The 72,089-nt window shown below is 38.6% G+C and overlaps 5 protein-coding genes across 8 annotated transcripts; 3 read left to right on the top strand and 2 right to left on the bottom strand.

Annotated features, from left to right (window-relative positions):
- Positions 1–3,806: 3,806 nt before the first annotated feature.
- On the top strand, positions 3,807–5,147 carry si:dkey-191g9.7 (uncharacterized). The gene has a single exon (XM_062996381.1). The coding sequence runs from the start codon at positions 3,807–3,809 to the stop codon at positions 5,145–5,147; it is 1,341 nt and encodes a 446-aa protein (XP_062852451.1).
- An 8,237-nt stretch (positions 5,148–13,384) lies between these two features.
- On the top strand, positions 13,385–13,783 carry sprn (shadow of prion protein). Its single transcript, XM_062995266.1, has one exon. It carries the CDS (start codon positions 13,385–13,387, stop codon positions 13,781–13,783), a length of 399 nt encoding a protein of 132 aa, XP_062851336.1.
- Positions 13,784–17,372: 3,589 nt separating this feature from the next.
- On the bottom strand, positions 17,373–26,366 carry mtg1 (mitochondrial ribosome-associated GTPase 1). The gene is made up of 12 exons (XM_062995265.1): positions 26,248–26,366; positions 23,818–23,986; positions 22,888–22,952; positions 22,156–22,260; positions 21,990–22,076; positions 21,818–21,874; positions 20,373–20,463; positions 20,204–20,265; positions 19,181–19,277; positions 19,017–19,098; positions 18,706–18,818; positions 17,373–17,644 (listed from the first exon to the last, which is right to left on the bottom strand). The coding sequence occupies exons 2-12, from the start codon at positions 23,918–23,920 to the stop codon at positions 17,547–17,549; spliced, it is 960 nt and encodes a 319-aa protein (XP_062851335.1). The 5' UTR covers positions 23,921–23,986; positions 26,248–26,366; the 3' UTR covers positions 17,373–17,546.
- Positions 26,367–37,673: 11,307 nt separating this feature from the next.
- Positions 37,674–60,883, top strand: dna2 (DNA replication helicase/nuclease 2). Its single transcript, XM_062996219.1, has 22 exons — positions 37,674–37,904; positions 40,317–41,278; positions 44,320–44,493; positions 44,578–44,761; positions 47,030–47,178; positions 47,262–47,393; positions 48,616–48,844; positions 48,986–49,103; positions 49,689–49,845; positions 50,109–50,300; positions 50,446–50,676; positions 50,879–50,995; positions 51,697–51,806; positions 51,891–52,000; positions 52,450–52,671; positions 53,288–53,481; positions 53,638–53,727; positions 55,171–55,378; positions 55,571–55,660; positions 57,710–57,892; positions 57,996–58,142; positions 60,830–60,883. Exons 1-22 carry the CDS (start codon positions 37,689–37,691, stop codon positions 60,881–60,883), a joined length of 4,269 nt encoding a protein of 1,422 aa, XP_062852289.1. The 5' UTR covers positions 37,674–37,688.
- On the bottom strand, positions 60,611–70,129 carry LOC134315187 (phenazine biosynthesis-like domain-containing protein 2). 4 transcript variants are annotated; one of them, XM_062996216.1, is made up of 11 exons: positions 70,046–70,129; positions 69,792–69,929; positions 69,612–69,711; positions 67,641–67,739; positions 67,454–67,563; positions 67,334–67,363; positions 65,816–66,058; positions 65,397–65,485; positions 65,047–65,222; positions 62,485–62,547; positions 60,611–61,439 (listed from the first exon to the last, which is right to left on the bottom strand). In XM_062996216.1, exons 2-11 carry the CDS (start codon positions 69,873–69,875, stop codon positions 61,327–61,329), a joined length of 1,107 nt encoding a protein of 368 aa, XP_062852286.1. In that variant the 5' UTR covers positions 69,876–69,929; positions 70,046–70,129; the 3' UTR covers positions 60,611–61,326. The 4 variants fall into 4 exon arrangements, with proteins under 4 accessions (XP_062852286.1, XP_062852284.1, XP_062852287.1 ...); XM_062996214.1 differs by lacking the exon at positions 70,046–70,129 and having other exon boundaries at positions 69,792–69,950; XM_062996217.1 differs by lacking the exon at positions 70,046–70,129 and having other exon boundaries at positions 65,873–66,058; positions 69,792–69,949.
- Positions 70,130–72,089: the final 1,960 nt, after the last annotated feature.

The following is a 72,089-nucleotide window of genomic DNA, read 5'->3' as shown; positions in this document are numbered from 1 at the left end:
AGGGGGCTGGGAAAGTAGGCAAAAGAAAAAGAGAATAAATTCATCAACTACAACTCTAAACACAGGGTAAGTGTGTTTCATTATTACTGTGTCATACAGGAAAATTCATCACAAGAGATCGCTGAAAGATAAGAGTTATCTGTGAATGTGTGTATGCATGCCTATAGAGGGGCCGTCTCTTGTTAGGTATTTTTAGACCTTTTGTTAAAAAAATGCAAGCACATGCCCTGAGCACGAGTATTCCACAGGCACTACCAGGTTCCCAGTATACATTCACAGACTAAAATGATTTCTCATTGTATTTATCTACTTATCATTTATATTGTAAAAAATGTTGGCATAATTGGCTGAAACAGTGAACTCTAATTAGGAGCTTTAGGCTGGCAGGCTCATGTAAACTAGCTGGTCTCTTGAAAGACATTTATTGGAAAGAAATAATACCAACAGTATCAGCTGATTCTACATTGTATTGTTTATGTGTCAATAAAAGCTGGCATGACAGTTAAATAAGGAGTGGTGAACTGCCTGACTTGAGTAAATTTACTAAATAGAAGCTCACTGACCTCAAAAACAGCTTTATTCTTGCTAAATAACTTACACCCGGGGGTATGCGATGGTTAATGACTGTGAATTACAGAGTGTGAAAGGGGTGGGAAAAGAATCTCTTGTGTCAGCTGCTAAATTGACATTTATAACAGGAAATAATTTTTTGGAAATAATTATTAAGCTTATATTCTATTAATTTATATTAAATGACTTTTTTAAGATTAGGCAACTCATTTAATTTAATAAAAATGTTTAGGACTTTTTTGGACACACTCTGAACCAATGTGGTAACATCCACTGCATACCTGTTTTAATGCCAGTTTGTAATGATACATTTGTAAAGATTATGACCTTTTAGTAGTGTTCTTGCCCTTCTCTTAAATCTTTTATTAATATGCACTGTAGAGGTTAAAATAGCACAAACAATTGCAAGCCGTGACTTTTTCTTTGCTCATTTGCTCTAGGCCTTTTCTCCTGCATGCTCCTAAGCTTAATAATATTAGCAAGATGTTTTGAACATTTTGCATGAGTGTATATATTCAAAAAAAAAAAAGCTGATAAAGCTTCTCTTTGTAATGTTTTAATTTTACAAAGTGGAAGTTTCATTCGGATTATATTGTCGTATTGTTATTTATAATGTTCTGGGTTTTTTACATACTGTAACAATTAAGATGGGGACATAATTTAAACATCAATTCTAAGGGCATATTCTTTAATAATATGCCCTTCAAGAGACAACATCTATCATTTTTGTTATGTAGAAACATTTTTAGTGTACAGTAAATAGTGTACAGTATGTAGTGTACAGTAAATATTTCCTTTATAGAGTACAGTACAGTAAATATCCTTTATATCCTTTTATAAAGAAAATGTTACTAAATATTTAAATGATATCCTTAATTTTGGTGTAAAAGAATTTAAAAGTACACTGTATACTGACTGTGACTCTATTATTATGCAATTAAAATGTACTCAAACAGGTAAGGTTTACATACACTTATATACATACAAGGGACATGTAGACTGTCAGTTAGACTGTTCTTTTTTGTCAATAATTTTCTTTTAGCAAATATTGCATACAGTCAAGCCGGAAAGTCTGCACACCCCTTTCACCTTTTCCACGTTTTATTACGTTACAGACTCATTCTATAATAGATTGAGTTCTTTTTTTTGCCTCAAACATCTACGCACAATCACCAATAATTTGCAAAGTGAAAACAGGGAAACAGTGAAAACAGCTGTCAGAGTGACCCTCGTGTTCCTGCTCACCTCCCTGGCCAAGGCCCATATTCCCTGAACGCTCAGTTTGGCCGGGCGGCCAGGTCTAGGAAGATTTTTGGTGGTTCCAAACTTCTTCCATTTACCAATGATAGTGGCCACTGTGCTCTTTGGGACGTGTACAGCTGCAGCAATTTTTTTGTACCCTTTTCCAGATCTGTGTCTTGACACAATCCTGTTTCTGAGGTCTGCAGATAATTCCTTTGACCCCATGGCTTGGAGTTTGCTCTGATATGCACTGTCAACTGTGGGACCTTATATAGGCAGGTGTTGGCGATCCCCAATCATGTCCAATCAATTGAATTTAGCACAGGTGAACTTCAATTAAATTGTAGAAACATCTCTAGAAGTATCAGTGAAAACAAAATGCACCTCAGCTCACTTTTGGGTGTCATATCAAAGGGTGTGCACACTTGTGTACATGTGATATTTTACATTTTGATTTTTAATAAATTAGAACAAATGTCTAAAAACCTGCTTTCACTTTGTCATTGTGGCTATTTTGTGTAGAATTCTGTGACAAAAAATGAACTCAATCTATTATACTGTAGAATGAGTCTGTGATGTCAAAATGTGAAGGTGAAAGGGGTGTGCAGACTTTCCGGCTTGACTGTAAATTAATAAAATCCAAGTGTATGTAATATTTTGAATCAAACATATCCACAGTCTTTATTATCATTAGGTGAGTAGAAGATACATAGACCTACTGTATATCCAGCTTATCTTGCTTTATTATCATAATACAGCACTCTTGCAATAGATTAATATAGTATAAAGGTCTCAATGAAATTACCCAGGTGTTTATTTGTCTTTTTATATCAGTGTCATTAGCCATGCGTACAATGGTAATAGTTTTGTGATTTGTGAAACAGTGGGAGTTGATTCAGAGCCGAACACTTTTTGAAGACTGCATGTAATAGTTAAGATTTAAACATTTAGTACATGTAAAGATAACAATGTACTAACCATGTGAGGTAGAAAATTACATATAAGTCTATGAATAATGTACAACCCCAAATCAGAAAAAGTTGGGACGGCATAGAAAAAGCAAATAATAAAAAACACAAAGTTTCTTATATTTACTTTGACTTTTTTCTTGATTGCAGTATTTCATGTTTTATCTGCTCAACTTCATTTCATTTATTAATAAACATCCATTCCTACATTTCAGGTCTGTATTTATGCACTAAAATTCCTCCTGATTCCTTGAATGGTTTAATGATATTATGCACTGTAGAGAGAGAAATAAGTAAATCCCTTCCAATCTTTCTGTGAGGTTCATTGTTTTTAAACATTTCAATCATTTTCTCACACATTTGTTGACAAACTGAAGATCCTCTGATCATCTTTGCTCATCAAAGACACCTTTCCATTGACCTGTTGACATCACCTGTTTAAAATCGCATCATTATTTAGTTTTTTCACCTCATTACTAGCCCTAAATTGCCCCCTTCCCAACTTTTGTTGCAGGCCTGAAATAAAGGAATGGATTTTTATTAATAAATGAAATGAAGTTGATCAGATGAAACATGAAATCTCAGGTTCAAACTGTCTGCAATCAAATAAAAGTCAAAGTAAATGTAAGGAACACTGCATTTTTATTTTATTTGCATTTTCCATACTGTCTTAACTTGTTCTGATTTGGGTTTGTACATAAACAACAGCTTAACAGAATTAAATATTATTACGTTTATATAAAAGATCGCATGAAGAATGCATTTTGCTCATGGGCTCATTTGCAAATATGTTTCCACTGCATTTTGCATAAGCTTTGCATAAGAGTGTTTCCTATGCTACCATTATGTAGCATACACAGTGCTACTATTATGGCATTTGCATGAGTTTTATCATTTATGTAAATTTGGTAAACCAGTTCATAACCCACATTTTATTCCATCTTCTTTCAGTTTTCCATGGCAGAGACTGGGTGCCCTGTGTTTGAACTGTCCCACCTAGAAAGCACAATCTCATCTGACTCTGTCATGACTAACATTATTATTCCATGCTCACAGAGCACAGATGAACTAGTAAAGGACCATGCTACATCTAAGGAGCTCTGTAACAGCTCCACTGAAAAATCATCCTCAGCATATACCCTGGAAAATGCCAGCCATGTAAAAGAAAAAGCAAGCATGGACATCACAATATCTGGAGTTGAATGCCAAGCTGTTGGCAACACACCACATCCACCCAGTGCTGCAGAGGTTCACACATTTGATAAATCAGGTGCCCGGGTAGGAGATTATTTGAACAGTAAGAATAATCAACAATCATTGGCCACCACCGAGAACTCTGCAACACATATAGAGCTGATGGAGCATAACCTTCCCAGGGTATCTATCCACACTGATAATCTGCAAATACAACAGAAGGACCTAACAACTTCTTCTAACTGCAAAACCAATGATAAAAACCAAGACGTGCCCATTCAATCAACAGTTCATGAACAGACCATGCAGCCACAGAGCAGTAGTGCCACCAGCTTTTGCACAGCACGAAGCATGGGCAACCAAATCCAGCAAAACTGTGTTCAGATTTGCACTTTCGTCCCTGCTCATGTATCAGGACACTGTAAGGTTGTGGAGGCTCCCTGCTACAGTCCATGTCACCATGCAGTTGTTAAGGACACCTTCGCTGCATTTTGTCACCCTCAGCCTATACCAGCTCCTGCCCAACTCATACCACGGCTTCCAAGCACAGAGGGAGACTACAAGGGACAGAGAGTAGGACCAGCCTGTCTTACACTTCCTCCACTTATTTCCTCAGTCAGTGAAACAAGGCTGGATGCTAAAAGACTGACACACTGCTGTGGCTTGGATTGCAACTGGCCTGGTCCTTTGTGCCAAACTAGAAATCAGCTGCAAGCTGCAAAGCAAGAGAGTAAAATCACAAAAGATGCCGGGACTATGACATCCTGCAGGGAGCTGAGGGACATGGGGGTGCAGGTAAGTCAGACAGACTCAGAAAGTTCATCTCAGCATGTCTTCCCCGAGGTCTGTCTGGTGGATGAAACGGACACTGGAAGTACCAAGTCGTCAACACACAAGAACACTAAAGTAAAGGAGGTAAAGTGGGATGCAGAAGGGATGACATGGGAGGTGTATGGTGCTTCAGTAGATCCTGAGGAACTTGGTCTGGCTATTCAGAAGCACCTGGAGCTGCAGATTAAGGAGACTGCAGATAAAGCTGTAAAGATTTCTCAACAGAACACCGTCACTAAACAGCCAGGCAAAGACAAAAGCCAGAGGAAAAAAAGCAGAGTATTTGCAGCTCTGCGTCATCCTTCAGTATGTTGTACTCGCTCCTCTGCTGTAGCAGACTAAATCTGATTTTATTACCTCCCTTTTAGACATTGTGACCAGCCTTTCTTTGTTTAACCTTGTTTTGTTTAACAGAATAATTAAGCTGCATATTCAACAAGATTTTGAATGATGCTAACTATTAAGTCAGTCTCTACGCTCACCTAGAGTCTTGCTGGCGCATGAAAGGGCCTTCCACAAACAGTCACCACAATTTTGATTATTATTAATAATAATAATATTATTATGATATTATTATTAGATTAATTGTATACACTTGTTGCCAATAATTAGAGGGGTGTCCACATACTTATATGGTGTCCACCATACTATATGGTGACCATATAGTGTATGTTAATAGTTAAGATTTTCTTCCAATGTAGTTCTTGCTAGTTTGACCCTACTACTTAGCCTGCATGTAAAAGCATTACACCAATAATAGTAAGAGGTCTGACTTGGAATCACTAGCATTTGTTAGTTAAATATGTTGGAACCGCATGCAATAATAAATGCCCTGAAAATTAGCACGCTGAAATATGACAATTCAAAACAAACTCAGGCAACAGAGTTTCAAACAAAATGAACAGATGGTGCCCACTTTTCTGTATGTGTATTGGGTACAAAATCAAAAAAGAATGGTTTTTTTTTTTTTTTTTTTAAGAGGAATGGTCTCAAAATTCCCGGTAGAGTATTTAAAAACATGGACAAAGGGCGCTCGGGTGGTGCAGCGGTAAAACACGCTAGCACACCAGAGCTGACGTTTCGAACTCGTCGTTTCAAATCTCAGCCGTCATATATGGCCGGCTGGGCGGCTACATAAACAACAATTGGCTGTTGTTCATACACAGTGGGAGCCGGACGGGACTTTTGCAATCACGACCTCTGCTGGCTGATTTATGGCGCCTTTACGGAGATCAACATCAGTAGAGAAGAAGCAGAATGCAATTGGGTAATTGGATACGCTAACATCAAGAGTAAAAGGGGAGAAAATGCATGAACAAAATAATAATAATAATAAAAAAAACATGGACAAAAGGGATCAGCCAAGACAAACACAACCTGAATAGACTTAACAAAATAGTTACCAAATTCCCCAAAAGTATAACCACAAAAATAACCACACATTTTAATTAGAACGTCTATGAAACAGTCTGAACAAAAAATTGCAAGCTTCAGAAAGCAAAAAGCCGCATATGGCTGCTACAAACACTAGATTTTGAACATTATTGAATTTTTATTGGATGTTTTGGAATGGAGATTCTGAAGTAGATCTCCACCCCCTTCATTCCTAACAGAAATAGAGGTTTGGTCTTTTTGAAGAATGCTACATCACCTCACTGAAAACCTGTTTAGGACTTCTATGACAACATTCCAATTTATCTTCTTGAAATAATGTATTGTTATATGTTTTACCTCCTTCTCCTCCTCCTCTATATGACAGCAATAGTCAACATAAAAAAACCTTATAAACTTCTATATCAACAAGTCTTAATGGCATCTAGCAAATACTTCTTCAAGCTTTGTGTTTACTGAATAGAAGCACCTTATATACCCAAGGACGCTTTACAATACTTTGAAAAGCAAAAAATACAAAACTACAGAAAAAAGTAATACTTGGTGGCAGAAGTGCATCTATTTATTCATCAGTTAATTATCTTTTTTCTAACTGTAGTGTAAAAAATGTTTTGTCATTCTTAACAAAAAGATTGGCAGTTTTAAGGATCGTGCTTAGTTAATGAATATTTTAGCCAACTAAAATCAAACACAGGGACTATAAACAGTTGATAACCTTAAATGGAATTCAGTGGTTGTGGCACAGCTGTTTACTGTAAGTGTGGTAGTTCAGTGGTTAGGGTAAATATTTTAAGCTCCACTTGCAAATGTTATCAGATTTTAGCTAAGCCCTTAAACAAGACCTTTTACCCCACTCTTCCTTCAGAAGTACCATGTGCTTTGACTCAGATTTCATGGGTGAGAAGAAGCATGTGAAGAGCAAAAACCCTACGTAGCAATGCAAGGGTCAAAAAAAGCCTCAATTCTGTTGGTTTTCATTACTTTATTTTGTTCCAAGAAATTATTAAAGTGATCATGTTTTAATTAAATTATTTAAAAAAAGTGTTTGGTAGGGAATTGGAAAAAATAAATTATGAACTATATATATTTGTAGACATTATTAAAGCAATCATTGCTTTCATTAATGCTAAAAATGTATGTTTTTGGATTAAGCAATACTGATAAAGTACAATATATGTAAATACAGACATTATTAAATAAATCATGTTTGTATAAATTTTAAGAAAAAAATCCAACTGGGTTGTGCAGATTTGATAAAGTACAGTATGTTAATATACAGAATGTATTTACATAGTTGTGTTTTAAATATTCATTAAAATATTGATCAAGTAAATTCATATCCTATACTGATATTAGATTCATATCCAGAAAATATTGATGTAATTATGTTTTAAATTATTGAAATAATTATTCATTAATTCATTGCCTATTGTACCAACGCTTTATCCTGGTCATGGTGGGTCTGATTCATAGGGCGAAAGAAAACACCCCAGACAGGTCGCCAGTCTATTACATGGCCAACACACACACACACACACACACACACACACACAGACACACACATACAGAGGGCAATTTTTATATCTCCAGTTGGCTTGAGGAAATCAGAGCACCCAAAGGAAATCCACACAGACACAGAATGAACATGCAAACTCCATACAGAAAGGACCATGGCTGTTTGGCCGGGTAATCAAATCCAAGCCCTTCTGCTATGAAGCCAGAGCGCTACCTAATGCACAACAGTACTGCCCTAAAATAATTATCTATTGAATATTAAATAAAAAGAACATGTAAATAACTTGAACAGAACTGAAAGAATACATTATATTTATGTACAGAAACTATTAAAGCAATCATGCTTTAAAACTGTAATTGGGACTGTAATACGAAATGACGTTTGCACTTTAATAATACTTATTTTATTGTATACTTTATTTCTCCCTACATTTTACATTAGAACTATTCTATAAAACTGTCCACATATTAAAACAGTATGATAGGTGGCGTGGTGTTTCAGTGAATAGCACTGTCGCCTCACAGCAAGAAGGTCCTGGGTTTGATCCCCAGGTAGGGCGGTCTGGGTCCTTTTTATGTGGAGTTTGCATGTTCTCCCCGTGTCTGCGTGGGTTTCCTCCGGGAGCTCCGGTTTCCTCCCACAGTCCAAAAACATGCAAATGAGGTGAATTGGAGAAAATTGTCCATGACTGTGTTTGACATTAAAACTTGTGAACCGATGAACCTTGTGTAACAGGTAACTACCATTTCTGTCATGAATGTAACTAAAAGTGTAAAACATGACGTTAAAATCCTAATAAACAAACAAACAAAACTATGATATTATTAACAGAGATTATATAAATTGTAAATATGTTTTATCCAGGAGCCTCTATTAGAGGTCAAGGAGAGAAATATTGGGTCAGAAAGACATGCAGACTCTTATTAGTCTGCTCATTTTTTCCACCACAGTGTTCCTAATCTTAATTTGCCCCTGTCCCTACTTTTTTGGAATGTGTTACAGGCATCAAACTAGGAATTACTGTTTATTCATTTACAAAAAACAATAAAGTTGATAAGGTAAGATGTTGAATAGAGCCGCTCAGGTGGTGCAGCGGTAAAAACACACACTAGCACACCAGAGCTGGGATCTCGAATACATCGTATCATATCTCAGCTCCGCCTGCCAGCTGGGCTGAGCAGCCACATGAACAACGATTGGCCTGTTGTTCATATAGGGGTGGGGTATTAAGCTGGATAGGGACTCACTTGTGACTGATGCAACTACGACCTTGATTGATGGCGCCTGCACAGAGGCAGGGAAAAAGTGCATTGATCAGGGGGTGTCTCTCCGTACACAAGGCTGATTCACAGAGTGTGGGTGAAAAAATATGCATACGGCTGCTGCCCACGTGTCAGATGGGGCGTGGGTTGGCTTTGTTCTACTCAAATCAGAGCAGGGGTCAGCATTAGTGGAGAGGAAGCGTGACGCAATCGGGCATATATATATATATATATATATATCTATATATATATTTCTGTGTGCTGTTTTAATAAAATATCTATAAGATACTGTTTACAAAACACTGTCTTCTGTTCTTCTGTTTTACTGGGATTTTACCAACTGATTACACGATTATTTGAGCCAGTAATATGCAACACTTATAAGCAACACTGTTCAAACCCACAAACGTGTGTATTTTACTGATAATGATAATTATATTATTTCTGGAGAGGCATCCATACCCCATATCCCTGATTTGCACAATCATGTGATTGATGGTGAGGTGCTAGATTCGTGGAATTTGCAATATTTGGGCATAATCAGGCATCATATCAGTACTTTATTTTTATTTTAACCCTCTAGTGGTTGATTTAGATGAAATAAAGACGCACATGTAGGCGGACGCGGCCAGTATCCATGCTTCATATTTTCTCTGTATGATTTGCACACTGGACTCTGCTTGTTCTTCTGAACCGCCATCACTCCAGCATCACTCCATCAGCATCTTTTACTGCCAGGATTTTGATTTTACCTGCCTTATGAAAAGACGAAATTATAAACTGTGCATTTGGGGGTAGATTATGTATTGCGATTCTTTCAGTGTAATTAGGTTGCGAATTCTGCAGGAGCTTAATGGCGAGAACACTGAAGGGATGTTAAAATACAGTACTAGCAAACGTACGAATTATTACGTGAATCTACAGCCGTACCGATTACAGAAACAAAGACTATGGACTGATCCGAAATCGCATACTACAGTACTACAGTAATCGTGACTGCGCCACCTGTAACAACCTGTTTAATACGGTAGGATCTAAAGCTCTGCGGTGCGGGTCTGAAATACTGCAACGTTACATGATATGCAAGCTAAAACGTTATTTTATATGATATTTATACCGTGGTTTATACCGTGGTATGAGTGTTTAGCTGTAGTCTAGAGGCTAAATTAAATGTGACAGCATTTTCTTGCTGTTTTAAAAAATGTCACTTGAAAAAGCTTGGAGACTACGTCCTAGTTTACCTTACTATTCATTTTAATCGTATGCATTTGGGATGATTACAATGTCCGTTTGTATTAGTTTGCAAGTCCAGTTTTTTTTTACATTATATATGACACATTGATTCATATTCATATTCACTGGTCGCGGTGGGTCCGGCGCTACCCGTGGGTAAACAGGGCACAAGGCAGCAGTATACAGTACAATGCAGTACTGGACAGCAATCCATCATAAGGCAAAATGCCTATCCACTAACATAAAGAGCAGTTTAGAGTAGCTAGTTTATTGTTTGGATGTTTTCAGGATGTGAGGAAAATTCTTTGGAGGAAACCCATGCAGACGTTGTGGAGAACATGCCAATTTACCTACAAACAGATCAAGAGGGTTCGAATCCAGGTTCCCTAAACATATCTTGCTGTGCAGCACCAATTCCTTCAAATATAAATGACACAGCAGTTTAGACATTATTTCAGTCGTTTAGGCCTTGCACCAGGCTGCCATTTTTACTGACCTATTTTCAGCACAAGAGCCATCTTCCTACCTAATAAACAAGACACAATACTGAGAGTAAACCCTTTATGGTGCCAGCCTTATTCATCAACATTTTCAGTTACTCTTATGGCAATAACATGGACTTTGTGATCAGTGTGTAAAATTGTAACCAGTACGTATTCATTAAATGTTCTTGTTGTAGTCAGTCACATACAGTATTTACGGAACCGATTTTATCCAATTTCAGTATAATGCTGATATAAAAGCTATTAGTGTAGTGTTGGATGATACAAACACTGACTGATGTAGCTGATCTGACTTTCTGTGAGCTTCTGTTGCCAAGCTATGCAAATCATCGCTGACATGATTAATTATGAGTAGGGCTTCACTAAATTGCCACATCACTGCTGCGTTCTCTTCACTGGCTTCCTGCAGCTGCACGCATTCAGTTTAAAACACTGATGCTCACCTACAAAGCCAAAAATGGACCAGCCCCAAGCTACCTTCGTGGTCTAATCAAACCCTGCTCTGTACCACGCAACCTCCGAGCCACTAGTCTCGCTCGACTTGATCCTCCACCCAGGACTAGAGGAAGACGAGCATCAAGGCTCTTCTCTGTACTGGCACCCAAGTGGTCTTTAAAAAATGATTAAAAACCTTCATCACCTCTTTACTAAGCACTTAAGCTGACTTGTACTTACTTACTAACTAACGCTCTTTCATTTCTTTAAAAAAAAATAAAAATAAAATAAATAAAACTGGTTTGGTTCTAACAGGTTTTAGCAGATTTGTGTTCTTGGACTGTTGTTTACTTAAACTAGAGTAAGGTAATGTTTACTATGGAAGCACTTGTAAGTCGCTCTGGATAAGAGCATCTGCTAAATGCTGAAAATGTAAATGTAAATTCACAGGAAAATTGACTTAATTTGACAGTTTTTCAAAAATCACAGATTTTATGACAGTCATTAAATAACACTAATAAATTAAATGCTAGAATAAACGGAAGCTACATTACACAGCACAGCCTGCCTTAATAGCACAACCTCCTTTAATAAGCACAACTTAGTGTGTTTTAACACACAACCCTCTGCATCTACAGAATTGGTTGGGAGTTTTCCAAGCTGCTTTAGCTGCTTTACACTTCGACATCTTTGACATTTGCTAACTGAATTGCCGCAGGATTGCTAGTCTAACAGACTTTTCTAGGGTGTAGTGTGCTGACAATGTTTAATATGTGTGTTTATGCACTGAGTGTATTTTGTCCCTTTGAGGATTCCATAATCAATGATAAAGTGTGCTTCTCTACACACAGAATCATCTCTCTGTAGTCTGTGCTGCGCCTTAAAAAGCACAAGCCAGTAAAGTATTATGCTCCCGAATGTTTGTCTATAAACAGTTTCTTTCTTTCTTTATAAACTAATAGTACAAATTAACCAGTTAACGTGAGGCACCTGAACGCTACGTGAATGAAAAACGGTACATCACTAAACATCAAATTTTGAATTTGGTAGCAAGGGGAATATTACACAGGAAAATGGCTCATTTCACGATCCGTGACGCGATTTTCCCAGCCGCGAATTAGGTAGGGCCTTAACTATGAGCTTAAAGGTGCCTCTTAATGCCTTTATTTATTTGTAGTAATCACCTTCTCTAGGTCTTCGAGGGTCCAGCACCATCAGAACCACTGGGCACATGACAGAAATATACACTAGCATCATACCCTGGGAACCACATTGACTGCTGTAAATTGCCCCAGGGTTTGAGTAAGGATTGAGAACAGTGATTGTGTAATGGAGGGTATATTTCTGTCCTGTGCCCAGTGTTTCATGGTGGTGCTGGCCGCACTAAGACCTTGAGAAAGTAGTTACTACAAATAAATTAATTAATTTATAGGCACTGGGCGGCACGTTGGCTCGGTGGGTAGCACTGTTGCCTCACAACAAGAAGGTCCTGGGTTTGATCCCCAGACGGGGCGGTCCGGGTCCTTTCTGTGCGGAGTTTGCATGTTCTCCCTGTGTCTGCGTGGGTTTCCTCCGGGAGCTCCTGTTTCCTCCCACAGTCAAAAAACATAGTCAGCTTAATTGGAGACACTGAATTGCCCTATAGGTGAATGGGTGTGTATGTGTGTGTATGTATATGTGTCTGCCCTGCGATGGACTGGCGCTCCATACAGGGCGTTACTGTGTGCCTTGCGCCCATTGAAAAGCTGGGATAGGTTCCAGCACTCCCCCGCGAACCCCGATTGGATAAGTGGTTAAGACAGTGAGTGAGTGAGTAATAGGCACCTTCAGGCTAATAGTCAATTAGGTCCATGTCACAGCTCCTTGACTTAGAAATGTAAATAAAGCATTATAGTAATCTAACCTTATTGATTTAAAAGCCTGAATAATTTTCTCTGTATCATGGAAGTAAAGCATTTTTCTGAGTCCATGAGTGACCCCGCTTATGAGTCAGGCCAACAACATGCTGAAAAAAATTAAATGGTGTTGAAAAAGTCTATGGCAAAACCATCAGAGGCATTGTCAATATAAATATTAAAATCCCCAACCAACAACACTTTATCACTGTCCAACACAATGGAAGAAAAAAAACTAAAATTCTATTATATAACCTTGAGACCCAGGTGATAATTTTTTTTTATTATTATAAACATTTATGTAACAGCTCATCTGTTGCTTCCATCATCAGTCTGTTTCAGAATGAATAGAGCTGTGGCCACCTGCTGGATCTTCCTGCTTCTATCCGCCTTCCTATGTGACCCAGTGATATCAAAAGGTGGCAGAGGGGGTGCTAGGGGTTCTGCTAGAGGTTCTGCCCGGAGCACCTCTCGTGGCGGCCGCACGTCTCGTATCGGTGGCTCGTCCTCTGTCAGGGTGGCGGGAGCAGCTGCAGCCGGGGCTGCAGTAGCACTTGGTGCCGGAGGATGGTACGCTTCAGCCCAACGCCCACCGGATAGCTCGGAGCGTGGAGATGACAATTACAGCAACAGGACAGACTGGGAGATTTACTCTGCCCGAACGTCTAGTGCAGTGACTCATAGTTTCAAATATGGCGGACTGTTCTCACTGATACTGCCAATGAAATATCTCATTCCTTGAGGAACTCTGATATAAAACTCTAATAGCTTCATAAAATTTTACTGTGCATTTCTAAGGATTCTAGAATAAACCTTGTTTAACTGTAAAACTTTCAGCAAATAAGCGACAGACTGAGCCACAATATTTGCATATAAGCTATAAAAATGTCTTCATGGAAAACGATTGGGCAGCATAAATATATTGCTTTGGAATTAGTATCATCAAATAACAATAAAAATAAAGATTTCTACCAAATATTCACAGAATACTGAAAATATAAGCAAAATTAAGACTGGAAATTATTGCAACATTATGATGTATGTGTAACACTTAATTGTTACTATTAGTTATTTTACAAAATCCACTACATAGATGATTAGTGTACCATCAGGGTTAAAAAAAACTTTTAAAAGTTAAAACCCTATTTTTTTTATGCATTTTCTCCCCTTTTCCTCCCGATTTAGCGCACTCAATTTCGTCTTCCGCTGCTGAGGGATACCAGATTGCATCCGAGGAGAGCACGTCGCTGTACGTGCCTCCTCCGACACGTGCACAGCCCTCCTCTTCTCACCCCTGCATTCTGCACAGGCATCTCTTCCGCCAATCAGGGTCCTTACAAAGCATATGAAGACCCACCTGAATTCAGAATCTCGGTGCTGGTGTGCTAGCGGAATATCCCGCTGCGCCACCTGGGCACCCAAAACCCTATTTTAAAGCTAAATAGGTATATATCACAACCTACCAACCCCTAAAATGTGCACACAGACAAGAGAGGTACTTGTTCTACAACACAAAATAAAATACACCCATAAAAATTGCCTCATTTTCATTGACTATCTACATTTGTATTTTTTTTTTCATTTTTTCTTAAAAAAATTGCACATTGCTTTTAATACTCATGTCTCAATTTGTCCATAAAATATGCTTAATTACATGTTTTATCTATAAGTATTTTTAGGTATTAGTATTAGTGTACTAAACAGTATTGAACAATCAGTAAGATGGTATTCAAATTAAGAAACCCTTGTTGTAGACAAGTGGTATTTACTTTTATCCAGAGTAGAGCGGTACAGTGGCTGCAGGTTTGTAACATCATCCATGCATGAACTTGATCTTAACTTAACTCCTCTTGCTTAATTTGTCTTAGTTTACTGATCATGTACAACTCGCGCATGCAGCCACTGGATGTTGAAGACTGAGGGTGCACAATAGCTGCAAATGGGTGCACTTACATGCCCTAGCCTACTGTTAATACACTAAAACAGGAATCTCAATGTTTACAATCATTTCTTAATAACCATAAGATAAGCCTGGACCGCATCACTTTTGGGAGACCCTTTCCTTTGGGATCGTTCTATGTAAACGCTTATAACATGCTGCCTGCAACAACTGCACTTGTTTAACTGCACTTATCTGTCTCAGCTCAGAAACGGTTGCTGTTTTTTTTATTATTAGCTAGCACATGATGAACAGCAAACATAAAGTATTACAACAATGTGAGTTAGGTACATATACTTACAAAAACCTAACTTTACCAATTTTTAAACACATAAGACTGTTAGACAAAACCTTAAAGTTAGTTCTTTAGCTAGATTTGCGAATTTATTTATTAGAAAAAAGTTGTATTTGCTGATTGTGTGTGCTTTTAACTGGTATGTAACTATTGTATGTTAAATATTGAACTTTGTAATAGCCTTTAGTTAAAATAAATAATCTATGTAATGTTGCTTTTACATTTTTACAGCACAACTGTCTTTTGCCAAGATGGTACAGACTTTGTAATGTGTCCACAAAATGTGTGTTTGTATATGTTATATATCTGGTATAATTAGTATTATACAGTATATTGTATAACCAATTATAAAGATTTGTTGTTTTTTCACATTGTATGAATGGGACGATTAGTTTGTACTGGTACTAGTAAATGTTTACACTTGGGATAGAATATTACTTAATGTTTGCATTATTGTGTAACAACATTTTAACTGCTGACAATTACTGACTGTAGTCCATCTATTTCTCTACATACTTTTTTAGCCTGCTTTCACCTGGTTTTTCAATGGTCAGGACCCCCACAGGACCACTACAAAGCAGGTATTATTTAGGTGGTGGATGATTCTCAGCACTGCAGTGACACTGACATGATGGTAGTTTGTTTAGTGTGTGTTGTGCTGGTATGAGTGGATCAGACACAGCAGCGCTGCTGGAGTTTTTAAATACCCTGTCCATTCACTGTCCACTCTATTAGACACTCCTACCTAGTTGGTTCACCTTGTAGATGTAAAGTCAGAGACGATCGCTCATCTATTGCTGCTGTTTGAGTTGGTCATCTTCTAGACCTTCATCAGTGGTCACAGGATGCTGTTGGCTGGATACTTTTGGTTGGTGGACTATTCTCAGTCCAGCAGTGACAGTAAGGTGTTTAAAAACTCCATCAGCGCTGCTGTGTCTTATCCACTCATACCAGCACAACACACACTAACACACCACCACCATGTCAGTGTCACTGCAGTGCTGAGAATGATCCACCACCTAAATATTACCTGCTCTGTGGTGGTCCTGTGGGGGGTCCTGACCATTGAAGAACAAGGTAAAAGCAGGCTAAGAAAGTATGCAGAGAAACAGATGGACTACAGTCAGTAATTGTAGTCCTACAAAGTCCTTCTATGTGGTAAGTGGAGCTGATGAAATTGACAGCGAGTGTAGAAACAAGGAGGTGGTCATAATGTTATGCCTAATTGGTGTATATGCACAGCTGTATTTTTTACAATTATGAAAATTGCAGTGCTTCTGAAACTACTACTAACAATAATTGAAAATTGAAAGGAATATGAGGAAAACCTTTATATTTGTAATTAAGTAAAAATAGTGTTTGGTGTTTAATTAAAACAACTGTACACACACCTTGCCCTAAAATCTAAATTTATAAGACTTAGTCCCTTAAACCACTACCCCAACAGTAGCGATGCCTGCTCTTATAGAACAGACATACCTAGTAAACATAATGAGGATGTCTTGCCATGCATCAACAAATGTTAATCTCAAAGAAAGCTTTTGGATTAATTACAGTAGGCACTTGTTATGTAATGTTTGTGAACCACTGTACTAAATATGTTTTCGCATAAAAGTACTTTATATTACATTTTATTTTTATTAATATCCAAGATCTGAGTGATGTGTGCCATAGGTAAATCCACCAGCATTTGAGGTGTATTTTACTGCTTATGTAGGCTATTCTTATTACCAATATGTATATATGGAGTAATTTGGCATTTTTATTATTTCATGAGATTATTATTCAACAATACTAAGACCAATGTTCAAATCACACTGGTGCTACGGCCTGGTCAGTACTCTATGGATACAAGGCCGTGTCTGAGGGAGGGTGGGCCGGATAGATATTCACCCTGTTGCTGCAACAACAGGCTTCAGCAAGAGCAACAGATGAACACTTCAGTAATATGTTCTTCTAAGCAGGTTATGGCTCTATGGCTTTCCCAGTATGGACGAATGGAATTTGAACATGTCTTAATTATTAATAAACAAATAAATAGGCTAAAAATAGCCTATTCAATAAAGGTGCTGCTCTAATAACACAAAGGAAAAATCATAAAATGTAAATAATGTTTTTTTTATTGTCTGAAAATGACAGTGTACACATCTTCACTAATGCATTTCTGTGCAATAGAATTTACTTTACATATAAATACAGGATCAATCCTACCATGGTTTACATGAATATCACAAAGCCCTTGTTAGCAGAAATGCTCAGTTTCCTCTTTGATCAGTCCAGCATGACTTTGCCCAGCTCTCCTTTACGAAAGGCTCTGATGAAGTCATACGCTGCAGCACTGTAGTTTGGCATTCTGATGGTAATGTCACCTATAAATTAGAGAATAAAATACATTTATGGTAAAATGAAAGCAGCTTTATTAGTGGTTTGTTCTCGTTTGAATTGTGTTTTGTATTGTGACACCACTGAGAATGTGAGTACACCGATGAGCCAAAACATTAGGGCCACACACCTAATATGTATAGCAAAACAGCTCTGACTTGCTAAGACATGGACTCCAAAAGACATTGAAAGAAGTCCTGGTGCTACCTGGTACCAGGACTGTAAACCTTTGCATTGTGCTACAATGAACCCTGGTGTCATCTCTTTGATGCACACATTTCAATGTCTTGTGACGGGAACCTGGCTTGTTTGCACTTTATCACGGACAAATAATGAAGAACTCCAATTATTTTTTGCTGGTTATAACTTTTAGTTTAATTTAATTTTGTGTATGTATGATTTGTGTAAATCCTATTTATTCAAATTATCCTCCAGGTCACCTAAGGAGGATGGGGGTCCCTGCTGATTCTGGTTCCTCTGAAGGAATACATATTCCTGTAATTTTAAGGGAGTTTTTCCTTGCCACTGTTGCCCTCGGCTTGCTCAACAGGGGTTTTTGGTCTGTTGGTCCTGGATTCTGTAAAGTTGCTTTGAGACAATGTTCATTGTAAAAAGCGCTTTACAAATACATTTGACTTGACTTGATTTTGACTTGACACACATGCCTGGCCGTCCACATGATTTTAGACGATCAAGATCATAAACAAATTTGACCTTCTTCCATTGCTCTGATATCTAGTTGCAATGTCTGTGTTTTCATAGACAGACAGACAGGAGTTCACACAGGCACTTTCACTGGCATGTGACTATGCTGCACCATACACAGACGGGTTCAACAAACAAGTATTAAAATTATCTACGATTTAAGGTACCGTAGTTGGTCTGTTGGTTCGATACATACAGAGCTGGTCCTATGTTTTGGCTCATTAGTGTACACTGTTAACTTACTGTTTTCGTTTACTGAGCTCATGTGTATTTAGAGGATGTAGATCGCCAGTGTGACAAAAACAATGCCTGATTATGGTACAGCAATCTGACACTCACTCACCTACTCCTGTTATCGCTTTCACTCGCTGTGTCTTGCCCAACTTGACAGCGATACACTTCAGCACATGTTGAATATCATCAGAAGGTGCTTCCAAGTCATACTTCTCCACATAGCTTAAGACACAATGTTTAAACCAAAATCTCTTAATATTTTAAAAGAATAACAAATACACAACAGTAATTATTTTACAGTAATAATTTGTAATAAGTTGTGCTAAGTATCTCAATGACACACTGCAAAAATGGTCTGAAACCTACAAAAGGCACTTTTTGACCTTAATTGTACACATGCCTAATAGATATTTAACTTACCCAAACTGCTGTAATCTATTGAGTGAAAAAAGCAGATAATCTGATATGATTTCTTCACCAACCAAGTGATCCAGTATAGTCCCTGGTGGAAAACATAATTAAACTCCATAACATAAGTAATTTTATTGTTTCTATTAAGCTCCTGACACTAAATAAAATCTTACCACACAGAGCAAGTTTCATCCCCGTCTCTACACTCTCAATCTTTGGTGGCAGCACTCCAGGTGTGTCGAGTAAGTGTATGATGGGTCTTTCACAAACCTTTGAAACACAAAGGTAAGTATTATTAACAACTTATAACAGATGAAAAGTAAGGAGAAAATTCATATGTTAAAATCACATGAATCCTATGTGGTGCAAGAGCAACACATGCATTTATTATCACAATGAGTACAAGCTTTAGTTCTTGCTTTGAAACCTTTAAGACATTCTATGACAGTTAAAAAAATCTATTCAAATACATCTGACTTAACTTCAGTAATAATACCCCTTGGCTTTTTGTAATCAAACCATTAACCACACATGTAGAGTAAAAGACCACATGTATCCAGTTCAAAAGTTACCCTTCACTCAAAATAAAACAACAGTTGACGATTAAAGCAAAAAATACATCAAAGCTGCTCTTATACAGTTTTATCTAAATCTGTAATCACAAAAAAAAAATATTCTTACACTTTGAAATTCATGCATGATCAAACCCACTCAACTGCTATCACCAAACACAAAAACTTCTCTCTAATAAGTGGTGGAAGGATTAGAATCCAGTTATGGACCTTGACACAACCTTAACCCTTAGCTGGCTTTACAGCTGGATCAGGTTTTTGAGCAAAATGAGAACCCAACGATCACCCTAAAATTCCAGATGGGAAAACCTAAACGGACAACCATCTATGCAGCACCCCATAAATCAAGCCTTTTTGTCATTGTGAAATGATGGAAGCCACTGTTAAATAAAATTCATACAAAATTCACATGAGGAAAAAAAGATTCTCTGGTCTGATGAGACAAAAATGTAAATCTTCAGACAGACACCAACCACTATGTCTAAAACAGAAACCAGCAGCATTAATCAACAGCACTATGTCTAAACCACTAAAACAGCAAAAAAGATGACTATCTTATATTGTACAGTATTTATTTTTAAGAAAAAAAAGTTAACCATCAATCAATCATCCTGATTGATGTACCTGAATTTTAGTCAAGACAGCTTTGGTTATTCCTGGTTCTCCTCCAACCCTCGAAGCTTTGCCTATATTCAAAAAGATTTATTTATACTTCATTTTTAAGAATGATTATCAAAAAGTAGCAGTAATTACAAATAGTATTACAAATTACAAATACTAAATGGTGAAATACCTTTTTTCAGGTTTGTTCTTCTTAAAGCATTAATCAATGAGGATTTCCCAACATTTGGCACTCCAATCACCATTATGCAGTAGCTTCTGTCCTGTGCATTGGTGAAAAAAACTGAGTACTTAGATATCTGCATTTAATTAGGATATCTGGCTTAATTTGAGCCAGACCAATCAGAAAATTTTACCTGCAAAATTATAATGATTTTATACAACGTAAAACATCAGATTTATTATTAGAAATATGAAAATAATAAATACCAAGAGCAACTGTTAATTTTTAACAATTTTAATTGAATTAAAAAAATTCTAAAATATTTCTGTTGTTTTTGTAAATTGCTATACATTCTTTAAAATATGTTTAATATATCAGAATCATACACATAATAATACACATAATAGTACACATAATACACATGTGTGATATGTAACATACACCAACTAGGCATAACATTATGACCACTGACAGGTGAAGTGAATAACACTGATCATCTCTTCATCATGGCACGTGTTAGTGGGTGGGATATATTAGGCAGCAAGTGAACATTTTATCCTCAAAGTTGATGTTAGAAGCAGGAAAAATGGGCGAGCGTGAGGATTTGAGCGAGTTTGACAAGGGCCAAATTGTGATGGCTAGACGACTGGGTCAGAGCATCTCCAAAACTGCAGCTCTTGTGGGGTGTTCCCGATACTGCAGTGGTCAGTATCTATCAAAAGTGGTCCAAGGAAAGAACAGTGGTAAACCAGCGACAGGGTCATGGGCGGCCAAGGCTCATTGATGCACGTGGGGAGGGAAGGCTGGCCCGTGTGGTCTGATCCAACAGACGAGCTACTGTAGCTCAAACTGCTGAAGAAGTTAATGCTGGTCCTGATAGAAAGGTGTCAGAATACACAGAGCATCTCAGTCACAGGGCTGTTTTGGCAGCAAAAGTGGGACCAACACAATATTAGGAAGGTGGTCATAATGTTATGCCTCATCAGTGTAATTAACATGTCCGACAGCACACGGACTGTTAACAAGTATTTAACCAAGGGAACAACTGTGGTTAAGAAGTGTTACAGCTCTGGGGAAAAAGCTGTTGAATACTATGTATTGTTCACACATTCATCTCAACACATAGCTCAAAGCAACTGCTTATTTGTATCTTCATTTGGTTGTCATGCTTTATATAATGTAAATAAACTGTGTGATACATTGTCTCAATGTGTCTTTACTACATACAGGTGGGTTTATAAGCACCACATTCATGAATACATTTTCCTACAAAATAATAAAAAACTACATTAAGATGTTTGATCTTTCTTAGTTTAGCCAATGTCATTTAATGGAGGAATTCTAATGTTTGCAAATATTAAACACAAAATAAACACAAAAATAATGGTTAAGCGCTACTTCACATTACAGTAGTCCAACAAAAAATAAATGTTAAATACTTTCTCACAGCTTACCTCCTCTCTGTGAAACCGAGGCGCATTCTCTATTATCTCTGTAACAAGAGGGACGACCTACAACAACAAAGCATAGCACTCAGATAAAAAAATACAGATAATTATAAAACAGAAAAGGTTGTCTTTAACTGATAGACACTATTGCTGTGCTACCCTTACATACCGTACATACCTTTTTAATACTCGCATCTCTTTGTTTCAGACAGTCTGTGAACAGGATGTTTTTAACTCCATCTCTCTCCAGCTCTTTCAGGATTCTCTAAATAATTAAACACTACAGGTTCAGTTATGCTCAATATCAACAAAGTTTAGCTTAGTTTAAATGCATGATGAGATACCCGTTTGTCTGATGTGTCTGCCAGGTCCATTTTATTCAGTACAAGTAAATGGGGTCGGACATCAAGGCTCTCCTGAAACAGAGGGTTTCTTCCAGAAAATGGCATGTTTTCCAGTTAAAGATGCAACCCATAAAGGCAATAGTGATAAAAACCAACATCATTAACAAGTGTATAAGAAAGTCATCAATCTAAGTAAAATAACTGTGAATAAAAAGGTTTAAATTATATATTTATATTACGCTAGCACACCAACGCCGAGATTCTGAACTCCTCGGTTCGAAACTCGGTGTTGCCACCGTTCAACTAGGCGCCATCTAATTGGCCACCGTATTTGCAGGGTGGGGGCCAGACTATGTGTGGGGTGGGATCTTCACACGCTTTGTAAGGACCCTGATTGGCAGAAGAGACGCCTGTGCAGAATGCAGGGACGAGAAGAAGAGGGCTGTGCACGAGTCAGAAGAGGCGTGTACAGCGACGTGCTCTCCTCTGATGCAATCAGGTATCTCTCAGCAGCGGAAGACAAATTGAGTGTGCTAAATCGGGAGGAAAATGGGGAGAAAATGAAATTAAAAAAGAAGGTTTAAATACAGTTTATAAAGCAACTCAAAAACTTTAAGACAAATTAAAATCCATTAAACAGCTGCTGTAAAATTAGTTTAAAATTGGATGCCAAATATGAATAGAAACCAGATAATTATGGCATGACAGTTTTTGTGCAGTTAAATAGGATATTCTGGCATCATGGATTTCAATAATGCAGTCAACCTTCCTCAGGCTGGCTCTCATTTGCTTGAGTCCTAACAGAAGACAAATAGACAAGAACAAGAATAATCAGTCGACTTTAGTTCTGTACTGTGGTTAGGTAAGTTTAAATTAATCACTAAAAAAAACGTAATCATATATAGTAGTAGTAGTTTAATATAGTAGTGAAAACTATATTAAAGAAGAAATACAATGATGACATTTTGTAAATAGTTCCATGGAAATTTTGAACACATGACAGTACTACATGAAATGTATTTGAATGTAACAACATTTTTATAGTGAGAAAGACAACAATAAATAGCCCACATGTAATAATAACTACAAAAATACTGTCTGTATAATTGTCAGTAATTGTGTTGGATGTGTCTGGGAAATGGGCAGGTACATAATTGGCAATGTTGAAGTTTGTAACAAATACAGTAGACACTGCAGACACTGGGAGAACATGCAAACCACACAGAAAGGACCCGGACCGGACCGCCCCGCCTGGGGATCGAACCCAGGACCGTGCCACCCACTTAAGCACATGACATATGTTTTAAATCCCTAAAACAATCTGAAATGGACTCCTCTGACTACTGTCTATTGGTCCATCTGAGGAACACTCTGGCCCAGAGAACTCGGTGGCACTTCTGTGTAGAACTGATGTATTGATTTTCTTTGCACAATTCAGTTTCAGTTTCCACTCATGCATTGTTTTTATTTACAAAATACAATTAAGGTGGTCAGCTAAACTATTTTATACTATTTTATGTACTTTTGTCAGTTGAATAAGGGTTGAAAATTGTTAACTAAATTATTGTTTTATTGCAGTTCACAAAATGTCCCAACTTTTCCAGAAATAGGTTTGTAATAACATAATGAGTCCTAAATTCTGTATACTTTATATAAACCAACCTTTAGCCATGTGGCCAGGAAACCAGTGAGCCACTTCTCTCTGTCCGAAATCAAACACAGTCCTGAAGTGAGCAGCACAGAGTAACGTGTGTGTAATCCTCATCTTCTATAATACACTGTTCACTTCTCACTCACACTGCTGTTAACCTTCATTCACATCTGCATTTCACTGATACAGAATAATGTCTTAAATCAGCACAAACATAAACACACTCAATTACAAATAAAACATTAGTAACAGTGAACGTTTCTTCTACTTCTGATTTCAATGTCAGTTGGCAGATCAACTTAAGGTGCATTACCGCCACCAACTGGACTGGAGTGTGAACAGGAGCTGGACATAAAAAACACTTAAATTCTCTAAATGAAACACAGTTTAAACCAAAATGCACAATGTAGCCACATAATACTCATATTACATAAGTCATCTTTATTTATATAGCACGGTTCAACATTTAAGTTACAAAGTGCTTCCAGAATCATGAAAATAACCAGATTTTTTATATTATACAACCCTAAATCAGAAAAAGTTGGGACAATATGGAAAATGCAAATAATAAAAACACAGAGTTTCTTACATTTACTTTGACTTTTATTTGATTGCAGACAGGATGAACCTGAGATATTTCATGTTTTATCTGCTCAACTTCATTTCATTTATTAATAAACATCCATTCCTGCATCTCAGGCCTGCACATTCCAAAAAAAGTTGGGACAGTAAAGCATTTATCACTTTGTAATGTTGCCATTTCTTTTCACCACACTTAAAAGACGTTTTGGCAATGAGGCAGGTTTTATTTTGTCACATTCTTACTGCAAACACATCTTAAGATGTGCAACAGTACGGGGTCGTCGTTGTCACATTTTTCCTTTCAAAATTCTCTACACATTCTCTATTGTGGACAGGTCAGGATTGCAGGCAGGCCATGAGCCTAGCTCATTTTGTTGAAAATGCATGGACGTCACTGGAAAAGATGACGTCTTGAAAGCAGCACATGTTGCTCTAAGATCTCAATGTACTTTTCTGCATTAATGCTGCCATCACAGAAGTGTAAATGATCTCTGACACGCCCCATACCATGACAGACCCTGGCTTTTGGACTTGTTGCTGATAACAAGTCTGGATGGTCCTTTTCGTTTTTGGTCTGGAGCATCAAAGACTCAGTCTTTCCTGGATGCTGCTTTTGTACCAAACCATGATTATAATCATATTTGCAATCATATAATTATTTAGTTTTTTCACCTCATTACTAGCCCTAAATTCCCCTGTCCCAACTTATTTTGGAATGTGTTGTAGGCCTGAAATGCAGGAATGGATGTTTATTAATATATGAAATGAAGGTGATCAGACAAAACATGAAATTTCTTGGTACAAACTGTCTGCAATCAAATAAAAGTCAAAGTAAATGTAAGGAACACTGCATTTTTATTTCATTTGCATTTTCCATACTGTCCCAACTTTTATTTGGGGTTGTAATAGAAAATAAAAAATAACACTGTATATACTGCATACTGTACTGTACACTGTATACACTCAATATACTGTATGAAAAACACATAACAAAGAAACAAACACACACAGAGAGATACTAAATGTTATAAGGACTTGTATCTTTATACTAAAACACTAATTCAAAACTTTTTGCTATCAAGTAAAGGGAAGCTAGTATTTGGTAGATGAGTAATGATATTGTGGTGTACTTAAGGCTGAGGCAGAGCTGCTTGACTGAGGCAATAGTGCCTTACAATAATCCAAGCAGAATAAAAAAAGAAAATAGGCCATGTGTTATATTTGTATTGTTTTCTAAATAAAAAAGCAGAATTTAACCAGTGTCTCAGTATGCATTAAAAATAGTCAGAGAAGTAATACTCAGAATTATGCTTAACCAAATTAAGCTAATTTACCAAAAGCTACTACTTTATTATAGCTACTACTTTATCATATTACTGTCATGGGAAAAAACAAGAGCTTTATCCTCACTTAACTTTTAAATAAAAATGACAGGGCATCCAGTTCTTATCATCTACATGATTAGGTTAAGTAATGCCACATTGTCTTTATAAGTAGAAATAATGCACAGTGTTCATAATCTTACATGCTTTTCTGATCTCTGAGATTGAATAAGACAAGGGGTTGTGAGTTCTGCTCATTTAAGCAAAGGCAAGTGTTAAATATAGGACTGACCGGCCCAGAAAATTCTACAACAAACAGATTCAGCAATTCCACTGTGTCTGCATCATAGAAAGATACTTCCCCCTTTTCCAGCTCTAAACAGATCCCAAGTTTCTGTATCTGCTTTTTAACTGGCAACATATTTTCCTCCGATCCATTACATACAAGATACCTTCCATTTCCATGGTAGATATAACAGAATGCCTTCTTAGAGAAGTTACTAGAGTGTGTTGAATTCCCATGAATTTCATTCTCACCTGACTGGGTGTATGATAGACCAATTAACCAGTAGGGTTTATCCCAGACCACTGTCTCCCAGTAATGGGAACCACTGGAGAAAGACTCTTTTGCTAACACACTGTACTCAGCATGGCTGTCTTCTATGTCTTGACTGTCCAGTTTGGGTTGCTTGTTCCACCGTACTTCCAGCATGTCTGATGAAACTTCCAGCTTCGGGTGTGCGGTCTCTGCATCTAAATGTATTGTTTTGATGTCTGCGAGAAGTGTAGCATTCATCAGTAAAAGAAAACATGATGTAAATCATCACTACATGGTCAAAAATGTGGACATAAGTTTTACTTATTCCAAAAAGCATTTTCAACTAGTTTTCATACATAACTGCATGTCCATTCTGATTTAACAGCATTGTTGAGATCGTCCAATAGCCCACAACATTCCAGTTCATCCCAAAGGTGATAGTTAAGGTCCTTGGCAATCTTAAATCTTTCAGACTGCCAGACAGTTAGATGTGATTTATAATTTTAGTTAAGTCTTTTTCATAGAGTTCATAACTATGAATTTGCACATAGTGATCTATTGTGATCTTAATCCATGAAACTCTTACTCTTGTACATTTTTGTGCTGCAGCCTAAAAAACAAACACTTTATAAACATTTTCTATGAGGTTCTGTGGCCAATTGCTTAATACCTAAGCACTTTTTTTTATCATTTGTGTATTGCTATGCAATTTATGGGCATCATGTCCAAGATGTGTTCTTGCCTTGCAATTAGTGTTTCTGAAAGGAATTGGACCCACTGTAACCTTAGTAAGCACTTAGTGATGTTTTTTTTTTTTATTAGGATTTTAACGTCAAGTTTTACACTCTTTGGTTACATTCATGACAGGAACAGTAGTTACTCTTTACACAAGGTTCTTCAGTTCACACAAGTTTATATCGAACACAGTCACGGACAATTTTGTATCTCCAATTTACCTCACTTGCATGTCTTTGGACTGTGGGAGGAAACACCTGGAGTAAAACCACGCAGACACAGGGAGAACATGCAAACTCCACCCAGTCCGCCCCACCTGGGGATCAAATCCAGGACCTTCTTGCTGTGAGGCGACAGTGCTACCCACCGAGCCACCCAAGCACTTAGTAAAAAATAAATGAACTTTTAATTAAATTTAAATGAACTGTTAATAATTGTACATACTTGCCCAAAGTCTCCTAGTGTTTTGAAACACAGCTTCATATAAACATTCTGCCAGTTGTTCTACTGTTTTCATCCTTTGTGAGAGACAGTGCTCTCGCTCCACTGATGGTAACGCTGCTAATTCCGAGCTTATCCTGTGATCAAGGAATTATAACAAATGAAGACAGTAACATAAAAAAGTTACTTTTTATATCTATAATACTGTAGCGTCGCACTAGGGGCCCGGCACAGGCTTTACCCAGAAAGCCTTGCGGCAGTGGTGTCTAAGCTCACCGTAGCCGTGTATCCCGTTGTTGGGAGTAGGGTGGCTGCGGTGAGGGTTGGGTAAGAAGCTTATTTGTTTGTCTGTTGTATGAGTGTTTGTGTGTATGAATGAGTGTCTGTCCCTAATCCACTGAGTGAGCTGCCCCGACGCTCTTCCTTCCTACTCGCCGGCGCCACAATACTTTTTATTCTAATGGTAAAATACATACTTTTCTTGATAAACTAACCAAACAAGCATAACCCACCCTAAACCCTGTTTAATGTTTAGCTTAGCATTTAGCATAGGTTTTGTGTTTGTCTTGTTTAAACCTTTCATGTGTACCTTTGTGTAGTCTTGTGATTTGTTATTATGAAATTTTATTAAACATCTCTGCGTGTGTCCACCCTCTCTTGTCTCGTCATAGCCCATAACAAAATACAATTGAGCTGGTCAATAAAAACAGTAGACATATTTTCTTTGTACTTTTGTCTTAAATATAGAATAAAAAAATACAGATTGTATTGTCATTTGTATTGTATTTCACAAAATGTCCCAACTTTTCCAGAAATTGATTTTGCAATAAAAAAAACAAACTGTAATTTGTTTTCTTTTCAACTAAATGCAATCGTACCAAACTGCATGAAATGCATTAAAGCACAAATTTGTTGCAAGTATTATTTGTGTATGGCAATAGTAACACTCACCCGAGTTTATACATTTTGAGATGCTGCAAAAAGACAAAAAAAAATTTTTTTTTAGATACATTAACATTTGTTTTACAAGCATATTTAGATGTGCACACTGCCAGGCACCTGCAGCAGTTTTAGTTGATCATTTTCTTTAAGGAGAGATCTGTTTGCACTCAAAATAGCATTCATGTCTTTGATTTGATGCTCCAGAGTATTTCTCTTGGATTCCAGCCACTTGCAGGTATAAAGTTCCTCCATTTCTATTATATTCATCATTAATTGTTGATCCTTTTCAATCAGAGCTTTCATCTGACCGTATGTTTCTTCTATTCTCATTCTGCAGCTCTTGGCAGAACACTGTAAAACATGAATGTTATTTATATGTAGATGTTTAGTCAGGATAAAAAAGTGTCATGTGATATAATAATATGCTGAAAAGAATAACATCAGTGGATTTTTAAACACTTACAGATGCCTCTGAACACAGTTGCTGACAGTCCTGAATTGCACGTTCTGCCATATGGATCTTTTGCAGCAGCTGAGCTTCTTTCTCCTCCAGTAATTCCTACAAAAAGTCTCAGAAAGATTTATGTTAGGCACAACACACGTCTCAGATCTCTTACAAAATCTCAATTAAAGAAATTCTCCTGCATTTTCAGCCTAAATATGATCAATTAATTTGCTTTGTGTAAAGTAAAAATGCAGATTGACGGAAGGTGTAGTTTTCTTTTAACTGTACTTCAAAGCATTCTCTGCACCTAATAAAATTACTTTAAAAAATATGTATCTGGGATTCAGATAAGGGCTAAAGTCTCTAAATAATTGACTACCTGAATCCCTGTCTGTTTGCTTTAACTAAATCTTCTGCTTGAATTATTCAGCTCTGTTTTTTTGGGAAGGCCGTCGTTGAACAGTGGCAGCTTTTAGCTTTTGTAGCTGTCACGGGCACCCTTCTGTTGCAGTTTTCCTATTGCTGGCTTTGGACCATCTCACATTTTTAGCTGCTCCTGATTTTCTGAGCTTCCCTCTGCCCATTTCAGTTATAACTCGCTCATGGATTGAGTAGAGCACCAGAGCGGTCTTCTGTTTTCTCTTAAGCCTGAACCTGTCTTTTTCCATGTTTCCTGGCAATTGCTTGGGGTGAAGAGTGTCTGCTCCATTAATACGCTCACCTGTCTTTTCTATTCCTGAATTTGCTGCAATTTGTGGCTTTGCTTTGGTTTTGTTTTGCGTATTTCTTGAGTTTCAGCCACAGAATAATTCTGCTGCTTAGTTTCTAAGCTTCTGCAATTGGGTTCAGCCTTGTAACCTTGCTAAGTCCTGGCAACTAGTGCCTCTGTCAAGAGGTGCAAAACAACCCATGACAGTATTTAGTTTACTGAGAATAAAATAGAGATCAGAATATTTACTCATAATCTATTAATGGAAGTCTAAGGGCAGTTGCTGGCATAGTCATTTATTAATTTGTCTTAAATGATCGTTTCCTCTTTTTTTTTTACAATTTCTACAAGGTACTTAAGTTTCCACCCACCTTCCAAAACAGGGGTGTCAAACTCATTTTCACCGAGGGCCACATCTGCATTATGGTGGCCCTCAACGGGCCAAATTTAATGTATCCTGCTTTTAAGTCTTGGACAATTTTTTTTTTTTTTTTTTTTTTTTATGATAAATTCTGTTTGTTGTCAAAATGCCAAATTTATACTGTATATTTATAATGTATATCTACATTTATATTGTACTCCTTTACCACAGACATGGCCTCATAACACAAGAGACGTACCGGTTTTTGTTCTTGAAGCACAAACTTGTTTTCACTTTCCCATCTTTCATTAAATTTCCTCCTTCTGCTTCAATTTTCTCTTCTTGGACATTTTGGGATTATTTGTAAATATTTCTCAACAGCACTTGTTGGAAAACTGTTTCAGTTAAATGCTGATGTGGAAACACTGCCATCTAATGGCGGGATGCGATCACTTTGTGGATCACAAAATTAGCATGCATTGTGGGAGAAGCAGTTTATGTACAATTTCACAGTGTATTTTAAGACAATCGGATGTCTTTTAAGCTCTCGCGGGCCACATAAAATGACGTGGCGGGCCTGATTTGGCCCACAGGCCTTGAGTTTGACACTTGTTCCAAAACATGCAGAATTTGGACTAGCTAGTAAATTATGCTAGATTGTAATTCTTGATTTTGTTAATGTAGAAGCATATTTATTTAATGTATACAAATTGATTCCCTTTCTATTGAGTTTTATTTGATTTCTTCCCACTAAAGTAAAAAGTGTCAAACAATTTATTTGTGGTAATCTCACAGTACACATACAGACTTAGTGGATAGAGATTTGGCTTAAAATTAATTTAATTTGTTTAAATCCAACCGTCTCCTACCTTGAAGTCTGCACAGGCGTTTTGCAGTGGGACCACCTGGTGACTCTTATGTTCACCAATCACCACACAGAGAGAGCACACCGCAACCTGGTCACCCTCACAGAACAGCTTCAGCTCCTCACCATGCTGCTGACACTTATAATAAAGCAAATCCTCAGTCACTTCAATAAGCGTATGGCCCTTCAGACGCTCCCTGTGCTGGTGATGCAGAGTGTGAGCTGAGCATAGTGAAGCATCACACTTCAGGCAGCTTTTCACAGCCACAGAACATTCTTCAATGCAGTGATCACACATGATGACTGATGCTGATTTTGATGCAGTTTTCTCCTGAATAGGTCTGAGTGTGCTTCCATCCTGCACTTGTCGCTGCAGATCTGTATTGATTTCAAGCTGCAGGTCAGATGGCAGAAAAATCTGGCATTCCGGACAGAACAACGGGATTCCTGAAGTTACTTCAGAGTCATTTATGTTCCAGACAATTTGAATGCAGGTCCTGCAAAAGTTATGCCCACAGGGGAGACTGACCGGATCTGTAAAGAAGTCGGAACAGATCGGACATGTCAATGTTTGCTCTGTGGCCTCCATGTTGACTCTTGCAGAGGATCTTCCACTGAATGGACTGTGGTGGATGTCCATTATTGTTTTAGAGCCGATGCTCAGGTTTCACCGCTTTTGTATAATGCATGGATCACTTTCCACATTTGTTGCTGTAAATTATTAACCTGATGTATGTAACTAGTCTTACACTGAAACATACGGGTGGCAAACCTGCCCTTTACCTCTGTGGTTTTAATAAGAATTAAATTAAAAACCCACAATTGTATTATTTACATGTTTTAATTCATATGTTCTTTTTTAATAAATAGGCTGTATGGTGTAAACAGCACCATGGTTCTAAGAACCCACATAAGGACTCCCTTTTCCTTCCACAAATTAAAAATGCTGGTTGTCTGAAAAACTCCCCTGTACTTTACATAGCATTCAGAATTTCTTACTGGGTTTACACATTTTTGCTAATTATTTTTCTATAATTGTTCTTCAAATGCATTATTGGTGTTATAGCATGTACAGTTAAGGCCAGACATTGACATACAATTGTCATTGACATGGTGAGTACAGAGTTGCTTTCTTTCATTTTTGCGTAATATCTCTAAAATAAGAAATAATCTGTAAATGACGCTGAAAAATGGATCCATGCGTTTATAACTTCTCAGTTAGATTATTGTAATGCTCTTCTAACTGGATGCTCTGGTAGATCCATAAACAAACTCCAGTTGGTTAAAAATGCAGCAGCTCGAGTGCTAACTAGAACTACAAAGTTTGATCATAGTAGTCCTGTTCTATCATCTCTACACTGGCTGCCAATTAAATTCCGCATTGATTACAAAATACTTTTACTAACTTATAAAGCGCTACATGGTTTGGCTCCACAGCATCTGAGTGAACGTATTGATCACTACAACTCAGCATGTTCACTCTGTTCACAAGATGCAGGGTTACTTATAGTTCCTAGAATTAAAAAGATCACGGCTGGTGGAAGAGCATTTTCTTACAAAGCTCCACAACTTTGGAATAATCTTCCTGCCTCTGTTCGGGATTCAGACACAGTCTCGATGTTCAAGTCTAGATTGAAAACATATTTATTTACTCAGGCTTTTTATTAGTCTTTCCAAACTAAACAAGCAAACTTAGTTATGTTGTAATAATTAGGGGTGCCGGAGTCTAAAGCTACTCTCTGTAAAACTGACATTTTACTCTTAACGATTTCATTGTAACTACATCTTCTGTTGTTTTGGTTCTGACGGAAACCTGTTTACCCTCTCGAGGTTAAAAACTGCAAGTCGAGACTGCAGTGCCAACAATGCTGCTCCTACTAGATGGGATGGACACCTGGCATGTTTGCACCAAAAATGTCAAGAACTTACAACGGACTTTATCTCAGACTGAACTGAACAATGAAGAACTCCAATTCTTTTTTGCCAACTTTCAGTTCAAATTAATTTGTATGATTTGTGTAAATCCTATTTATTTAAAGTATCCTCCAGGCCACCCAAAGAGGATGGGGGGGTCCCTGCTGAGTCTGGTTCCCTTCAAGGTTTCTTCATGATATATTTAATTGTTATTTAATTTAATATGTAATAATTATATTTATTTCCATGGTATTGGAATAGGATCACCAACAATGGACCCAATGACCAGATATGCTTAGCTCTTTTGCACTTAAACTGGTTTTGGTGTCTAGCACCAAATAAACAAATGGTGTTTATTTTTAAGTTTAAGAATAATTTGACACAACAGCTTGTTATACCAACGACTATCAGAAACATGTATTTTAATTCTGTAATTTTAGCAGGTAAAAAAAAAGAACTCAGATCATTTAAACCAGGAAGCCACTTCTACTCTTCGGATTTATGGTAAATTTATTAGTGTGTAAAATTTACGTTTAAAACAGCAGGTGGCAACCAAGAAATACTGTCTCTCTTTGAAAAAGTCTCACTACTCTGTTGCCAGATCCATAGTTTTCACTCTATTCCTCAACCGCGTCAACTTCTCACCAGTTGCTGCATGAAAAGTGGTGTTAGCATGGACATCCCTAAAATAAACTGGGGGAGGGCGATATATGTTATAAATTACTAAATATTATTCAGCATTAAGGGTGACCCAGAAAATGTGCAGTTTACCTCTGCCATTGGCACTAATTCACGGTCATACTAGGACAGACTATTTCATTAACAGGGTGGTCTCAAGACCAGTAGATAGTATGTAGTATACACTGGTTCGGTAGATAGTATGTAATATACACTGGGGCAGTAGATAGTATGTAGTATACACTGGGGCAGTAGATAGTATGTAGTATACACTGGTTCGGTAGATAGTATGTAATATACACTGGGGCAGTAGATAGTATGTAGTATACACTGGGGCAGTAGATAGTATGCAATGTACACTGGGGCAGTAGATAGTATGTAGTATACACTGGTTCGGTAGATAGTATGCAATGTACACTGGGGCAGTAGATAGTATGCAATGTACACTGGTGCAGTATATAGTGTGTAGTTTATACTGGGGCAGTAGATAGTATGTAATATACACTCGTGCAGTAGATATTATTTAATATACACTGGGGCAGTAGATAGTATATAGTATACACTGGTTCGGTAGATAGTATGCAATGTACACTGGGGCAGTAGATAGTATATAGTATACACTGGTTCGGTAGATAGTATGCAATGTACACTGGGGCAGTAGATAGTATGTAGTATACAGTGGATCGGTAGATAGTATGTAATATACACTGGTGCAGTATATAGTGTGTAGTTTATACTGGTGCAGTAGATATTATTTAATATACACTGGTGCAGTAGTTAATATGTAATATACACTGGTGCAGTATAATAATAATAATAATAATAATAATAATAAGTTACACTTATATAGCGCCTTTCACAAAACCCCAAGGTCGCTTTACAAACAAAATTAACAAAATAACAATCACACCAAAATAGCAGGGGAGGAAGGGGAAAAGTGCAGAGAAAAGAGATGGGTTTTTGATGAAAGAAATCAGGAAAAGAAAATAGAAAAAAGATCACGGCGAGAAGCGGCAGCAAAACAAAGCGCACAGTGTAACTCTCAACCGGAAGTTCTGACTATTGAAGAGTATATAGTGTGTAGTTTATACTGGTGCAGTAGATATTATTTAATATACACTGGTTCAGTAGATAATATGTAATATACACTGGGGCAGTAGATAGTATGCAATGTACACTGGGGCAGTAGATAGTATGTAGTATACACTGGGGCAGTAGATAGTATGCAATGTACACTGGGGCAGTAGATAGTATGTAGTATACACTGGGGCAGTAGATAGTATATAATATACGCTGGCGCAGTACTGTAGATAATATGTAGTATACACTGGTGCAGTATATAGTATGTAGTATACACTGGGGCAGTAGATAGTATGTAGTATACACTGGTGCAGTAGATAGTATGTAGTATACACTGGTGCAGTATATAGTATGTAGTATACGCTGGGGCAGTAGATAGTATGTAGTATACACTGGGGCAGTAGATAGTATGTAGTATACACTGGTGCAGTAGATAGTGTGTAGTATACACTGGTGCAGTATATAGTATGTAGTATACGCTGGGGCAGTATATAGTATGTAGTATACACTGGTGCAGTAGATAGTGTGTAGTATACACTGGTGCAGTATATAGTATGTAGTATACGCTGGGGCAGTATATAGTATGTAGTATACACTGGTGCAGTATATAGTATGTAGTATACACTGGGGCAGTAGATAGTATGTAGTATACACTGGTGCAGTAGATAGTATGTAGTATACACTGGTGCAGTAGATAGTATGTAGTATACACTGGGGCAGTAGATAGTATGTAGTATACACTGGGGCAGTAGATAGTATGTAGTATACACTGGTGCAGTAGATAGTATGTAGTATACACTGGTGCAGTATATAGTATGTAGTATACACTGGGGCAGTAGATAGTATGTAGTATACACTGGTGCAGTAGATAGTATATAATATACGCTGGCGCAGTACTGTAGATAGTATGTAGTATACACTGGGGCAGTAGATAGTATGTAGTATACACTGGGGCAGTAGATAGTATGTAGTATACACTGGTGAAGTAGATAGTATATAATATACTTTGGCGCAGTAGATAGTGGATAGTATACAATGTAGTGTACACTTTGCAGGCAGTGTGCATTATGCGATTTCGAACACGTCCACATTACACGCTGTGGGCGGGACGTACTGTGAGTTTTGTTGTATAATTATTTGAGAAGGATCTGGCAACCATGTGGTCGTGTTCAGGCGCGAAGTCATGAATAAAGCGAGCTGTGGATGGTCAGAGATTGTTTTGTAGATGGATGCAGCACTTTTAAAACACATTTTTAAATTCTGGTTTGGATCAGAGATCACTGTGTTTATTTACCCGCTTTTGGATTTGTTGCCGAGTAACGACGTGAGAACGAACTGGTGCAGCGTTGATGAATGGGATGAGTTTGATCCTACCAGTAAGCGTGTTTGGTGATCAAGCTAGCTAGTGCTTTATAACGAACATTAGTTGTGTAGTTGTTTTCGGTTATTTTTGACCATGGCGAAAATCAAGTCCAGAAGAAACCCAGTGAGTATTGTTTATTATTAAACACTGATTAGCGTGGTTGTTATTCGTGATCCTGTAAAATCCGCCACTATTGTGCTGTGATCATGTTATTAATGATATGTTTATAACTGTAAATATATAATGTTACAGATGAGCAGTGGACTGCAATGCAATATCTCCACGTTTTTCTCAGTAAAGGTAAGATAAACTGTTAACTGATCCAAATTGCACGTTTAATACGTGACACCTGGTGCAAACATTATAATAATCATATAAAAGTGCACTTACAGAGGTGTCAGATTATTAGGCACACCTGGATTATCTTAATTTAGATTGTGTGTATGTTCTCTGGGAATTTACTAGCAGGTGCACAAGTACAAAATGGGCAAGCCATAGCCTAGTGGTTAAGGTACAGGACTAGTAATCAGAAGGTTCTTTTTTTTTAAGCCTCACCACTGCCAGGTTGCTGCTGTTGGGCCCTTGAGCAAGGCCCTTAACCCTCAATTGCTCAGACTGCATACTGTAACTAATGTAAGTCGCTCTGGATAAAGGCGTCTGCTAAATGCTGTAAATGTAAAATCCGTTGCAGTGTTCAGCTATGAACTATTAGTTTTCCTGTGATAAAGTAATCTTTAAAGTCATTTGTTTTATTTGGGGAACATTGAATTGAGCATGCTGTTAGTAGTTTTATGTCATTTAATTTATTTAAGAACCAGTTGTCCAACACCCTGTGAGAGAAAAATGTTCATTTACACTAAAAGTAATAATACATAATCAATTACTACTTAGAAAATGTAGATCCAGTATTTGTATTACAATATTTACACATATATATTTGGCATTTAGTAGATGCTTTTATCCAAAGTGACTTACAATTATGACTGAACACAATTCCAATAATATCTGCAACCACAATTTCCCTTCGGGGATCAATAAAGTACTCAATCAATCAACTGTTAATTTTTCATGACTTATTGATTGGAGAAAAAAAAAAAAAAAGTCATTTTGTGAATAAGTTGTTTTCTAAGAAAAAGCAATACAGATAGATTCAGATACACATACAGCACACCTAATATATTGGCCCCTTGCCTTTTTCTTTTTATTTATGCTTTCCTCCCTTTTTCTCCCGATTTAGCGTAATCAATTTGTCCCGCTGCTGTGAATCCCTGATTGCGTTCGAGGAGGGTATATTGTTGCTCATGTGCCCTCTGACCCATGTGCTTCTGCACAGATGCTTCTATATGATAACCAGGGTCCTTTGAAGACCACTCCCACTTTGTCCGGTCATTTCCCCATCCAGCTGACACTGTGGCCAATTTGTGTCTGCTGGATGGTGCCCAGCTGACCAGTAGCAGTGTTCAGAATCTTGGCTCTGGTGTGCTAGGGGAATATCCCGCTGCACCACCTGGGTGCCCCCCTTGGCCTTTTCACTTGTAAACAAGAAAAGGTTCTTGTACCCTCTTGTTCGATTTCTGACATGTTCTGTGTAGAATTTGTAGCATTAAAACTTTTTTTTTTTCTTTTTTTTTACATAAACCTGACTTTTGATGCAGTCCACATGTTTTTGGTATTCCCAGTCAGTGGGATTGAAGAGAGAAGAAATTATTCCTCCCACTGAGTAGGGGTGGGTTTATAAAATCGATCTTTATTTGAACGATCCGATATCGATTCATATAAACGCGAGATCGATCTTTTAAATACGCCCCTTTTTACGGTGCACACGGAAATCTGTTACCCCCTTTAATTTCGTGTGACCAGCCAGTGTTTTTTCATGCATCGAGATCTGACCTGCACATCAGTTTAGCATGGCAGAAGCTCAAGTTATGACCACTACACAACTTTTTGCACTGATTTTCGCTCGGCGACGGGTCGGTGCTGGATTCGGGAGGAACTCGGTGTTCGCTCTGCGATCAAAACTCGGCTCTCAATCAATGTGTGAAACAGCGAGGGGAAACACAGGGGAGAGGTTGGAAACAGGTGGTGGAGCGCAATATAGTTTCTATCAGAATACATCAGCACACGTGAGTTTTACAGTATTTCTGACCTGATCGTTCTCTACAAAACAAAATATTTATTAACCTCCAACTCACTATAGAACAAGCCATTCTGCTTGTGTTGCCAAATCCACTCAGATTCATTTATTTCATCAGCGCACAAACTTTGATCTCTGGCTACTTGTTGATGTGCATGTTTGGACGTGGTATCATTAAACCTTTCATCACTTCTCAAGTGTAAAACCCCCCATCGCCGATCAGTCGTGTAGTGTGAATATTACACCGACCAGGTGTTAATCAGAGTGTCGTGTAGTGTAAACTTGGCATAAGCTGTTCAACAGCCAGGTGTATGTTTACATTACATTTACAATGTTGTAGCGTGTCAGACATAAAATAATAATAAAAAATGAATGTTACTGTTCTGTTTTGGATTAATAATTTATGTAAACAAAATACACAAATATTTTTAATAATGAGTGTTCTTTGTACAATTATCACATTTGTTCTCTGAACATCTGTACATATGTAAACAAAACCTGTTAATGTAACTCAAATATGCCTAAATGTGTTGAATCGAAAATCGAATCGAATCGGGACCTTGTGAATCGGAATCGAATCGATCCAGGACATTAGTGGCGATACCCAGCCCTACCACTGAGTAATACAGAGGAATTACTGTAAATTTACCCTAGGCGCAAATGTTGTATATTAGCTTGAATGTGTTTGTTTGATCATTTTCTTTTCTTCCACTGGAGCTGCAGTGTTGCTAAGGAAATCCTACATCACCCAAATTCTTTTTACCAAACAGTTTCTATAACTTTATTATGATTAGAGATGGGGCGATCGATCGACTTTAAATCGATATCGGCCGATTTTCAATCAAAATATGCTATCGACGATCGGACGATATTTCCCAAATGTAGCCGATCCGATCACTTGATATATAAAGATCATGTTAAGCTTAACAGCTCAGTGAATTGATCCAGACTTTGCGCTACAAAACACGAACCATCACATCACCATTCATCAACAATCGTACAGAAACCATCATGAAAGCTCTTCACGACCTAAAATAACAGAATTAACGTTGTGCATCATACATACGATGCAATTTTGCTGACTGAAATATTTACTTTAAAAAGATAATTCAACCCGGTCACATCTGAGCCGATTCTATCAGCAAGCACATTATTCATTGCTTTTGATGTAAATGAGAACAGAAACGTTACAGAGCCAATCAGAGGCAAAAGTTTATTCATTACCAAATTCGTTAGTTCAGGATCATCTGCTGAACTTTTAGGGTAATCAGAACTTTTAGCTCCACAGACGGAACGAGTCTGACTCGGTGACCGCTCTGTGGTAATAGCGGTTTAATTAAGCTTTTTAATGTAAGAAAGTCACACAAAATGTTCTGTAGTAGCTGGTGTTTATTTAAAACCACAGCATTTATTAATAACAGTAAAAACGGAGAGAGAAACTTACGCGTCACATTCGACTCCTGAATCAGAATCATTTAAAGCGACACTGTGAACAAAGCGTTTTTTTAAAGAAACACACTCACGCTGTTGCTTTCGGTTTATCTTCACTGTGAGGCTCTTTTTAAGGTTTTTTCAGACTAAACTGGATAACATTAAACCTGTGTGTGTGTGTGTGTGTGTGTGTGTGTGTGTGTGTGTGTGTGTGTGTGTGTGTGTGTGTGTGTGTGTGTGTGTGTGTGTGTGTGTGTGTGTGTGTGTGTGTGTGTGTGTGTGTGTGTGTGTGTGTGTGTGTGGTCAGTTAGACTAATAAGATATGTCTCCTGTGGGTGAAAAAAATAATTGTTTGGTTACTTTATTATTTACTGCTGATTTTGCGCTAAAAATTGCATGTCATCCCCCGCCCCCCCATCCCCCCCCCCCCCCCCCCTCCGATCGAAATCGACTATCGGCCGATTGCCCTGAAAGGAGATCGGAGATCGCAATCGATGCCAAAAAACCCGATCGGTCCATCTCTAATTATGATTGTTTTTAAGTACACTGTAAGTGTAAAGAGGGCGGCATGGGGGCTCAGTAGGTAGCACTGCCGGCTCACGGCAAGAAGTTCCTGGGTTCAATCCCCAGGCGCGGCGGTCCTGTGTGAAGTTTGCATGTTCTCTCTGCGTCTGCGTGGGTTTCCTCCGGGAGCTCCTGTTTCCTCCCACAGTCCAAAAAGATGCAGTCAGGTTAATTGGAGACACTAAATTGCCTTTTAAGTGAATGGGTGTGTGTGTGTGTCTGCCCTGTGATGGACTGGCGCCTCGTCCAGGGTGTTACTGTGTGCCTTGCGCCAATTTAAAAGCTGGGATAGGCTCCAGCGTGACCCTAATAAGCGGTTAAGACAGTGAGAAAATGTAAGGCATCTAATAACGCTTTTTAACTTGCTCAGTATATTCTTACATACTAACCTTTAATATTTTCACAGGCATTATCAAAATCCCCGAAAAGAGGTACAACCTTGCGTTCACTTGAAAATGTCGATGTCTTGGATGGGGCAAAAACCTGTCTTAAGGAGTGCACAAATGTCTCAGTTTCCCCCTTAACAATCCCAGAGACACCTGAGAGTGATAAAAGACATCGCTACCAAGAACACCCATGTACCGAGAGTTCCAGCTCCCCAGTGTCCCGCAGCCCGCACTCCAGAAGCTTCAGCTGCAGGACCAACTTACTGGCCAGCAGATCACTACAGCCACAGGACAAGACAAGCCCCAAATCAGGAGACACTTTTCAAGATGAGAAAAATGCCGGTCATTTTGGCTCTGTAAAAAGGTTAATGGAGAATTCTGAGACCATCCATAAAGCTAAGCGCCCCAGAACTGCACTGTTAGAGAGAGATTCAGAAAAAGAAACCAAAGGGACAATGAACTCACTCAGGGACGAGATAAACACATTCATTCATGTGACTAGTGAATCAGATTTTGAATATGTGCCAAAAAGCCATTTAAAGAACCAAGAGACAAAATCTGGAAAGGTCGAGAAAAGTCTTCTTTGGAAGAGCAGCTCAGTTCCACCAATGACTGATAAAGTTCTGGGTGTTGATGCCACTTCCTCAAGAAAAAACCTATCATGTGCAGGTCATAAAACCAGCGGAGATGAGAAGGAAAACGCAGATCCTCATATTTCAGAGCTGAAAACAGTCATGGCACAAAATTGTAATGATAATCAGTCTGACCTTGTGGTGTCGTACGGTTCATGGATGTGTAACAATGATGTAAAAAAGGAGGAGAGTGTTCTCAGTTGTCCAGTCAGTGACGAGAAATCTGACCAAATGAACAATGGAAAAGCAATTCTGGCTTCAGAGGAGAACTTCAGCATTCTGGATGACAGCTGGTTTGATGACGGAATGGAATTTTTTGATGAACCAAAACACAAGAAGTTCAAACATGAGTACGTTTTTAAATAATTCTGTAATATTTATTAGCAAAGTTAATTAATATAACCGTTTTGTGTATAATGTTTGTTTATTAGGATTTTAACGTCATGTTTTACACTTTTGGTTACATTCATGACAGGAACGGTAGTTACTAATTACACAAGAATCTTCAGTTCACAAGTTTATACAGTGGGGCCAAAAAGTATTTAGTCAGCCACTGATTGTGCAAGTTCTCCTACTTAGAAAGATGAGAGAGGTCTGTAATTTTCATCATAGCTACACTTCAACTATGAGAGACAAAATAAGAAAAAAAAAATCCAGGAAATCACATTGTAGGATTTTTAAAGAATTTATTTGTAAATTATGGAGGAAAATAAGTATTTGGTCAATAACAAACAGGCAAGATTTCTGGCTCTCACAGACCTGTAACTTCTTCTTTAAGAAGCTCTTCTGTCCTCCACTCGTTACTTGTATTAATGGCACCTGTTTGACATTGTTATCTGTATAAAAGACACCTGTCCACAGCCTCAAACAGTCAACCATGGCCGAGACCAAAGAGCTGTCGAAGGACACCAGGAAGAAAATTGTAGACCTGCACCAGGCTGGGAAGAGTGAATCTACAATAGGCAAGCAGGTTGGTGTGAATAAATCAACTGTGGGAGCAATTGTAAGAAAATGGAAGACATACAAGACCATTGATAATCTCCCTTGATCCCGTGGGGTCAAAATGATCATGAGAACGGTGATCAAAAATCCCAGAACTACACGGAGGGACCTGATGAATGACCTGCAGGGAGCTGGGACCAAAGTAACAAAGGGACCATCAGTAACACACTACGCCGAGAGGGACTCAAATCCTGCAGTGCCAGGCGTGTCCCCCTGCTTAAGCCAGTACATGTCCAGGCCCGTCTGATGTTTGCCAGAGAGCATATGGATGATCCAGAAGAGGATTGGAAGAATATCATGTGGTCAGATGAAACCAAAATGGAACTTTTTGGTAAAAACTCAACTCGTCGTGTTTGGAGGAAGAAGAATGCTTAGTTGCACACCATACCTACTGTGAAGCATGGGGGTGGAAACATCATGCTTTGGGGCTGTTTTTCTGCAAAGGGGACAGGACGACTGATCCGTGTTAAGGGAAGAATGAACGGGGCCATGTATCGTGAGATTGTAAGCCAAAACCTCCTTCCATCAGTGAGAGCATTGAAGATGGAACGTGGCTGGGTCTTCCAGCATGACAATGATCCCAAACACACCGCTCGGGCAACGAAGGAGTGGCTCCGTAAAAAGCATTTCAAGGTCCTGGAGTGGCCTAGCCAGTCTCCGGACCTCAACCCCATAGAAAATTTGTGGAGTCCGTGTTGCCCAGCGACAGCCCCAAAACATCACTGCTCTAGAGGAGATCTGCATGGAGGAATGGGCCAAAATACCAGCTACAGTGTGTGCAAACCTGGTGAAGACTTACAGGAAACGTTTGACCTCTGTCATTGCCAACAAAGGTTATGTTACAAAGTATTGAGTTGAACTTTTGTTATTGACCAAATACTTATTTTCCACCATAATTTACAAATAAATTCTTTAAAAATCCTACAATGTGATTTCCTGGATTTTTTTTCTTATTTTGTATCTCATAGTTGAAGTGTACCTATGATGAAAATTACAGACCTCTTTCATCTTTCTAAGTAGGAGAACTTGCACAATCAGTGGCTGACAAAGTACTTTTTGGCCCCACTGTATCAAACACGGTCATGGACAATTTTGTATCTCCAATTCACCTCACTTGCATGTCTTCGGACTGTGGGAGGAAACCGGAGCCCCCGGAGGAAGCCCACGCAGACACGAGGAGAACATGCAAACTCCACACAGAAAGGACCCAGACCGTTTCACATGGGGATAAAACCCAGGACCTTCTTGCTGTGAGGCAACAGTGCTACCCACTTAGCCACTGTGCCGCCCCTTGTGTATATGTATGCAATGGCCAAAAGTATTTGCATACCTGACAATGTGCTTGTTGGACGTCCCATTTAAAAAAATGCTATTAAAATAAAGTGACCTTTTCAGCTATAACAAAAGCCACTCTTGTGAAAATGCTTCTCACTAGACTTTAAAGTATGTCTGTGGAAATTTGTGCCTATTCAGTCAAAAAAGGGGCGGCACGGTGGCTAAGTGGGTAGCACTGTCGCCTCACAGCAAGAAGGTCCTGGGCTCCATCCCCAGGTGGGGCAGTCCGGGTCCTTTCTGTGCAGTTTGCATGTTCTCCTCGGGTTCTCCGGTTTCCTCCCACAGTCCACAGATGTGCAAGTGAGGTGAATTGGATATACAAAATTGTCTGTGACTGTTTGATATAACTGTGAACCGATGAACCTTGTGTAATGAATAACTACCTACCTGTCCTGTCATGAATGTAACAAGTTAAAAAACAAACATTTGTATGGCGGGGCACTGACCTTGGTCAAAAAAGCCTCAGTTAAGTCCAAAGCTCTTCAGCTGGCTGGGATCAGGGCTCTGTGCAGGTCACTGGAGTATTTTTCAAGCTTTTCTTTGGCTTTATAGACCTTGTGTTGCACAGCAACAGCAATGCTGAAAAAGGAAAAGACATTCCCCTATACACTGATAAATCTAGGATGGGCTGTTTTTGTTGTCAGTTGAGGATAATTACATGTTCAGTCTAAAATTAAAAGCAAATGCAAAATCAGATTTAGGGTGGCACGGTGGCTCAGTGGGTAGCACTGTTGCCTCACAGCAAGAAGGTCTTGGGTTCGATCCCCGGGGGGGGGTCCAGGTCCTTTCTGTGTGGAGTTTGCATGTTCTCCCCGTGTCTGTGTGTGTTTCCTCCGGGAGCTCCGGTTTGCTCCCACAGTCCAAAGACATGTTTGACATTAAACTTGTGATCTGATGAATCTTGTGTAACCAGTAATTACTGTCCTGTCATGAGTGTAACCAAAGTGTGTAAAACATGACGTTAAATAAATAAGAAATCAGACTTGAATTTGACTTTTGAAATAAAATATATTCTACTTTCAACACTGATAAAACATCTTTTTCTTACCTGCAGAAAGACGTTAAGCATTCCTGATTTTGTTATTCTGGCATCTGGACTTCATAATCGGTACTGGGTTCTAGATGTGCAAGAAACCACTGGACCTGAAGGTTACGATGAGAAGCATTTGACCATCACCTGCTCAAAAACAATGGAGCCTTCTGAAACGTGCATTCTAAAGAATGGCTGGTAGGAAACACCAATGACTTCAGGATCTGTACTGATTTGCTGTGTACTTTAAATGGTATAAACTCAGTCTCTTTTTTACTGTAGGGAAACCATGGCAGTTGCTGTTGGGGACGTTATCCATTTGGAAGGGGAGTGTGTTTCTGGTACGTGGGTGATTGACAGGAACTCTGGATTCATCGTGCTGCTACCTGATGTGCTTATTTCTGGAACCAGCATTGCCAGCAGTATCCGCTGCATGAGACGCGCTGTACTTGGAGAGATGTTTAAGGTAATATATGAATGACTGTTAAGTTTGGCATTATGAAGAAAGTTTATCTGAAGTCACTGTTTGTGGGGACTTTTGGATGTTTTTTTCTGGATCTGCTAAGGGTTTCTCTGGATACTGTGTTTTCCTCCAGATATTGTGGTCCTCCAAATGTCAAAATATACAAACGGTGGATTGGCTGCTCTAAGTTGTGAGCTTAATTTGTGTAAGGGACTTGGTACTCTGTTAGGCTGGGCCACCACCACTAAGACTTTTGAGGTTTGTATCTTAGTGGTGCCACCTGACTGGTGAAAGAAAGAACCTGACGTATTCACTTATTCATGTTGTTGGCAAGGAAATGTTCTAGTTTTTTGTTCCCCTTGTTCATAATTAATGTCATGCGTGATAGTGCTGTGAGGGGATAAAAATAAATAAATAAATAAATAAAAACCAAAAGTAACAGAGCACACAACACATTTAGTCTCTTATTTAAGGTTATATTCCTTTTATATTCCACCTAGTGTTTCCTTTTGATAGCAAATGTGACCCTGGCCACCAACCACCATGAAGTAATTAGTGAACATGAAAATTGTTGCAATGTCCAGTTCCAATGGCTGTGTCTCCATTATAGGTACTTTTGACATTAGCACTTTGAGTGGCTTGCATCTATGTAGCCCTATTCACAGAAGGGTTGGATGCACTCATGTGCCACGTGTGACAGTCACCTTTATCAGTATTAAAATGATCTCAATTTGAGCACAGTAGCAGTCATACCAGACGGCATGGCCTTCATGTCGTTTGGCATCAAAAAGTCTTGTCTACCTGTACCCTAAGTGTACTTAAATAAATATACATGAACTTAATTTTATTAACCGGTTTTATCTTACTCCAGTGCGTCTACATAGGATGTTTCCAGAGAGATCCGATTTATGTTTTAAATGTCAACCTCACAAAGGCACTTTTTTTTCACTCTTTTTGGACCTGTAATAAAATTAAAACTTTTTGGGAAAAGGTACATATAGCTATACAGGACATTCTTAACATACAGTTCACATTGTGCCCTAAATTATACCTGCTTTATAGTCAATTAGAAGCTATGTTTGACAACAATGCAAAACAGATCTTCACCCTATTAGTCTTCATTGCAAAAAAAATGCCACTCTTGAACAAGAGACAGCGTCAGAAGCGTCTTGCCTGGGCTAAAGACAAAAAGGACCGCTGAGTGGTCCAAAGTTATGTTCTCTGATGAAAGTAAATTTTGCATTACCTTTGGAAATCAAGGTCCCAGAGTCTGGAGGAAGAGATGAGAGGCACAGAATCCACGTTGCTTGAGGTCCAGTGTAAATTTTCCACAGTCAGTGATGGTTTGGAGTGCCATGTCATCTGCTGGTGTTGGTCCACTGTGTTTTCTGAGGTCCAAGGTCAACGCAGGCGTCTACCAGGAAGTTTTAGAGCACTTCATGCTTCCTGCTGCTGACCAACTTTATGGAGATGCAGATTTCATTTTCCAACAGGACTTGGCACCTGCACACAGTGCCAAAGCTACCAGTACCTGGTTTAAGGACCATGGTATCCCTGTTCTTAATTGGCCAGCAAACTCGCCTGACCTTAACCCCATAGAAAATCTATGAGGTATTGTGAAGAGGAAGATGCGATACGCCAGACCCAACAATTCAGAAGAGCTGAAGGCCACTATCAGAGCAACCTGGGCTCTCATAACACCTGAGCAGTGCCACAGACTGATGGACTCCATGTCATGCCACATTGCTGCAGTAATCCAGGCAAAAGGAGCCCCAACTAAGTACTGAGTGCTGTACATGCTCATACTTTTCATCTTCATACTTTTCAGTTGGCCAACATTTCTAAAAATCCTTTTTTTGTATTGGTCTTAAGTAATATTCTAATTTTCTGAGATACTGAATTTGGGGTTTTCATTAGTTGTCAGTTATAATCATCAACATTATAAGAAATAAACATTTGAAATATATCAGTCTGTGTGTAATGAATGAATATAATATACAAGTTTCACTTTTTGAATGGAATTATTGAATTACTGAAATAAATCAACTTTTTCATATTCTAATTTTATGACCAGTATGTATGTATGTATATATACAGTATATACTGTGTATATATATATATATATATATATATATATATATATATATATATATATATATATATATATATTCTAAAATAATTCTAAAATAAATAATATATCATTACACAGTATATGATGTTTTCGCACAAAATGCATCCCAGCTCCTACACCATTTCTTTGTCTACCTACAGAACTTGGACAGTGGCAGCAAGCAGATGCTAAATGGGACCATAGTTCATGACATCTTCCAAAAAGCTGCAATGTCACTAGACTTCTCATCAGAGAATCTCAAGAAACTTGCTACTGAAGCATTGCTCAGTCACAACTACCTCGGGCAAATGTAGGTACCATAAAGCCATCTGCCACCTAACAATGAAAAAGCATTGCTGTTTACTGTGCTTATGGTTTTCTTTATTCGATCAGGTACAGTTTGAAGCTGACTCAGGCAGACATCAAACATGAGGTGGAGGAATATCTTCCTGCTTTGGCTGGATGGGCTAAAGACTATCTCCACACCTCATCACAAGCCGGGCAGAAACAGTTGACTCTGAAACTGTAAGCAATAATAACTTCATTTAACCTGTAATTTCAAGCTATTTCTTATAGCTATATCTTGAGAGCACAGCAACAATCATTTATATACAGGCATATTTTAGAGGAACATAGAGTATTTTTAGCAACAAGAACAGTGTCGTAAAATTCCAATCTATTTAAAACCTTATTATTTACCTTATTTATTTGCAATCGTAGGTGCAGTTTTAAACCATATGCCATAGTCATCCATTTCCAGAAGTTGAAAAGGATTATTTGGTTCTGCTTTCTGTCTGACCAAGATGGTATTCCAGACTTTTTTTAAGGGGAAACATCACTACCAAAGCACTTGCACATTGTGGCCTTAACCATCTAAAACTGATTGCCTGATGGGAAAATCTCAGTAGATGAAAAAGATCAAAATTGCTGATGTTTGGTCAAATAAATACAGTTAAAATAACTATAAACAAGTAACTGATATTTAATAATACTAATACAACTGAGCATGGAAACACCGTACAGTACCATACATACGTATGAAAAAATATTTTCTGTTTATTTATGCTTTTTCTTCCGATTTAGCATAGTCAATTTGTCTTCTGCTGCTAGGGATCCTGATTGAGTTTGAGGAGGGTATATTTGCCTGCTCACGCCCTCTTTGATGCGTGCCCATTCACACATGAGGCTCATCCACTTTCTGCACAGGTGCTCGGTCTACTAACATGGGTCCTGGCACAGCGTTTGAAGATGCCACCCACTTAGTCCGGTCATTTTCCTACCCAGCAGACACGGTGGCCATATATTGTCTGCTGCAGGCACTGCCAATTATGCCCGCTAGATGGTGCCCAGCTGACCGGTAGAAGAGCCCAGATTCGGAATATCCCGCTGCGCCACCTGGGCGCCGAAAACTACTTTTTTAAAACTTTGTTAAGTAGTTAGTGTATAAGCAAAAACACTTTAAAGCAGCGCATTAAAACGTTTTGCAGCTTAGTGGCGGACATTCTTTTCTTCTGCTTTACCACGAAACGACTAATGAAGTACCATATAAATGCTTTACCAGCAGAGGGTCACAGACATTCAAACTGTCTACTCAAACAAGTTACAGAAAATCCTGCTTGATTGTGTATCAACATCTATTTTTTGTATTGGATATTTGTTTTTAAAGTTAGTTCATTTCAATCAACCAGAGTCAATCAGACGCTTGTGAATGAATTTGTTCTAACATTGTGTTCGTTTTGGTCACCAGTCCCAGTGATGGAACGATGAGCCGTCAGGACTCGGCCTGCAGTGTCACAGTCACTAACTTTGTGGACATTGAGGAGAACATCTGGTCTCCGAGGTTCGGACTGAAGGGGAAAATTGATGTGACCGCAGGCGTGAGAATTCACCGGCGAGGCAGGAGGCCAGTTGATAAGACTGTAGCGTTGGAGCTAAAGACGGGCAAGGAGTCAAACTCTGTTGAGCATCGTAGCCAGGTAATGTGACAGGAGAACCTCACTGATGTTTTAGTTTAGACAGTAATTATTATATATTAAAGGTGCGGTGCATACTTGGCAGTCTAAATTCTGTTTTGATTGTTTAAATAAATGTGGATATTTTAATTCTGCATTGCTCAGGTTATCCTGTATACTCTCATGAGCTTAGAAAGACGGGCAGATGCTGAGGCTGGATTTCTTCTATACCTAAAAACTGGCAATCTACACCCTATAGTGGGCCAACATATGGATCGAAGAGGTTTGTCACATTTTGCCAATATTTAACCAAAGATCTAATGGGACTGAGTACAGTTGCATACAAAATTAGCTTGTATAACATCTTGTTGCACTTCAATGCTACAATCTCCACTAGTTTCCTGAAGCTGCTCTGCTTGTCCTATAAAATAAAAAATGGACCACCCCCTCACTTTGAAGCACTTTTCAAACCCTGTTTTTTTAGCCATAAGTCTGGATTAAATTAAAATAAGGAAGAAAATATTTATTTAATTTATAACACAACAGCCATCCGCACAGATAGATCAGCATTGGGTTTCTCAACTCCAGTTCTAAAGACCCACTGGCCTTCAGAGGTTTAACATTACCCTGCTCCAATCTGATTTAGTTTACATACAGCCTTAATGAAACATCTGCAGGACACTTGGACTCAGTACTCAGGTCTAGTGAATAGGAACATTTTAATTTGATCAAAATTCGTGTTTCTACAACCTTAACCTTATGTTTACATTATAATGGCTTGCAAGCTATTTGATTCTCATGCTGACTAAATTATAACAGCTTTTGACAGCTGCCACTTTAATTGAAACACTTATATTGATCATCACAGAGCTCATCAAGCTGAGGAACACTCTGGTTCATCATCTTGGCAACACCCTCATCAAGGTGGATGGCAAAAGCCAAATGTCACATTTGCCTCCTGTCATCTCAGACCAGCAAGCCTGCAAGTACTGCCCTCAGAAGAGAAACTGTGCACTTTACAACAGGTACTGAAACACCAGGCTTGTTCATCTACAACTTTAATCATATTGTATTACAGTATAAATATATGTTGTTTTACATTCAAAAACAAAACATTTATCTTTGGTACATTTAGTGTCAAATTGTTTTTAATGTTGTGCTGGTGGAGTGCTGTGCTGGTAGAGAGGGGTTTAAATGCAATGTGCTGGCATGTGTTTTGTACCAGTCTTGAGTCATATGCATTAAAAAAATTTAATGTGGAGCTATTTTTTATTCATTTGATATATAGAGCTGTGGAGAGGGCTCCTGGTGCTAGTCCTTCTGAGGATCCTCAGGCGTTTCTTCAGCTGGAAAGCGAACATCTAAACCAGCTCCATCTGCAGTACTTCACTCATTGGCTTCTTCTCTGTAGTCTGGAGGCTGTCACCATGGAAAGGAAGGGGGGACGCCGCAACATCTGGCTGCAGACCGCTCAGGAGAGGTGGGCAATAAGATCACCATCTTTATGGAGATAATGGAAATGGCAAAACTGAATCATACATACCAGTGTTTATGGGAACTCAATATAATGGTGTTTACTGCTACATTGTGAAAATAATAGCTTAATGTCACTTGTTTTCTCTCAGGGAGAAGAATGGTGGCTGTGTGGGAAACATGGTGTTGACAGGCTGTGTCACTGTTCTCTCTGATAGTGTTTATGTTCACCACTTCAAGCGCAAACAAGGAGAACATGCTCTCATCACACTCCTCGTCGGTGACAGGGTTGTGATCAGTGATCAGGAACGCAGGTTTATTGGTTTAGCTACTGGATATATCAAGGAGATAACTGACAGAGGAGTGATATGCTCTTTGGATAGGTAAGGTCATGTTTTTCTTGGTTCAGCATGGATTCATCTCAGTAGTAAAGCTTAGTTAATAATAAAACTAAAAGCCTGTTACTAGTTTTGGCTAATCATTTGCCTTTACACTTCATAATATTAGTCTAATCTGAGATAATAAATAATTGTCTAATAAGCTGTTCATATTTAATAAAGTGATTTTAAATGTTTTACTGCTCAGGAATCTCTCCAAGTATTCCTCAGATTTGGTGTTTCGGCTGGATCAAGATGAGGGTGTCGGAGGCTTAAGCACTCACCTGACGAACCTCTCGCTACTGATGGACAAAACCCCCACCAGGTCTGTTACTTGATACTTGTACCAGCATTTATAATGATGCCATTAAAGAAAGATTGTAATAGAATACCCACCTTAGATGCCATCTTATGATTGCTGCGATTCTTTCTGTAGCACTTTGTTGATCTTGCCCTTAGGTTTTGCCCTTATTTGTAGATTTTTTTTTGTTCTACTAAGGTTGATTTTACCTGGCTAATTCTTAGTGTTTTGCTGTTTCCATGTGGATAAAGAGATTTTTAAAAATGCTTTTAGTGTAGAAATATGAAAAATAATTCTCAATTTCCAGTGTTTTTGTGGATTGGGCCTAATTTTAATGATAAATTGAAATACTTATTTCCTGCTATTTAACCAGTAATAATGGTCATTGTCTGGACCTTTTCACATTGTGCTTAAAAATGTAAAAAGGTGAACAAAAAAAACAGACCTTCAGACCTTCACATTTTATTGACTTGAACGCCTCTAGGTGGTGCTAGTGTACAGACCTCAGTTTACCCGCGCTTCTCTGTAGTTGCATGTCACTAGCACTGTTTAAATCTATCTAATTTATCAAATATATATGAATATATGGCTTGCGAGTTGAATGCATTTGAGCCAACAAGTAATTGTACCCAGTAAGCATACAAATAAAGTTGACTTATTAAAATATGATTGCTTATGCAGAAGAACTAGAATAAGAAGTTGATCCGATTGTGTTTCTCTGCCAGTGAGAGGTTGAGGCAGCTGATCGTGGACTTTAGGCCTCCAAAGTTTATCGATAGTCTCAGCAGTGTACTACCTCGGGATGCCAAGGACATCGTAGCCAACATTCTTAAAGGTTTGTTAGTTATCCAGTTGTTGTTAACCTTTAATTCATTGTGATAGTGTCCCTGTTTTGACATGAAGACTTTCTGCCTTTTAGGGCTCAATAAACCTCAAAAACAAGCAATGAAAAAGGTGCTTCTTTGCAAAGACTACACACTTATTGTTGGAATGCCTGGAACTGGGAAAACTACAACAATTTGCACACTGGTAAGAATATTGAGTTAATGTGTTTGAGCAACACCCTTTGCTTCCAAGATTGTGGCACCACATGCAAGTGGTGGGGTTCAGAAAGAAATAAGGTACCAGATCTGAATCCAATACAGCATAATTAAGTCGAGATAACTAGGAGATTTGCAACATGAATTTGGAACAAACAATTCTCAACAAAATCTTGCTGCACTAACATAGTAATAACATGGTAGTGTGTGTTGTTTTGGTATGGTATGAGACCTGTTTTCATCTACAATGAAAAATGTGTGTTAATCTACCTGTAGTCATTCTGACCACATGATGCTGTTGGTCTGTCCCCAACTCTATTCCTGTAGGAATGTTTTTTTACAAGATAGTTTGTCTGGTAAAATGTGTAACCATTTAGTCAGTTTTGTTTTCATATTTTTTTAACTATTAATTTCTCCCCTCATCTATTGTTCCATCAGGTGCGAATTCTGCATGCATGTGGCTTCAGTGTGCTCTTGACCAGCTACACTCACTCAGCTGTGGACAACATTCTGCTCAAGCTGAAGAAATTTAAGATCGGCTTCCTGCGACTTGGTCGAACGCAGAAGGTACACCGTGATATCCTCCCCTTTACCGAGGAGCAGAGTTTAACCAGGGGCATCAACAACCTCGAGCAACTGGAGGATCTTTACAACAAAGAGGTAGACATGATGTAGTTTTTATTTTTTATTAGTTATTAGAATCTATTGTCATGTTTTAAATTGTGGTTACATTCATGACCGAAATAGTAGTTACTGGTTACACATGATTCATCGCTTAATTTACCCGCCCTTGTACTGTTGTGAAAGTAATTGTTGTGAAGTGGGTGCACGGTGGGTAGCACTGTCGCCTCACAGCCAGAAGTTCCTGGGTTCGATTTCCAGATGGAGCGGTCTGGGTTTTTTCGGTATGGAGTTTGCATGTTCTCCCCGTGTCTGTGTGGGTTTCCTCCGGGAGCTCCGGTTTCCTCCCACAGTCCAAAGACATGCAAGTGAATTAACTGGAGATACTAAATTGTCCATGACTGTGTTTGCAATTAAAACGAACTGATGAATCTTGTGTAACCAGTATTTACCTGTCAGGTCATGAATGTATCCAAAGTGTGTAAACATGATGTTAAAATCCTAATAAATAAATAAAATACATACATTGTGAAGCAAGACTAATGCTAAAGTGGCAGTCACATGTCAAAAAGGTTCTTTCAAAGATCATTCTTTCTTTAACCCCTGTGAAATCATTAATTACTGAGAAGCAAATCTTGCATCTTTCTGTCCTCAGCTTGTTGTAGCCACCACATGTATGGGTGTAAAACATCCGATCTTCAGCCGACGGCGCTTTGATTTCTGCATTGTGGATGAGGCATCACAGATTAGCCAGCCTGTATGTCTGGGACCGCTTTTCTATGCCCAGCGCTTTGTTTTGGTAGGAGATCACCAGCAACTGCCTCCCATTGTCCAAAATGCTGAAGCCAGGTATTCTCTATAGATTTTTTTTCAGTACTGACCATTTCGTTTTCTTTTATTTATTTAATATTTACTGCAGGTCAGTTTTAATTGTGTATACATTGTATAACATATGTTGGAAAGATAACTATCATGTTATTAACATTGTTGTCTGTTTTTTTGCAGATCTTTGGGCATGGATGAGAGCTTGTTTAAGCGTCTAGAGCACCACAGTGAGGCTGTAGTTCAACTCAATGTACAATACAGGATGAACAGGTGATGCATTTTGACCAAGAAGAAAAATAGTTTGTCTATGTACATTTTTATAAATTGCATAATAGACTTCAAAAGTCACATTAACAAGGTTAGCATGTTAAGTTTCATCTGATTATTCAATTTATTTCTGCTTCATTCAAGCTTTTATCCAAAGGACATGTGTAAAGTCAACCTAGTACAGCAAAGCAAATATTACATGTGGCTGTTAAACTTGCTAAAGTCGTGTTCACCTACTCCTGACATTTCTTTCTTTGTTACTTGCGTCAACCCGCAAGCAATGCAACACAGTAAAAGCATCTTCAAAATTATTAATAGGTGGGTTCGGTTTGAGAGAATTACAAAGTCAATAAGGAAATTGATCCCTTGATGTGGTGCCTGGATATCTTTGGTGGCTCTCTCCATGCACAGGTTGTACAATAGGGTGAGAGGGTCGAACCTTGGTGCACCGATAGATAGATAGATAGATAGATAGATAGATAGATAGATAGATAGATAGATAGATAGATAGATAGATAGATAGATAGATAGATAGATAGATAGATAGATAGCTCGCTCTCTCTACCACTGTCTCTGATGAGGAAGGGTGCTGAGACTGTGCTGGTGATGTTGCTGATGAGTAGCTGGGACCACCTGATGTATTTGTCAGGGACGTTGTGTGATCTGTGGGATTCCCATATAAGCTCACGTAGGACTCGATTGATGGCCTTTTCCAAATCCAGAAAAGCCACATGGTTGGTTGGGTGTGTTGTTCTCCCAGTGCCTCTCCACAAGCAGATGGGCAGCATGGATAACATTGGTTGTGCTAAACAATGGCACATAGGTGGTCGAGTATCCACTCGAAGAATATGGTGTGCGACTTGGGTGGTAGCTGGAGCACTCTCCCATGTCTCCCTTGTCCTTTTAAATGGGGATTGTAGTGCTCGTCGACCAGATTCGGTGTGAGTGGCTTTCAGCAATGATACAGCTGGAAAGATGCCTTTTTGGCCCAGCAGCTTTAAGGCTTCTGATGGTATCACATCTGGGCCTGCTGCTTTGCCATTTTTCATCTTCTTGGATGGTGATTTACCTATGGGGCAATTCAGTGTCTCCAAATAATGTGACTGCATGTTTTTGGACTGTGGGAGGAAACCGGAGCTCCTGGAGGAAACCCACGCAGACACAGGGAGAACATGCAAACTCCACACAGAAAGGACCTGGACCGCCCCGCCTGGGGATTGAACCCAGGACCTTCTTGCTGTGAGGTGCTACCCACTTAGCCACCATGCCGCCCTCATGTTCATTTAGGTCGCCAGTTATAATGAGAACCTCATTTGTGTGCTTTACTGAAATAGTTCCCTGATCATGTTTACATTTACACACTGTCCATACATGTAACCCCTGGTGTTTTATATGTACTGTATATTCCTCTACTGACTGTGAACTAATTTCTTCTTTATGCTCTAGTGTGATCATGTCCCTGAGCAATGCCCTGATGTACGAAGGCAAGCTGGAGTGCGGCTCAGAACGGACAGCCAGTGCTCTGCTGAATCTGCCCTGCATGTCAGCACTAATGAAGGAGCTGGAGCTGTGTATGTGTCAGCCTCAATACATCAGCTGGGTCCAAGCTGCACTGGAGCCCCAGAATCCTGTCTGCTTACTGGACACTTCAGAGGTCAGCTTAGTTAACTGCTTTCTTCCTTCGATCTTCCTCTCATCACATTAATAGATTCAGTTAGAGGTTGATTAGCTTGCTTGGCCAGAATAAGTTGTGCTAGGACCATGTACTAAAATCACACATGTCTTGTAACATTCTTTTGTGTTTTTTTTCATTAGCTGACAATGTTTCTGTTGGGTTTTACTGCAGGTTCCAGCAGCAGAGACTGTGGAGAAAGGAGGAATCAGCAATCAAACCGAAGCACTGTTGGTGCATGCTCTTGTTAACCTTCTTCTCAAGGTATGAAGCTGTTTAGTTATATAAGCTAGACTGTCACATCACTACAGTGTCATCACTTTGTGATGGTTGGCTGCACAGATGGGTCAGATTTCTCCAATGCCCTCTGTCTCATGTTGCCTGTAGCAGACCAGACCCTGATAATGCAATCCACGTCTCTGATGTCAATCCAACTTATTTTTGTTCCCCCTTATTTTCTTTTTTCACGAGTCCTGTCATAACACTGCCTTCTACTGATTGCGAACTTGATAATGTAATCTAACTGCCATACATTAACCCTTTTGTGCTTGGCTTGTATTATGTCTCAGTTGAAAGTTGCTTTGGATAAAAGCATCTTCTAACTGCATATATGCATATGTAATAAAGAAAAAAAAAAACGCATTTCATTAAACTAAAAATGCCCCGCAATGCGAATCCTGCCAATTACCCATCACGATTAAACACATACTAACTGAGTACCCTAAATACCAAAGGGAAACACAAAAAGTCTCTATAGCTGGAACAATGAAAGACATTTTTAACCTTGAAAAAGCAGAAACGTTTTTGAACTTCATTCCAATCACTAAATTAGGATTACACATAATATCGGAGACTACCTAACGGATACAAAGCACCCACATAAACCTTTCCTGTCGTGAATGTAATTCACAAGAGTAAACATGGCGTAAAAGGAAAAGAAAGAAAATATATTAAACTAATATTTACAGTTCAACTGTAAATTATGTAGATGCATATTATCTTGCTTGTCTTTAAATGGCAGTTTAGGTTCTTTCATAAGTTTATTTCTAAAAAAAATAATAAGTTATTAATTTGACAGTAGAAAGCTCTAAAACAGGGGTGTCCAAACTTTTCTTGTTGAGGGCCAGGTATAGAACAATAATGCAATAACGGGACACAGACTTTGTGTAATAAACAGACAATTGACCTACTTGATTACAATCAACAAAACTTGCTTATTATATGAGTGACTAATGATTTATCTTTGACAGTCTTGTGTTAACTAAGATTTTTTTACTAGTAAATAATCCAAATGGGAACAGTATTAATGTCTGTTATTAAAATTATTCATTCCCAAAATGCCTGAAACCTGTCTTTGGAGTTTCTTTGGAGCCGAAACAGTGATGTAGGTATAACTCGTTAATGTTTTGAGCTAGCTTTTTTTAAACTGCTGGCTATCTTTTATTTAATTCTATAAATACCTCATGGGCCATTTCATGAAAAAGCAGACTTGACAGCAAAGCAAGCTGTAACCTCCCCACTCCAACAATGTCCTTACCCACCATCTGATCTCAAACCCAGCCATAAAAGCATACATTGCAGAAGCTTGGCAAAAAATAATAGGAAACTCATACTACCAACAAACTACACGAGATCCACCCTACCATAAACTCTGATAGAGCTCAATACCCCAAGAAACAGTATTGAGGGAACAATGTATATACACAAGATGCCACATAGGACACACCAAATTAACCCATACCTACCTGCTAAAAGGTGACCAGGCCCCCCCACTTGTCCCCTCTGTAAATCAAAAACTTCTATCAAACTTATCCTCTACTCATGCCAACAAATGAACAACATCAGGGCAAAGTTCTACAATACGAACAGCTACAAGGAAATCTTCACCTCAGTACCCCTCCAAAAACTGATTAAATTCTTGGAATCACTTGCAATTAAAAATGTCATCTAAGTTAGACCCTCATAGTCACATAAACACTCTTAACCACCATACGCACAAGAAAGCAAATTGACACACCACCTTGACGTTTAAATAATTTATTAGCTAGCCATGATAATAGTTATACCAGCTGAAATGGCATTAAGAATTAAACAAACAAACATGGGCCATTTCAAAAATGGTAACATGGACTGTAGTTTGGACATCTGTTCTCTAAAATATCATGCAGCTCTGTGACATGGCCTTTCATTTATTTGCTAGTGATCATTACAGCCATTGAGCATTGGTTAGTAGGCTGAAGGACAATGACCCACAACAATAAATCAATATAACTGATAAACTAAGCAGAAGCAGTGAAGTTGTTCATGTTTCAGGGTGGCTGCAGAGCGAACGATATCGGCGTCATTGCTCCTTACCGACAGCAGCTCAAGGCCATCTCCACTCTGCTCGATGGAGAAGCTTTCAGAGATGTGGAAGTGAACACTGTGGATAAGTACCAGGGACGAGACAAGAGTGTTATCATCGTGTCCTTCGTCAGGAGTAACTCGGAAGGCAATGTAAGTATTCATGCCACTAATGGTAGCTGTATCGAACCTGAAAACATGGTCACTTTTATACTTCGAGAAACTTCTAATCTTGTGTATACTTTGTGTGTGTTAGCTTGGAGAGTTGCTGAAAGACTGGCGAAGGTTGAACGTGGCCATCACCAGAGCTAAACACAAGCTTCTGATGCTGGGCTCAGTACCAACATTGCGCCTCTATGAACCACTTGAGAAACTTCTGACCTACATGCAGCAGGAGAACATGATATCCTTTACTGGTTAACTGTTAAACATGCAACTGTTAGTACACACTTGATTACACACTTGTTTTGAACAAATCCACTGCTGAAGAGGTAAAATTTTCAGTCCATTTAAACTTTTTGTGCAGGTTTATGCACATTTGGCTTATATTTAAACTTATTTAACTTTCATTATTGGGAGTGTTCTATTATCAGGGTCAAGGACAGTCTACCCAATAACAATAAGTGCAAGGTGGGAATACTTTCGGTGCATCACCTACTCCCTCAGTTACATGGTAGTGGTGAGGGCATAGCATGACTGAGTTTTGCTGGCTAACCCAGTTACTTGACTTACTTGGGTTAGTTACTTGACTTAGTTAAAAATCAGTCAAAATTGGTTAATTGGGTTAAATAACATTAACTGTGTAATTCTTACAGATTGCTTTGTCAGGCCAGGTCCGGCATTGAACAAAAAGGCCTGGCTTATCAATTAATTTTAAAGGTGTTCTGTGGGTTCGAGGTCACAGCTCAACACAGGCCACTGAATTTCCTTCACAGTAAACTTGCCAGAGCCTGTATCTTTGGCTGGGTAAAAGTCTATTGTCATTGCATTTCCAATTTCTTTGTCCAGTCTTTATTAGCCTCTCTGTTAAACTGCCACGTAAACACGGTTAACACATGATTAAATACAGCTTTTAAACATTAGCAAAAAAGAACATAATCTACTGTGGATGAAATATTAACAAGTCCCATAATAAGTGGTGATTTTAACTGCTTTTGACTATATGGAAAGTGTTTCTCCAGAACATCCTGTTTTCTGTTTAGGTCTTCAGGCTTAGGCTAGGTGCTTAAAGGCTTATTTATTGCGTCTCTATGGTTCATGCAACATCACCATAATCCACTTTCCTATTAACCCTGTATGCTCTCCTTGCCTCAGGGGTCAAAAATGACCTGTCCTCTAAACCCCTAATATACAGGGGTTGGACAAAATAACTGAAACACCTGGTTTTAGACCACAATAATTTATTAGTATGGTGTAGGGCCTCCTTTTGCGGCCAATACAGCGTCAATTCGTCTTGGAAATGACATATACAAGTCCTGCACAGTGGTCAGAGGGATTTTAAGCCATTCTTCTTGCAGGATAGTGGCCAGGTCACTACGTGATGCTGGTGGAGGAAAACGTTTCCTGACTCGCTTCTCCAAAACACCCCAAAGTGGCTCAATAATATTTAGATCTGGTGACTGTGCAGGCCATGGGAGATGTTCAACTTCACTTTCATGTTCATCAAACCAATCTTTCACCAGTCTTGCTGTGTGTATTGGTGCATTGTCATCCTGATACACGGCACCGCCATTGGATGCACATGGTCCTCCAGAAGGGTTCGGTAGTCCTTGGCAGTGACGCGCCCATCTAGCACAAGTATTGGGCCAAGGGAATGCCATGATATGGCAGCCCAAACCATCACTGATCCACCCCCATGCTTCACTCTGGGCATGCAACAGTCTGGGTGGTACGCTTCTTTGGGGCTTCTCCACACCGTAACTCTCCCGGATGTGGGGAAAACAGTAAAGGTGGACTCATCAGAGAACAATACATGTTTCACATTGTCCACAGCCCAAGATTTGCGCTCCTTGCACCATTGAAACCGACGTTTGGCATTGGCACGAGTGACCAAAGGTTTGGCTATAGCAGCCCGGCCGTGTATATTGACCCTGTGGAGCTCCCGACGGACAGTTCTGGTGGAAACAGGAGAGTTGAGGTGCACATTTAATTCTGCCGTGATTTGGGCAGCCGTGGTTTTATGTTTTTTGGATACAATCCGGGTTAGCACCCGAACATCCCTTTCAGACAGCTTCCTCTTGCGTCCACAGTTAATCCTGTTGGATGTGGTTTGTCCTTCTTGGTGGTATGCTGACATTACCCTGGATACCGTGGCTCTTGATACATCACAAAGACTTGCTGTCTTGGTCACAGATGCGCCAGCAAGACGTGCACCAACAATTTGTCCTCTTTTGAACTCTGGTATGTCACCCATAATGTTGTGTGCATTGCAATATTTTGAGCAAAACTGTGCTCTTACCCTGCTAATTGAACCTTCACACTCTGCTCTTACTGGTGCAATGTGCAATTAATGAAGATTGGCCACCAGACTGGTCCAATTTAGCCATGAAACCTCCCACACTAAAATGACAGGTGTTTCAGTTATTTTGTCCAACCCCTGTATATCTTAATTAAATTTGAAAACCCAAACCTATTTTGCATAAAGAAACAAAATGCCCTTAATCACAAAGTTTATGTATCTGGTGTCACTAGGAAAAGTCAAATCTCAGGAAAAATTAAGATGATCTTATCTGCTGATAATCATATTGGTGGGTCATTTTTGGGGGTTAAGTGCAGAGATGGTTACAAAGTATCGACACCCACAGACTCAGTGCTTGCACCACACACCTTCAGTCATAGTTTATGAAATGACAGTAAAAAAAAAAAAAATGCTTGACAGTTCTGGAAATTTATTTTAAAATGTCTTAGAGAACTTTGCATACAATAATTTCTCATTAGACCCAAACTGTATGGCATTTAAGCCAGATTTGGGGTGTAATTTGAATAATTCTTTAAAACCTGAAGGATAATGTACAATATAACGTTATCTAATGTATACCATTTTAAAGACTTTCTTCTCTGACAAGAGTTGTTCTCCTTAATATGCACCACATTTACCAGCTTCCACCTGCTGCTCATGAGGCTCTACCTACAATCAACCTGTAACAAGATAATGTTGGATTTACTGACATTTCACAGATCCTGGAAGTGGAATCTTACTCAATGTGAAACATTTGTACTTGAACACTTAGTAGCAGTCTTTCTACCTCACATCAAGTGTAGATTATAGAACGTTATGGCACAGAAGCAGATGCTGTATTACCTCATGATTGTTAAGCTATTGACCTACTGATCTTCGCTGTATATAATTTGGACCTGTTTTTACCAAGTGTTCTTGTCTTACTGTACATTTTTATATGTGAAATCTTTGTGTGTTTTTATTATTTTAAATGTTTATAGTTAATAAAAACTTTTATAAGAAGTTTATTTGAAGTTAAAAAATCTAGTTAATAGGATTTCTGTTGGAACACATCTGACTGATGCAGAAAATATGCATCATTTATTGATGCACCATAAATGTTATTGATTAAGCATTAGACTCAGTTATTCTACAGTTTGAGGGTTCCTTCAAGGATGACCACTGCTTGACCAGCTATATCCACTCTGTTGTCATCCCTCAGTTCCAGCTGGAGCTCACCACCACGTCTAGAGCACTGATAAGCTGCCACACATATATAAACACAAAAGAGTGCAGTGATGTTAAAGAATTTACATACAAGTGTTTCACAAGTGTTGTGTAGTGCACGTATGAATCTCTGAAATGAGTTGGAATTAAACTGTCAATCATTCATTTTACCTACCATGTTATTTTGGTCAGGGTCACAGTGGAGCCAGAACCAAACAAAACCATGAGCTCAATGAAATACATCCTTAAGCTGGCTCACTACTGAGATCCCAGGCTCTTGAGTTTGTATCCTAGCCGTGCTATTAATCTGACTGGGCATATAACAGGTCCAACTGGCCACATTTGCAAAAGGGGTGGATGGTTTACTTAGAGCATAGCATGATTTCTGTATGCAATAAAGCTTTCTGTGAGACTTCATCTCTGGCCAGGGAAAACTGGATAGTGTGTCATGCCAATAAAGGACAACATGCACATTTACTCTCTAACTTGCACCTTAAGACAATTTAGAGTAGCCAATTTACTTTCTGGCCTGTTTTGGAAGGTGAGAAGAAAACAGAATGACTCCTCATGTACATGAGGGTTTCGTCCGGGTGTGTTCTGATTCCTGCAGGTGCGTTGGCTACTCTAAAACTCTTATAAGTGGATATAGGTGTAATGCCCTGAGAAGGGCTAGTTCCCTTATTGTGCTCACTGTTTCTAGGTGCTGTGACACCAACAGCAATGCTGACTTAAATAGGTGGAAAATAAATAAATGGTTAGAAACATGTGACCTGGCAAAGTCATGCATGACAACTATCATTTTTTACAAAACTAACCAGAAAAAGTTTGATTTGCTGCTGATTGCTAAGGCACATGATGTGTTTGTTTTTGCTCAGGGCTAAAATATATATTTCTTTTTGATTATCCTTAATGTTTGTGGACTCTGTAGTCTTCTGTCACAAGCCCTAGCTTTAATCAGTTAGAATTGTATTTAGTCTTGCAATTAATTACTGTGGTATATTATTAATACTTTTCTGGATTAGTGTAAAGCACATTGAAAATTTTAACTCTACATAAATCAAAGGTTGTAAGACATTCTCACCTAACATTTTTTTCTTTCCAAGTTTTTCAGACCAGTAAGGAACGAGTACGGTATGTGCAGAGCCTGGAAGAAACACACATCAGGTTAAAAATGACAAAGCAGTGCACACTGTTCAACTGAATTTTGTGGCTTACATTATTCTTGTTTGTCCTGGTGTATATAGCATCAGATAAACAATGTTCATATATCACGTCACTTTTCTAGGAAAATGCAATTATTCAACTTAATGATTTGGTGAACGTGTTACAGAAATCAAACTAGTTACAGGTCCTTCTAAAAAAATTAGCATATTGTGATAAAGTTCATTATTTTCCATAATGTAATGATAAAAATTAAACTTTCATATATTTTAGATTCATTGCACACCAACTGAAATATTTCAGGTCTTTTATTGTTTTAATACTGATTATTTTGGCATACAGCTCATGAAAACCCAAAATTCCTATCTCAAAAAATTAGCATATCATGAAAAGGTTCTCTAAACGAGCTATTAACCTAATCATCTGAATCAACGAATTAACTCTAAACACCTGCAAAAGATTCCTGAGGCTTTTAAAAACTCCCAGCCTGGTTCATTACTCAAAACTGCAATCATGGGTAAGACTGCCGACCTGACTGCTGTCCAGAAGGCCATCATTGACACCCTCAAGCAAGAGGGTAAGACACAGAAAGAAATTTCTGAACGAATAGGCTGTTCCCAGAGTGCTGTATCAAGGCACCTCAGTGGGAAGGAAAAAGTGTGGCAGAAAACGCTGCACAACGAGAAGAGGTGACCGGACCCTGAGGAAGATTGTGGAGAAGGGCCGATTCCAGACCTTGGGGGACCTGCGGAAGCAGTGGACTGAGTCTGGAGTAGAAACATCCAGAGCCACCGTGCACAGGCGTGTGCAGGAAATGGGCTACAGGTGCCGCATTCCCCAGGTCAAGCCACTTTTGAACCAGAAACAGCGGCAGAAGCGCCTGACCTGGGCTACAGAGAAGCAGCACTGGACTGTTGCTCAGTGGTCCAAAGTACTGTTTTCAGATGAAAGCAAATTTTGCATGTCATTCGGAAATCAAGGTGCCAGTGTCAAGTACCCACAGTCAGTGATGGTCTGGGGTGCCATGTCAGCTGCTGGTGTTGGTCCACTGTGTTTTATCAAGGGCAGGGTCAATGCAGCTAGCTATCAGGAGATTTTGGAGCACTTCATGCTTCCATCTGCTGAAAAGCTTTATGGAGATGAAGATTTAATTTTTCAGCACGACCTGGCACCTGCTCACAGTGCCAAAACCACTGGTGAATGGTTTACTGACCATGGTATTACTGTGCTCAATTGGCCTGCCAACTCTCCTGACCTGAACCCCATAGAGAATCTGTGGGATATTGTGAAGAGAAAGTTGAGAGACACAAGACCCAACACTCTGGATGAGCTTAAGGCCGCTATCGAAGCATCCTGGGCCTCCATAACACCTCAGCAGTGCCACAGGCTGATTGCCTCCATGCCACGCCGCATTGAAGCAGTCATTTCTGCAAAAGGATTCCCGACCAAGTATTGAGTGCATAACTGAACAAAATTATTTGAAGGTTGACTTTTTTTGTATTAAAAACACTTTTCTTTTATTGGTCGGATGAAATATGCTAATTTTTTGAGATAGGAATTTTGGGTTTTCATGAGCTGTATGCCAAAATCATCAGTATTAAAACAATAAAAGACCTGAAATATTTCAGTTGGTGTGCAATGAATCTAAAATATATGAAAGTTTAATTTTTATCATTACATTATGGAAAATAATGAACTTTATCACAATATGCTAATTTTTTGAGAAGGACCTGTATAAATGTAATAACAGCGAGACATGTTAACACATTTTTGGGAGAGGATGCAAAAGTATATACTCTCCATGTTACCATTGGTCTAGCACCTGTAATGCTTTCTTGATTTGTACCTTCTAAAAGCAATAGTTCTTAGGCTTGGGATCAAGACCCTGAGATACAGGAGGTTGATAAAAAAGTTTTAGTTCTGGCTTTTTAGCAATTTATAATTAAATTAGACAGTTTAATTTATATTGACCACCTCATTATAACTTTAGCTATGATGTGATATTTCCTTTTTTTCTTAAAAATATATTCTTAATATACTATTTATATACATATATATATATACATATATATATATATACATATATATATATATATATATAATAAAATTTAATAAATCATCTAATATATAAATACATATTTTATTAATAATTTTTAAATTAATAATTAATTAATAATTCATAATTTTTTAATAAACAATTAATATTTTTTAAATAATAAAGCTAAGATTTAGTTTTGCTATTTAATGTAATTTGTTTATACAGAAAATACTGACATCACTATTTACATCACATCTTTTCCCTAGGCACAAACAGTCATTAACCAATTTAAATTCATCAAACATTTATGGGGAGTTGGGGTGATAACGTAGGAAGAGAGATGGGGCATGTAGTTTAAGAGGGGTGAGGATAATGTTGCTTGTAAAAGAAATGGTCATTAATTAACACAATATTTGGAGCAAGTTAAGAAAAAGCACAGTTTACCTGTCACAGGGTCCTCAGGTATGCCATGCCATGGGGCAAAGTTGCGGGAGAAAAAGTCATATCCAGGGGCAGTGGTTGTTGCTCCTTTTACTGTGATGACGATGCTTTTAATGTTTCCACTCTTTTCAATGCTCAGCAGAGACTCAGTCACTGGGTTCAGGGATGTCAGTGCAGACCTTCAAGAAAATGATTGCTGCTTATCAGGTATAAACATGGTTTAAACTCTGGTTCAGTGGTTTACAGTATTTTAAGTTGTCTTTGTGTACTGTATTAAAACACACTGGTTAAAATGATCTAGGTTACTACCTCATCCCCTTTAATGTAAATACAGTTTTATTCATAAGGCTTACCTGTCACATGAGTCAGACAGACGCACTAGTAGTTTCTTTATGCTTTTACTGTAGCACACATCCTGGATGGGCAAATCGCCCACTGCAGCCTGCAAATTCGTAAAGTCATAGTTTGCCTATTTTAAATTTGTTATTCATGTAAACCCCCGCCCAAAAATAAATAGAAAATAAATAAGAAACAACGTCAACATATAATGTTTTAAATAGTAAAAGTTACTTGTCAAAGTAGTAGAATGCATTTGCTTTGACACTCATTTAGCTACAAAAGCAACTTGTTTGTTTACCGTCTCCTATTTTTGACAGTGAATAATTGATGTTGAAACTGATGTAGTTAAAAAGGTCACCCCCCCCAATTTACCATTTTATGTATTGCAGAATAGACAAATACGTAGAGCTATTATTTGTTTTACAATAATTACATAAATCTTTTTTGAATTATTTAAAGGGCAGCTCGGTGGGTAGCACTGTCGCCTCACAGCAAGAAGGTCCTGGCTTCGATTCCCAGGTGGGGTGGTCCGGGTCCTTTCTGTGTGGAGTTTGCATGTTCTCCCCGTTAGCTCTGGTTTCCTCCCACAGTCCAAAGACGTGCAAGTGAGATAAATTGGAGATACAAAAGTGTCCGTGACTGTGTTTGATGTTAAACTTGAACTGATGAGTCGTTCCTGTCATGAATGTAACCAAAGAGTGTAAAACATGAATAATTATTAAAATCCAAATAAACAAACAAAAGACAGAGGCACTGGGACTCGGTGGGTAGCACTGTCGCCTCATAGGGAGAAGGTCATGGGTTCAGTTCTCAGGTAAAGTGGTGAACTTGAACTGGTAAATTGTGTGATCTGTAATTATGTGTCCTGTCATGAATGTAACCACAGTGTAAAACATGACGTTAAATCATGTGGCACATTAGACAAAAAGTATTAATACTGAGAGAAGGAAGAAAATACAGTATATCAATGTGGAAGGTTTAAAAACAATAATGTAAGGTAAGCTTATTTCTATGGAGCTCAAGTTCTTTATAAATCTAAAATATGCACTATGCAAATATGCATATGTTTTAGATTTGCATGTTTGACTTTATTAACACTTGTGTTTTGCTGACTTTGACTTTACTGCCTTTTCAGCGAGAGCTGAACCCTCAACACCAGACAAACTAAAAACATCTGAAAGTCTATTGCCTTTATTCATGTATTCTAGCTGAGGTCTCTGAGACCACAGTTAGATGTGTTAATTTAGGGAGTGTTTGGAACACAATATCAGTGTACAAACTGTTTCTTTGCAGTTTAAGTATTAAGCTGATTAAAAAAGGCTAAGCCTATTTTGTGAGCTGTTAAAGAGGCTTTTTTGTGTGCATTTTTCCCAATTACCTGAATGCATTACGCTTCCTCTCTACTAATGCTGATCTCCACCTCTGATTAAGAAGAGCGAGACTGTCACATGCCCCCTGCATCTTTTCACCTGCATAAGGTGAGTTCATATGTGGATCAGCTTTGTGTATAGACAGCCACACCCTGATCAACGCATTTTTCCTTGTACCCTGTGCAGATGCCATCAATCAACCAGCAGAGGTCATAATTGCATCAGTTATGAGGTACCTATCTGGCTTCCCACCCTGTATGAACAACAAGCCAATCACTGTTAATATAACTGGCCAGCCCAGTAAGATGGCAGAGCTGAGTTTCGAACTGACGAGTTTGAAATGTCAGCTCTGGTGTGCTGTGTGTTTTACCGCTGCGCCACCTGAGCGGCCTAAAGAGGCTTTTTAACAGAACATGAGGGTTAATGGTTTATGATTTAATAAGTTAATCATAAACTTGATCATTAAACAAAATAAAATGAATGGCCTGATTAATGTAATTTTTTTTTTTTTTTTGGAGCTTTTATACAAGGTGTTTACTCTCTGAGCTTGGTGGCTACTAAATATGTGATAGTGAACTTACCTTAAGGAGATCCTTGAAGTTCTTTGGATCCTGCATGTGAAATTTAGACAGAAAAGCAACTTTTAAGACTTATAATTCTTATAAAAGTTCTATTTGACATGTTATCTGCTTTGTATTGACCTGAATCTCTGGTTTGTTGAGAGGGAAGTCCATCACTAAAGACTCACCACGCTGACGCACCAACAGCTCTCCACTTAAAGTCTCAAAGACCAAGACTGGGCTGGTATTTCCTGTTAAATATTTTCGATTTGCTAGTGTTGCCTTTTTTAATTGTTGATGATAATGTTATGCTTCATTTCTTACTCACCTTTCTTGTAAAAAAGCACAGCTGATGAAGCAAGTGTTGCATGTCCACAAAGTTCCACCTCATTTTTAGGCGTGAACCAGCGCAGACCAAATCTTGCACCTTAAAAATGAAATAATTTAGGATTACTGGTGAATTCAATGTATTTTTCCATTTTGACCACTATTTAAGAGTTGTTCGGGTGGCACAGCGGTCTATTACTCTAGCCTAACCACTGTACTGTCCTAGCCAGCCGGGAGTGCATCTGCACAGATATGGTTGTTTAGGAATAACGAGTCCCTCCGGTATAGCTTTGTTCTGTACTTTACTGTTCAGCTACCAACCACTAGAGCCAAACTTCTAATTCATGCACCTTTAAACTGTTGATGCTTGTTGACGCCTTTATCCAAAGTGACTTACAGTAGTGTGACAGTAAACAGTCTGAGCAATTGAGGGTTAAGGGTCTTGTTCAAGGACCCAACAGCAGCAACATAGCAGTGGTGGGGCTTGAACCAGTGACCTTTTGAATACTAGTCCAGTACTTTAACCGCAAGGCTACAACTGTCATTTGTATGTAAAGTCAGAACTGTTTCTTAAATATACTGAAACATGTGGGTGTAAATGAATTTACACTGATCAGCCATAACATTAAAACCACCTTCTTGTTTCTACACTAACTGTCCACTTACCATATAGCATGTATTTCACCCTGTTCTTCAATGGTCAAGACCCCCACAGGACCACCACAGAGCAGGTATTATATAGATGGTGAATGATGCTCAGCACTGCAGTGACAATGACATGGTGGTGGTGTGTTAGTGTGTGATGTGCTGGTATGAGTGGATCAGACACAGCAGCGCTGCTGGTGTTTTTAAATACTGTGTCCACTCACTGTCCACTCTGTTAGACTTTTACCCAGTTGGTTTACCTTGTAGATGTAAAGTCAGAGACGATCGCTTATCTATTGCTGCTGTTTGAGTTGGTCACCCTCTAGACCTTCACCAGTGGTCACGGGTCACATTTTTGGTTGGTGGACTTTTTTCAGTCCAGCAGTGACAGTAAGGCGTTTAAAAACTCCATCAGCACTGCTGTGTCTTTTCCACTCATACCAGCACAACACACACTAACACACCACCACCATGTCATTGTGACTGCAGTGCTGAGAATGATCCACCACCCAAATAAAACCTACTCTGTAGTGGTCCTGTGGGGGGTCCTGACCATTGAAGAACAGCATGAAAGGGGCTAACAAAGCATGCAGAGAAACAGATGGACTACAGTCAGTAATTGTAAAACTACAGAGTGCTTCTATATGGTAAGTGGAGCTGATAAAATGGACAGTGAGTGTAGAAACAAAGAGGTGGCTTTAATGTTATGGATGATCTGTGTACAGTCTGAGCAATTGAGGGTTAAGGGTCTTGCTCAATGGCCCAACAGCAGCAACCTTGCAGTGGTGGGGCTTGAACCAGTGACTTTTTGAATACTAGTACTTTAACCGCTAGGCTACAACTGCCATTTTTATGTAGGGTTAGAACTGTTTCTTCAATTTACTGAAACATGCAACTTTTAATGAGTGTATGTAAAAGCAGAATTGCATGTGTTTGTCTTTACTCAGCTTTGTCTTAACTGCCTTTTAAAACTAAACATTTTCACTTGTTTCACTGAACAGTGTGTTTGAAACAAACCCTGTTCTAGCCAGGTATCAGGTTATCCAATCAGACAGGAGTGGGTTGTGCTAAATATAACAGTAGTTTTATATATAGGGCTTGGAACCAGTTGGTACAAGTTAAACATTTGCAGTGAGTCAACATGGACAGTTTTAATTTGACTATTATTTTTGGCCCTAAAGCTATTTAAAATTAATTATATTTATCTGGCAGTGCTTTCACATATTTGTAAACTTAAATGCATTCATACATACAAAAAATAGACAATAGGTAACACTCCTTAACGCTTCTTTAATGCAAGTATTCTTAGTTCGACATGGTAAAGTACCTGAACAAAAGTCATCTGTTGATTTCAGTTTTGTGATGAATGCTGTCTCAGATAAGTTCATCTCTGCTGCAATTTTCTGATAAAACTCAACTGGCAGTTCCTGCGTTAGTAACAAACATGTCATGATTAATGTCCCATGTTTTCATTTATGCAAATAGAAATGACTAAGAACTGACTTACATTCTCTAAAAGACAAACTGCTGCAGGATTGCCTTTAAAAGGTAAGTTAGTAAAAGCGTCCACAGTAAACACTGGAATCTCCATTATTGCTGTGGTGAAGGTCTCTGCTCTTTTTTGGATGAGTCAAGGGTCTGGTTACTAGAATGTAGATTCATAGAATGCAGAATTTACACAGGCAGAGAAGCAGGATAAGACATGGACTTTAAACTAGTTGGGTTGCATCATATTAAAGGGACAGTAAAGTAAAGCCATACTTTTATTGTTGGAATGAATGTTGTTAGTCCAGCTTTTGAAATGCACCTCTTAATCTGTGTAAATTATTAAGTATACATTTTAAAAACTTATTTGCAAAACTATTTGCATTAGGCCTATTAGTACATTACTTCATTTTACACACACAAACGAAGAACTGAAACGAGTAGCATTAACCAAGTATTGTGCGGCAGCAATGTACCCAAAAAAGTATATATATATATGTTGTGGCGCCGGCGAGCAGGAAGGCGAGCGTCGGGGCCGCAAGTGAGCTGCCTTCGGCAGTTCATTCAGTGGTTTAGGACATACACTCATTCACACACACATACATTCATACAACAGACAAACACATAAGCTACCTATCCAGCCCTCACCGCAGCCACCCAGGCTCCTTCACTGGGATACACGCTGACGGTAAGCCTGGATACCACGGCCGCAGGGCTTTCTGGGTAAAGCCCGTGCCGGCCCCTCCCACTGGCGACGCTACAATATATATATACAGTGGGGGAAATAAGTATTTGATCCCCTGCTGATTTTGTAAGTTTACCCCCTTACAAAGACTTGAACAGTCTATAATTTTTATGGAAGGTTTATTTTAACAGAGAGAGACAGAATATCAATGATCTGACCCTTGTTCTGACTTTTGTGTAAGTAACTAACATGACATTACAACGTCCAGTATAAAAATCGCTTCCTCACTTTGTTAATTTTTTTGCAGATAGAGCAAATATGTGCACGTCACAAATACAAACACAAAAGTCAGAACAACAGGACGAATAATTATTATTACTTTTTTAACACGTGTTTGATTTACACTGTCTACATATTATTACAAGCATGTAAGCGCATGTAGGTGCATGCGCGTTTATTTCAAATTAAACTGATATAAATGCTGATTTCGGAAAATTAAAATACGAGCCGTTTTCAATGTGTGTTTGTTGTTAATTGAAAACAAACTGAAAACTGAAACCTTTTCAACTGTGGGACGAGCAAAGCGCTTGCGTTGTGTTTGGAGGAGCAATGAGGAAATCGCGGGGTCCTAGCGCCTGCCTCGTTTCATTCAAGTTTCGATTTATATATATCAAGTTTCCATTTATATACAAGGACGGATTAAGGATAGTCTGGGCCCCTGGGCAAAGACCATCTCCAACGTGTCCAATTTGTCACAGAGTGCAGAGGCTTCACTTCGAGTTACACATTTCTCCTCCATATCTTTAGACATATCATTCAATGCCTCTCTCAGTTGTGCATAATATTTCCAAAGAGCCTTAGTTGACTCAGCTCGTGCGCTCCATCGAGTACCTGACAGTGATTTCAGTGTGAGTTTGATATCAGTATCACGGAAAACCTTTCCCCACCTGTGTGTAGATGATCCACAAAATGTGTACATTGCCTGTACAAAGTCAAAAAAACTTCCAGCTTCTGGGCGACTGTCAACAGCATTGACACCAACTAAATTCAGTGAATGTGCTGCACAGGGGACATAACAAATCAAAGGGTTTCTTTGTTTAAGATGAGCTTGGACTCCATTGTACTTTCCCGACATGTTACTCGCATTATCATATGACTGGCCCCTACAGTTGGATAAGTCTAGGCCCAGATTCTCCACCATAGCAACGACACACTCTGCCAAACTGTCCCCACTATGGTTTTCAATAGGCTCAAAAGCTAGAAAACGCTCAACTACATGTTCGTCATTATTAATAAACCTGAAAATAAAAGTAAGTTGGTCCACATGAGCAAGGTCTGGAGTGGAGTCAACTATAACAGAGAAGTATTTTGATTCTTTGATCTCGTTAACAATTGCCTGCTTTGTTCTCTGTCCCATCAAATGGATAAATTCTTCACACACTGTCGATGATAAGTAGGACACAGAACCTTTTCCCTTACCTCCAAACCTTTGGAGGTGCTCAGCTAGGAATGGGTCAAATTTTGCTAAGAGTTCTATGATGCCCAAAAAATTACCATTGTGGGCTGATCCTAATAGCTCATCATCTCCCCTGAAAGCAAGTGGATGACTGCAACAACTCTTTTCAAAACTTCCCG

This window comes from Trichomycterus rosablanca, chromosome 5, assembly GCF_030014385.1.
Source record: "Trichomycterus rosablanca isolate fTriRos1 chromosome 5, fTriRos1.hap1, whole genome shotgun sequence".
Classification (NCBI taxonomy): domain Eukaryota; kingdom Metazoa; phylum Chordata; class Actinopteri; order Siluriformes; family Trichomycteridae; genus Trichomycterus; species Trichomycterus rosablanca.
The sequence above is the reverse complement of the archived record's forward strand: the minus strand, read 5'-3'. Positions and strand labels throughout refer to the sequence as shown.

Bases quoted from the DNA above. Each gene is read 5' to 3' on its own strand.
- dna2 (XM_062996219.1), top strand. From the start codon at position 37,689: ATGGCAGAAGCTCAAGTTATGACCACTACACAACTTTTTGCACTGATT. The intron at 37,905-40,316 runs GTGAGTTTTACA...ATATTTTCACAG, and splicing joins ATCAGAATACATCAGCACAC to GCATTATCAAAATCCCCGAA. The intron at 44,494-44,577 runs GTAGGAAACACC...TTTTTACTGTAG, and splicing joins TGCATTCTAAAGAATGGCTG to GGAAACCATGGCAGTTGCTG.
- sprn (XM_062995266.1), top strand. From the start codon at position 13,385: ATGAATAGAGCTGTGGCCACCTGCTGGATCTTCCTGCTTCTATCCGCC.
- mtg1 (XM_062995265.1), bottom strand. From the start codon at position 23,920: ATGAGGATTACACACACGTTACTCTGTGCTGCTCACTTCAGGACTGTG. The intron at 21,875-21,989 runs GTATGTACGGTA...TTGTTGTTGTAG, and splicing joins GAGATGCGAGTATTAAAAAG to GTCGTCCCTCTTGTTACAGA. The intron at 18,819-19,016 runs GTAAGTTAAATA...TTGTGTCTTAAG, and splicing joins AATAGATTACAGCAGTTTGG to CTATGTGGAGAAGTATGACT.
- si:dkey-191g9.7 (XM_062996381.1), top strand. From the start codon at position 3,807: ATGACTAACATTATTATTCCATGCTCACAGAGCACAGATGAACTAGTA.
- LOC134315187 (XM_062996216.1), bottom strand. From the start codon at position 69,875: ATGGAGATTCCAGTGTTTACTGTGGACGCTTTTACTAACTTACCTTTT. The intron at 67,740-69,611 runs GTACTTTACCAT...TTCATTTTTAAG, and splicing joins AACAGATGACTTTTGTTCAG to GTGCAAGATTTGGTCTGCGC. The intron at 61,440-62,484 runs GTGAGAATGTCT...TATGTGTGGCAG, and splicing joins TGGAAAGAAAAAAATGTTAG to CTTATCAGTGCTCTAGACGT.